The sequence below is a fragment of the Alnus glutinosa genome, chromosome 1 (genome assembly GCF_958979055.1).
Source record: "Alnus glutinosa chromosome 1, dhAlnGlut1.1, whole genome shotgun sequence".
NCBI lineage: Eukaryota > Viridiplantae > Streptophyta > Magnoliopsida > Fagales > Betulaceae > Alnus > Alnus glutinosa.
In genome coordinates this window covers 18877597-18949685 of record NC_084886.1, presented here as the reverse complement: position 1 = coordinate 18949685, position 72089 = coordinate 18877597, and the positions used below count along the sequence as shown (strand labels likewise).

The 72089-nt window shown below is 38.5% G+C and overlaps 1 protein-coding gene across 3 annotated transcripts; it reads left to right on the top strand.

Moving 5' to 3' along the window:
* The first annotated feature begins 22879 nt into the window (after positions 1 to 22879).
* On the top strand, positions 22880 to 65613 carry LOC133876166 (nuclear pore complex protein NUP160). Of its 3 annotated transcripts, XM_062314456.1 has the most exons (28): positions 22880 to 23117; positions 23232 to 23364; positions 23502 to 23769; positions 24274 to 24334; positions 34312 to 34469; positions 36044 to 36129; positions 40942 to 41046; positions 41143 to 41240; positions 41739 to 41859; positions 42416 to 42598; positions 48519 to 48708; positions 48855 to 49426; positions 51617 to 51779; positions 52177 to 52451; positions 52553 to 52740; positions 53850 to 53926; positions 54069 to 54415; positions 56798 to 56866; positions 56960 to 57275; positions 57484 to 57609; positions 57999 to 58107; positions 58206 to 58277; positions 58431 to 58566; positions 58845 to 58952; positions 62770 to 62910; positions 64747 to 64920; positions 65017 to 65078; positions 65193 to 65613. In XM_062314456.1, exons 1-27 carry the CDS (start codon positions 22930 to 22932, stop codon positions 65056 to 65058), a joined length of 4506 nt encoding a protein of 1501 aa, XP_062170440.1. In that variant the 5' UTR covers positions 22880 to 22929; the 3' UTR covers positions 65059 to 65078; positions 65193 to 65613. The 3 variants fall into 3 exon arrangements, with proteins under 3 accessions (XP_062170440.1, XP_062170443.1, XP_062170436.1); XM_062314459.1 differs by having other exon boundaries at positions 58002 to 58107; positions 65017 to 65613; XM_062314452.1 differs by having other exon boundaries at positions 22881 to 23117; positions 65017 to 65613.
* The last annotated feature ends 6476 nt before the right edge of the window (positions 65614 to 72089 follow it).

Genomic DNA, 72089 nt, shown 5'->3' with positions numbered 1-72089 from the left:
TAACCCGCTTGTCCACTCTCAGCCTTCCTTACAATCTCTGATAAAGATGACATCTCGGGAATGTTGGGTTTAAGGAGTTACCTTAATGGCATGTACTGGGGGGATCCTCAACTGCTCGGGGGATCCAACGTATATGTGATCTCCAGTCCTTGGTCTCGGTATGATTAAAAGGGAACGCAGAGTTTTTCTAGCATTAGGAAAGATGTGTGCTCCTTTACATGTCTCATCTTGTGGACTTTCAACCAACGCCAAAGCTATTTATTCCGAGAATGTTTGCGTCTTTTAGACTTCTTGTAATGGAAATTGTTGTTTAATAAAACATTTGCTTTATTTGCCGAGAATCGTGATGTGTCATCAACAAAGGTTTGGGCGAGTTGAGATTCGAGGGAGAGGCTGACTAGCCTATCCAAGCCATCCCTTATCTGAAGGAGACAATCAAGCAAAGCTAATTCCGTCTGCACCAGTTTAGGCCAAGGGTAGCCTGTCATCTGTGCCACTAGAAATCCGAAGTGTTGTCGTGCTTTCGAGATGTCATGTGGATCTCCTTTCTACCCCCCATATCCGAGGGGGGAAGGTATTTAAATTATTTCTTTGTCCATGAGGAAATAACTGTCCAGATCCAAAGCTACCCCCATTTCTATCCGACAAGGGATAGTTTCCAACGTTACCTTTCTATCCGAGAGAGAAAAATCCGTAGTACCAAAGGGAGGTGATAGATTCTCAAGGACGAACAAGTCCATTAATCACCTCATGAAGTGTCTCTTGAAAACCATGTCAATTTTCTTATCCAACAAAGATCTCCTCACTCGACGAGAAGTTTTCCGCTTCCTTATCTAAGGGAGATTCCCTTTTGCCACTTTTCCCACAACAAAAGCTTGAATGTCAATGGTGCCTTGTCTTCAAATTTTACCGTAGGGGACATCTTCCCATGATGATTTGTCATAGAGATTGTGCTCCTCATTGTGATTTTTTACCGAGGTTAAGCTCCTCATTGATTTTTTACCGAGGTGATGCTTCTCATTGATTTTTTACCGAGGTTATGCTCTTCATTGATTTTTTACCGAGGTTATGCTCCTCATTGATTTTTTACCGAGGTTATGCTCCTCCTTGATTTTTTACCGAGGTTATGCTCCTCATTGATTTTTTATCGAGGTGATGCTCCTCATTGATTTTTTACCGAGGTGATGCTCCTCATTGATTTTTAACCGAGGTTATGCTCCTCCTTGATTTTTTACCGAGGTTATGCTCCTCATTATTTTTTACTGAGGTGATGCTCCTCATTGATTTTTTATGCCTTGCGAACAATGTTTCCTGCAAATAGAGTCTGTTAGTAAATGAAAATTTAGCTAACTTACTTCTGAGGGAGTGTATAACCAACAGTCGTTTGCGGCTGTCACCGAATGAGAATTGTCCTGGTCCGAGGGAGGGTGATTGACCTTGGTTCCTGTGAGGTTCCCTAGAATATCACAAAGCTGGATGACTGCTTAGCTCCTACCCGATAGAAAGAACAACTTGTTGTGTGCGTAGTAATTAACTGAGCAGGGATTGCCGAAATGTCTGTAAGTGGTCCCATAGCTGGTAGCTTGTGCAACACTTCGCAGGAGCAATCAGTCCCCTCTGTAACTCTGGTGCCACCTCCTTATATGAAGGAGGACCCCCTTATCCAAGGAGGAATTTTACGAGTATCCCGATCCGCGGGATAGTCGCTTTTACGCCACCTCCTAGCCACAGAAGGTGGTGTTCTCGAATGGAGCTTTACCTCTTGAGCAAATTTGTTTTGGCATTGGAGAAGTTGAAATATCAGCACATAAATCTTCGTAGAATCTGCAAATTGCTAATAATGCATGTATAGATGTGTGCTCTTTCCAAAAGGGGAAATAACAAGTTAGCATGAGATAAACAGGTCTTTTAGCTAATATTCCCCCATAAATAACTATGGCAATTGTACAAATTTGCCTAAGTTATTTATCGAGGTTGCATCAATAGATCTAAATTATTTGCTTTAGACAACCGAATTTTGCTTCAGAGATGACTTAACACATTCTAGAGATTGCTGAGAACAAGGAAGACTACAACAAGCATCACAAGTCTTTCTTTGAGATATTCGTGCTAAACCGAGTTATCCCCCTTATCCGAAGGAAGATAACTTAAAATGTTAAAAACCGAGTTAGTCCCCTTATCCGAAGGATTATAACTTAAAATGTAAAAAACCGCGTTAACCCCTTATCCGAAGGAGGATAACTTAAAATGTAAAAACTGAGTTACCCCCCTTATCTGAAGGAGGATAACTTAAAATGTAAAAAACCGCATTACCCCCCTTATCCGAAGGAGGATAACTTAAAATGTAAAAACCGAGTTACCCCCTTATCCGAAGGAGGATAACTTAAAATGTAAAAAACCGCGTTACCCCCCTTATCTGAAGGAGGATAACTTAAAAATTTAAAAACCGAGTTACCCCCCTTATCTGAAGGAGGATAACTTAAAAATTTAAAAACCGAGTTACCCCCCTTATCCGAATGAGGATAACTTAAATGCAAAAACCGAGTTACCCCCCTTATCCGAAGGAGGATAACTTAAAATGTAAAAAGCCGCGTTACCCCCCTTATCCGAAGTAGGGCTGGCAAAACGGGTCACCCGACACGACCCGTTTACGACCCGTTAAGACCCGCGACCCGTTTAGCCTAGACCCAGACACGACCCGTTTGCGTTAACGGGTCGGGGCTCCAGACACGACACGACACGACAATTTCACGGGTCACCCGACACGACCCGTGAGACTCGTTTACCATAATGGGTCGAATCGGGTCAACAGACCCGACACGACCCGTTTGACCCGTTTAGCTTAAAAGTTTTTTTTCTTAATTTTTTTTAAATTTTTGTAATTACTTTTTTTGTGGTGGGGGGGGGGGGGAGCGGGAATTTTATTAATAAATAAATTAAAATCAGCTGCTAAAATCACAAAAGTCAGAAATTGGCAGGGTAAAAAAAATAAACTAAAATCTGTAGCTTTTGCATTTCAACCGAAAAGAAGAAGAAGAAGGCAAGCAGGCTGAAGCAGCAGTTGTGAGTCTTGTGACTAGTTTAACTTTAACCGTGTGGGCTCCAGTGCAACTTCCTCAAAACCTCTTTTTCTGCAGCCCCAGCTTTGCATGCAGCAATCGACACAGCTAATATAGCATTTGCACCAAGTTCACCCTGCAAGATAATTCCAAATAAGAAACATAATTCCTCATAAAATGTGAAAAAAGTAAAGAAAATTCAACACTTAAAATGGAAAGGCAATCTTTCCCAGAACCAAAATGATTGAAAATTAAGGACTAAGGAGTGCATGTTGAATAACAAAAGATGAACAGTACCATAGGCCATTGGACCATCTTTAATTAAGCAATCTCAACAAGTAAATCACTCTGATTACCATGCTTAAAAAAAATAGAACAAGTATACAACCGACCTTTTGATTAGGATTAGAAACTAAATATACTTGCAAATTATTGACCCCAAATCAATATGTATTAAAGATCCCCTTCCATATTGCATTACGAACAATTTATAGACCACTGATGTTCTTTACTATGTATGTAAGTCTCTTGCAAGCTGGCCTGTTTGGAACCATATTATGTTTCAAGACAAGCTAAATAGTCTCTCTTTTACCAAGTAAACAGGAAAAGAAAAAAGCAGAAAAAAAAACACGTTCTTGATCTGGAATGAGTATCATCCAGAATTAAAAGGAAATGTAGCATATAAAAAATTACTGATCCTGGATTTAGTTATCACCCAATGTAAAAATCGTTATGGCTTTCTGTGCAGAATTTGGACATACTAATACAACAGATATCTATCATAATTATGTTTCAACATCACACAATGAGAGTTTTTGTATACCTCTAAACATTAGACTAGTCAGAGCCAAACAAGTTTACTGGCCCAGAATTGAATCTTTGGAAAATATTGAACATTTCCCTAAATACTGGTAGTCTAGTCATTGTCCACTCTCTGACTCTCACATATAAAAATAGGTAAGCAGAACAACTGATTACATTGGATCACATGAGAAGAGAAAAACACTACCTTCTTTTCCGTTTTATCCAGGTCTATCATGGCATGATGAGATCAATCTGAGACTGAAGTGTTGGATCCATACCAATCAGTGCTTCAGATATCTTCTCATTGACGTTTTTAACAGCTCTAGTCACACTATTTCCCAGATATGTTCCCTTGTCCCCATCACGTATTCCAACAGCCTCATACCTGGGATCCACATCCAGAATAGAACGAAAATTACATTCTTGGATTCTAAAGCTATAAAATGCTATTGAATTCAGGAATGTGTAAGAATCATTGATGATGAACAATTCAGATTGGTACTAGGGGAAATTTAACTAGCCATTCTTCTTGTGCCAAATTTCTTTATGAGAAGATAATGAAAAGACACATAGAGACAGATTTTGCAATGGAGACAAGTAAAGTGTAAGGGCCTTATTTGAGCCAACTTGTAAGCTAAGTTCAAAGAAAAATAAAGGCCATAAATTGAGAGAACAACACAGAACACGGTTCAGTGATGACTCCATAACAATGGTTACAAGGCATCCATCGGTGTAGAGGAATAAATAAGTAAATCATCACAGGCCTTCAATGAATAAGGCAGATTTTTTGTTTTTTTTATAGGTAATAAACGAAATAGCATTAAAAAAGTATAAAGATGCCCCTAAGTATTAAATTCATGTTTCATGTCCTTTACATAGCTATAGCCAACAACTAAGTAGTCTAATTCCAGAAATTCCCAATGGGAAAGTTTTCTCTAGGGAGAATAAATTTAAAATGACAAATTAAACAATCAATATGATGCACCTAAATGCATGCACATGGGCACATACGAATACAAATACACATACTCACTTCTTGATTTTAATTTTACCAGATTTGGTATATAAATTATAGCAAGAGACAAGATGCTTTTCTTCTCCAACAGCTTCAAAAATAAACCTTCATCTAGTAAACCATCATATTTCAACAAGAACCACATTGCAAACTTCACCTATAATCATAAATTTAATAAAAATAAAATAAAAAATAAAAAAGATACCTGAAATGTAACTCCTTTTTCAGTGATGTCGGTTAAATGCAATAATGATACCTGAAAACATAAGCAAAAATAAATTATGAGCTTGAACTGCATATGTTATCAAACCAGAGTACATATTGTCATAATTTACATTAAAAGGTGATAACAACCATTTGAAAGCCACCGGAATCTATTAGCAATGCTCTAGGCCAGTTCATAAATTTGTGAAGACCCCCCAATTCATCAATAAGCTCAGAAGTAGGACGAAGCGCCAAATGATAAGTATTTCCTAGTATTTCCAAAAACAACCAAAAGGAAAATAATTAACAAGACAAAATTTGGCTTTCTTTTCCCTTCCTTCATCTTTTTAGCAACCAAACATTGATAGAAACAAAAAACCCACAAAAAATAAGTGACTAGTAGACTAGCACCAAATCATCTCTAAACTCCTACTCCTATTCCTAATCTCCTAGTAGATTAGCACCAAATCACTTAATATGTTTAATTGTTTAATCAAATAACAAAAAAAAAAAAAATACATCATCATTACAATTTACAAATTTACAAATACAAAAAACTAAATCATAATTGTCCACTCTTGAGTCTTGACATGCCCATCTTTGTCATTCAGCTCCAATACCTAAAGGAAAAAAATAGAATAATTATGTTGGGAGGTGAAAAAGTTTAAAATGTCAACTAACATCATTTACTTTCTACAATTCAATATCAATCTAACAGATTGTACCATTCTACCTCACATGCTAAAACACAAACAATAACATAAGAATAAAAGAAAGAATAGGGGATCTCACAGGAACTGCTACTATCTAATGTCAAAACATCATCTTCTTCGCTATCCACCTTCATTGAAGTTTGTTCTATATCAAAAGATAAAAGAAATTAATTTCATTAAAATAAGATGAAAAAATACAAGAAAATTAAAAAATAAAAAATGCAAACTTATATTACCTTGCTCTCCATATAACCAATCTCTAGTGCAAACCAATGTCTCGACAATATCAGGCTTGAGTGAACTCCTATACTGATCAATCACACGTCCACCAATACTAAAAGTGGATTCTGAAGCAACAGTAGAAATGGGAATACTCAAAACATCACGAGCCATGGCAGCTACTTCAGGATAGCGAAATTCATTTCCTTTCCAAAATGAAAGGATGTCAAATGTGGGGTTCTTCTCCAAATGTTTGGGTTCATCCAAATAAAGTTCCAATTGTGTCTTTTGTGCATCAGGATCGACTCCATCAAATGCTAGAAAATCCTACATAAAAAAAGATAAAATAAACATAAAATTAGTAAGTGATTATATATATATTTATATTAAGTTACTACTTACTAACAAACTAAGAATTTATGAAACTTGTGATATTATTTACCTTTTCCCAATCTGAACCTTCTTGAAGCTGAACAACTGTGGGGCTTGAAGTTGTAGGAACACTATACTCCATAAAAAGTTTGGTTAGCGTCTTTGTCACATTCTCATACTCTTGAGAATCAGCTCCATAAATCCTTGTATAATAATACTTTACAAGGCGCAACTTGTAACGAGGATCCAAGACAACTGCAATGGCCAACACCAAATTGAATTCTGACCAATATTTCTCAAATTTAGAGATCATTTGACTTGCCATTAATCTTTTATATCCATCATCACTCACAAGCTCTTGCTTCAAATTCACATAAATCAATGCTACCACGGGAAAGTATAGATTGGCTGTGGGATATTTGGTACCAGAAAATGCACATGTAGCACGATAAAAGCAACCCAAAAAACTACTGATATCAATCACCTTTTCCCACTCAAGTGCATTAGGACAAAATGTATAATTTTTATCAGTCATCTCCAAATAAGCAAAAGCACGCCTATAATGAATTGCACTTTCAAGCATAAGATATGTCGAATTCCATCTAGTTGGCACATCTTGTTTTAATCCTTTGTTACTATCCAATGACATTTGATTGACAGCTTGAAGAAAACTTTGTTTTCTCACTTGTGATCCTCTAAAATACTTAACACTATCTCGAATCTTTTGGATAGTATCAGTGATCTCTCTCAATCCATCTTGCACAATCAAATTAAGGATATGGGCACAACAACGCATATGAAACAAATCACCATCACAAGGAAGGACTTTCTTCATGTCTAATTTTGGTTTGAGGTTCACAACACACAAATCATTCGCAGAAGCATTATCTAAAGTTATAGAGAAAACCTTTTTATCAATCCCCCATTCTTCTAGCAAACTACATATCTTTTCAGCCAAAGATGCACCATTATGTGGTGGGGGCATAAATGAAAAGCTTAATACCCTTTTAGATAATACCCAATTCTTGTCAATGAAATGAGCAGTGAGGCAAATGTACCCATTAGTTTTCAAAGAAGTCCACAAATCTGATGTCAAACTAATCCTCCCAGGACAAACATTTAACAAAGACTTGACCTTTTGTTTCTCCAACATATGCATCTTAATCAAATCAGCCTTAGCAGTATTTCTACAAATTAATGGTACATCACTACGCAAGTATCTATGCACTTCTCTTACACCATCATATTCAACATAGGAAAAAGGCAAATCATGCTTAATTATTGTACCAACCAACAATTCCCTATATCTTTTGGGACAAAATTTTGAAGCACTTACTGACAAAGTTCCTTGATCTCCAGATATGAGCATTTGCTGAATATCTTGATCAGTTTTCCCCCCACAAACCTTCATATGCTTCTGTAGATTTCCAGTTCCATGTGAACTATTAGCTATATACTTATGATCACAAAATTTGCATTTTGCCCATATCCTTTTGTCATTAGGATCCGTAGAAGGGAGTTCATCGAAATGAGTCCAAACTGTTGAGGTCTTCCTACGCTTCTTCTGGACCTTTTTTGTTGTCATCAGATTCGTATGAACAGAAGAATCCTCCATTGTATCTATCTCAACTACATCGTCATCGAACACAACCGAATTTTCGTTAATCACCTACACACATAATCGTTAGTAAGTTAGAATGAAAAAAAATAATAATATGAATTTCAATTTTCTTTACTACTCAACTAAAAAGCTAGAAGACACACACAGAGAGAGAGAGAGAGAGAGAGAGAGAGAGAGAGAGAGTAGGTAAGACTTCTACATCAAAGTATGTGCAATTAAAAAGTTTAAGCAATTAAGTTTTATCCTATAAAATGGACTTTAAACATTTATTTTTTATAATATGTGAATTTGGTATTTTGGTTGACCAAACTATAAGACGCCTAATAATACCTAATGAAGCAATTAAGAATTTTCAACAACTTTTCTTATAATCATCCACAGAGAGAGATAAATGAATATACACAAAGCATCTGGTTACATTTTCTTATAACATGTAAAGCTTCATACAGGAACTCAAAATCTGTGTCCAATTTAGTTGAATTAAAAACACTACAAGCATCAACAACTCATCCTATGAAAGCTTGCATCTTTGCCCTCTCGATACAAGATGTTATCCCTTGTGATACAGAAAGCTCAAAGGATAAACAAGAACTGCCAAGAAAGTATGGAGAAACAAAACAACCACAAACAACAAGACAGTTCAGCATGGAGACATGAGAATTTTTTATTTTATTTTATTTTATTTTTCTGACCCAGCATGAGAAACTTTCACTATCAACATGGAGACTAACATCCATGGATTGTTTAATCCATGGGCAAACCACATCATCATACAAAACTTACACCTCAGGAAAACCCTTAATAAAAACTGCCATATATAGCCTTATAGATTCATCATCTAATTGACCTATGTATAAGGGAATGCATTGACACAATCTCTGAATCTCACAGTGATGTAGCCATGTAGGATTTTTTTTTGAACAAGCAGGCAACTGAGATAAGCATCACAGATTATCATACCCACAAATCCACAATAATGAGGGTATAAAAAATTGAAAATAGAAATCAACTAACATATTACCGGCAGACCCGGCGGTACCGGACGCGACATCGGCCGAAGAGAGAGCGGCACGCTGGTAGAGAGACGGGGAGAGCAGAGGCTTGAGAGAGAGAGCGTCGAGCGCGGGCTGCACGGCGACTTGCGGACTTGGCGAGGCTGAAGGAGAAGAGAAGGGTGGTGGCGCAGCGGCGCGGCGACTCGGCGAGACTGAAGGAAAAGAGAAGGGCGGCGGCTGAAGGGAAAGAAAAAGCTAGGGTTTGCTCACTTTTCCGATTTTGATTTTTGAATCTTTTGAGTTTTGACGTTTTGTTTGTTTTTCTACTTTTCCTGTTTTCCAGCCTTTCTAATTCTTTCCCGATTACTTTTCCAGTTTCCTGTTTTCCAAAATTCCAATTTCCAGCTTTCCCGGTTTCCCCTCCCCCCAACTTTATTAAGTTTATTTCTCATTCGGTAATTTACTAATTTCAAACTTTCATTTCAGTAATACTAATTCTACTAATTATTCTACAGTTTCTAGTCTAGATCAACAATTTGACACATACTGAATCTGTGTTACCAAATATGGAGAAACATATAATTTCCAATTAATTATAGCTCAAAGGAACTTCTTTCGTCTGTAAAAATAAGGTGGTGGGTAAGGTTTTTTATTTAAGACCCACGGGAACATCGGTCTAGTTTGACAATGTTTTTTGTGAAGCTTTTTGTTTTTTTAGCAAAAAAATGAAAGTATTATCAAACAATTTCAAATACAAAATATTTAAAATTATTTTCACATTTATGTTACATCAAAACACTTTTTTTAACTACAAAATAAAAAAAAAAATACATTCTAAAACTTTTTATCAAATAGACAGCATGGAACGTGGTAAAATTATATATGCCAATATCATTGTATTGTTAACATTGAGCTCCACTCCATAAGGCAAAAAAATCGTTGGTTTGCCATTCCTCCTACCAGAGGATGATAGGAGTTGCCTTCTACACTAATCTTATACTATTGCTGTTCAGATCTCCATGAAATTAATACGGAGTTCTACAAATTTAATGATGAATTTACAAAGAGAAATGATATTAATTTGAGAAATGTTAGAAGTCCTTTTAGTATATTTTTATACTGACATGACACCCTATATTTTTTTAATAAAAATAGGAAAAAAAAATCAAGCTGTAATTTTTCTTTATTAAAAACAGAATAGCATGTCAGTATAGAAGGACTTCAAAAGGACATTAAAATGAGTTCTGTCATTTGTCATGATATTTGTACGTCATTTGTATGTCTATATACAACTAAGTTTTAAATCTACCATTAAATTTGTGTTACCCAATGTGGGTCTCATAAATTCAATAGTAAATTTAAAAATAAGAGGTACAAGAAATATGCAAATACCATTTCTCATTAACAAAAGAGGTTGGTAAAAGACAAAGAGTAGATGAATGTATAGAGATATGATGTGTTTACAATTTCAGTATAACTTTTGTACAAGTCTAATTGTTTTTAATCAATCATTGGATATGTAGGGCCTACATGTAGAGAAATAAAAAATTGTTAAAGTTATACATAAATTGTGTTAAAAATTATACAATAATCATTTTATCGGATGTATAACATCTCTATTTTGTGTTTAGTGTCTCAATTTGTCTGTAAGATCTAGGCATTATGGTTTCCTGGATTATCTATGGAGCGATCTGCGTAATATCTTTTATGTAAAAATTTTAGTTTGTCAGATAGTTGTTTTTTTTATTTAAATGAAAAAGATAATAAATATCGATATGATAAAATATTAATAATTTAATTTGGAAATAAAATGTAAGAAAATCTATGTGATATAAGCCTTAAATTTTTTTAAAAAGCTAATATTTTACATTTCTTTCATTTAAAAACCCTATATTTTTAGAATACTTTTGAAACCATTTGACACAAAGGCCAAACCACATTATAAAAATGTTTTTTTTTTAATAATTATTTGATGTAAATATGTAAATCCAAAATAATTCGGACGAAAAAACATAGCCAATTTTTTTTTTTTTTTTAAATGATAGTTGTTTATTACGTAAACATACCACGATAGCATTACTAAAAATAAATCTTAGTAAACCCATACACTGACTTAACAATTCTTTACATTTTGTAATTCATTTTCATTTATTTATTTTGTTTTAAATTTGTTTATTTTCATTCTTTTTCATTTTTCATTTTTCATTTTTTTTAATAACTTTTTGTAATTTATTTTCATTTATTTATTTTGTGTATTTTTTGTAATTCATTTTGCATTTATTTATTTAGTTTTAAATTTCATTATCATTTTCTTCTTATCAGTTTTTTTTTTTTTTGAAAGGATTTTCTTCCTATCAGGTTAATAGGAAGACAATTTGCTTTAGGAATTTAGGAAACGTGGTCGTTTTGTTTCTACTTTCTACAATTCTACTAATTAGTCTAATTCGGTTCGGCCATTCAGCGCCCATTCCAGATTTCCATTTTTCCACCTTTCGGCTTTCTCCGGTTTTTTTTTTTTTTTTTCAAAAATTTTTTTTTTTTTTTTTTTAAAAAAAGCCTAATCGTGTCTGGGGGTGACCCGCGACCCGACCCGCCAGACCAATATAAACGGGTCATAAAACGGGTCGACCCGTTTATGGCCCAAACCCGCTAATTTCGTGTCGTGTTGTCGGGTCGTGTCAAAATTGCCGGCCCTAATCCGAAGGAGGATAACTTAAAATGTTAAAAACCGAGTTACCCCCCTTATCCGAAGGAGGATAACTTAAAATGTAAAAAGCCGCGTTACCCCCCTTATCCGAAGGAGGATAACTTAAATGCAAAAACCGAGTTACCCCTCTTATCCGAAGGAGGATAACTTAAAATGTAAAAAGCCGCGTTACCCCCCTTATTCGAAGGGGGATAACTTAAAAATTTAAAAACCGAGTTACCCCCTTATCCGAAAGAGGATAACTTAAATGCAAAAACCGAGTTACCCCCTTATCCGAAGGAGGATAACTTAAAATGTAAAAAACCGCATTACCCCCCTTATTCGAAGGAGGATAACTTAAAATGTAAAAAGCAGCGTTACCCCCTTATCCTAAGGATGATAACTTAAAAATTTAAAAACCGAGTTACCCCCCTTATCCGAAGGAGGATAACTTAAAATGTAAAACGCCGCGTTACCCCCCTTATCCGAAGGAGGATAACTTAAAAATTTAAAAACCGAGTTACCCCCCTTATCCAAAGGAGGATAACTTAAAATGTAAAAACCCAATTACCCTCCTTATCCGAAGGAGGATAACTTAAAATGTAAAAAACCGCATTACCCCCCTTATTCGAAGGAGGATAACTTAAAATGTAAAAAGCTGCGTTACCCCCTTATCCGAAGGAGGATAACTTAAAAATTTAAAAACCGAGTTACCCCCCTTATCCGAAGGAGGATAACTTAAAATGTAAAAAACCGCATTACCCCCCTTATCCGAAGGAGGATAACTTAAAATGTAAAAACCGAGTTACCCCCCTTATCCGAAGGAGGATAACTTAAAATATAAAAAACTGCGTTACCCCCCTTATCCGAAGGAGGATAATGATGAGTGCCAAAAAGTGTATATTTGGACCCCTTAATTTACATTAGTTAAACCTTTAGCTTTGTTACTTTTTGATGTTTTGGTTAGTTTTAGTGTTTTTGCCTTTTTGCAGGGCAATAAGAGTAGAATGACAATTTTCAAGGCAAAAATACATAGAAAAGTTGGATTTTCTGAAGTGCTGAAAAAGTAGATCGATCGACTTTAAAGTAGATCGATCGAATTTAAAGTAGATCGATCGAATTTAAAGTCGATCGATCGAATTTATGCGGAGCTGGAATTTCAGAAACCCTAGCTAACTCTATAAATACCATTCTTTTCTCATTTTTAGAGGAGGAGGCCGCTTGGGAGCACCCTAGGCGCCGTTCTCACTGTAGTTTAGGGCTTCTAGTGTTGATTTTGTCTTAGAACTTCAAATCCTTGTAAGTTTCTTTGATTTTAATGCATCCTTGGTGTTTATTTATGCTTTCTTTTGTTATGGGTAGCTAATATTTTCGTTTAGGGTTGAGGATGAAACCTCACCATTGAAGAGAAACTGAGTTTCATGCTTGTTTATGCTATTTGAGTTTATGGGTCTTGATTTCTCATTGTTCTACTTTGATTTTTGAAATGATGTTTTGATATCTCTTGTGGTTTCCGGATACAAGTGATGATGTGGAATAAGTTTCATTAAATCGATTGCTTGGTTTTTCATCTATCAAAACATTGGATATTCATTGTGTTTCGTTCGACTAATACATTTGATGATTTGGTTTAATCCTAATATCTTTTGTGATTTCAATGGACGGATTCATTGAATGATTTAAATGATTTTTGAAGCAATGTAGAGCATACCTAAGATTTGTATGTGAGAACCTCAAAATATGTGTGATGAGCATGAGATTAGGTTGTTGTGATTTGGTGAGTGTGGATTCCAAAACCCTAGACCCTTTATTTTCATTATTCTTGTTTATGTTTTCTTTTATCAAAAACCCCTAAATTTGGAACTATGTTAAAATAGGATTAGTTTAAATAGAAATTAATTTTCGCAACACAATTCCCTGTGGGATCGACCTCGCACTTGCATAACACTATATTGCAAAACGATTCGTGCACTTGCGAGTACTATTTAAAACACACATCAGATAACTTAAAAATTTAAAAACCGAGCTACCCCCCTTATCCGAAGGAGGATAACTTAAATGCAAAAACTGAGTTACCCCCCTTATCCGAAGGAGGATAACTTAAAATGTAAAAAGCCGCGTTACCCCCTTTATTCGAAGGAGGATAACTTAAAATGTTAAAAACCGAGTTACCCCCTTATCCGAAGGAGGATAACTTAAAATGTAAAAAGTCGCGTTACCCCCCTTATCCGAAGGAGGATAACTTAAATGCAAAAACTGAGTTACCCCCCTTATCCGAATGAGGATAGCTTAAAATGTAAAAAGCCGCATTACCCCCCTTATCCGAAGGAGGATAACTTAAAAATTTAAAAACCGAGTTACCCTCCTTATTCGAAGGAGGATAACTTAAAAATTTAAAAACCGCATTACCCCCTTTATCCGAAGGAGGATAACTTAAAATGTAAAAAGCCGCGTTACCCCCATTATCCGAAGGATGATAACTTAAAAATTTAAAAACCGAGTTACCCCCCTTATCCGAAGGAGGATAACTTAAAATGTAAAAAGCCGCGTTACCCCCCTTATCCGAATGAGGATAACTTAAAAATTTAAAAACCGAGTTACCCCCCTTATCCGAAGGAGGATAACTTAAAATGTAAAAACCGAGTTACCCCCCTTATCCGAAGGAGGATAACTTAAAATGTAAAAAACCGCATTACCCCCCTTATCCGAATGAGGATAACTTAAAATGTAGAAAGCCGTGTTACCCCCTTATCCGAAGGAGGATAACTTAAAAATTTAAAAACCGAGTTACCCTCCTTATCCGAAGGAGGATAACTTAAAATGTAAAAAGCCGCGTTACCCCCCTTATCCGAAGGAGGATAACTTAAATGCAAAAACCGAGTTACCCCCTTATCCGAAGGAGAATAACTTAAAATGTAAAAAGCCGCGTTACCCCCTTATCCGAAGGAGGATAACTTAAATGCAAAAACCGAGTTACCCCCCTTATCCGAAGGAGGATAACTTAAAATGTAAAAAGCCGCGTTACCCCCCTTATTCGAATGATGATAACTTAAAAATTTAAAAACCGAGTTACCCCCCTTATCCGAAGGAGGATAACTTAAAATGTAAAAAGCCACGTTACCTCCCTTATCCGAAGGAGGATAACTTAAAAATTTAAAAACTGAGTTACCCCCCTTATCCGAATGAGGATAACCTAAAATGTAAAAACCGAGTTACCCTCCTTATCCGAAGGAGGATAACTTAAAATGTAAAAAATCGCATTACCCCCCTTATCCGAAGAAGCATAACTTAAAATGTAAAAAGCCACGTTACCCCCTTATCCGACGGAGGATAACTTAAAAATTTAAAAACCGAGTTACCCCCCTTATCCGAAGGAGGATAACTTAAAAATTTAAAAACCGAGTTACCCCCTTTATCCGAAGGAGGATAACTTAAAATGTAAAAAGCCGCGTTACCCCCCTTATCCGAAGGAGGATAACTTAAATGCAAAAACCGAGTTACCCCCCTTATCCGAAGGAGGATAACTTAAAATGTAAAAAGCCGCGTTACCCCCTTATCCGAAGGAGAATAACTTAAAAATTTAAAAACCGAGTTACCCCCCTTATCCGAAAGAGGATAACTTAAATGCAAAAACCGAGTTACCCCCCTTATCCGAAGGAGGATAACTTAAAATGTAAAAAACTGCATTACCCCCCTTATCCGAAGGAGGATAACTTAAAATGTAAAAAGCCGCGTTACCCCCCTTATCCGAAGGATGATAACTTAAAAATTTAAAAACCGAGTTACCCCCCTTATCCGAAGGAGGATAACTTAAAAATTTAAAAACCGAGTGGCTAATCCTGAAATAAAATGCCAAGAATAGACTTATCTCACTGCTTGCTAGGAATGCTTGCTCGGGATGCTTGCTCGGTATGTATAGTGAACTCGGTACATACCAAACTCGGGAAGGTGTATGAGATTCTCGAGAAGGTGGTGAATTCAGGGTGCTACCTTTCCCTTTTTGTCATTTCTGCACAAAAAATTAACAAAGCCCCTTTCTGGTGCCATAGATGAGTGCATGCCTTTTCAATAATTAATTTTGACGCTAGAAAATCAGATCTTTGGAATATATTCTTATCGACCCAAAAATCTCTTTTTAACAGGAGAAAGTAACGTGAGCTAAAAGCTTTTAGGTGAAATTCAAAGCTTGGAAAGTTCATGTGCTTTGACTTTTCAAAGGAGAAGTGTTCACCCTCTTTTTTCTTTTTTACAAAATACTATCCAAATATCCTATCGGTTTATATTTGTAAGTCCCACATGTTGAGGCAAATGGGAAACATGGACTTATCTGATGTACTCGGGGAGAGTGGACATTACAGTAGCGGTATGGAGATTTGTGCGGCCTCATCAACAGCTTCTTCCGCAATTTCTTGGAGTACAAATTCTGCAGTACCCATATCTCCTAACTTAGAATATGTTTGCAGCATGTCCAGAGCCTGATTAGCTTTCCAATCGTATTGCAGCGCTTTTTTTTTTTTTTTTTTTTTTAAGCTAAAGAACTGGAAACCGGAGAAGAACTGAAATGGCCGAGAGGAAGTCATCATGAACCAAATCTCGAGAAGACTTTGGCAAAGCAGGTCTAGCGTTAGATTTGCGGTTTGCACCGAGAGCTCTCTCCTCTGTGTCTTCGTTGCGGTAAGTCACTGATCGGTGAAGAAGTCTGTGATCGGGTGCCACGAAGATGAATCCAGACCAGTTCCCGAGAGCGTTCAAGGAGCATCACTATTCTTTGTTTGACGTGAATTGGGAGGACTTAGGAAGTTTGTACTGGGGCGAGTTGATGCTGACCTTCAAAGACCTGAAAATCCGAGAGGCACGAAATTTGTTGTGAAACATGCCTAAGTGGCCTCCACTTATTTGCTCTGGAGTTTAATCTGCAAGTACCAGTGGAAGCGGCTCCAGCCGAGATGTGCTTCAACCGACCACAAGTTCGGTACGTGCCGAGCATTGATTTGCATTCGATGAACTGGGGGTGAGCCCGAACGGGAAGCATTGCCTTCAGGACCATGGACCGGAGAGGCTTTTTAAATGTCTCAGCATCCACAGAAAGGGAACATTGCTATTGAGCACAAATAGTTCATTGATAGTGCATTGAGCACAAATAGTTCCCCTTGGCAGAATACCCATTGGGAATACACGAAAGTTTAACACATGGGGTTTCTACTTTTGGTTCATGTCTCCCTGTGAAAACCAATACCGAGATAGGCATTTGCTCATGCCTCCACGTGGCCAGGAAAGGGGTTTCCAAAAAGCAAGTTGCTCCCAAAGGCTTTAGTGATCTGAACCGAAAGCCGTTTCGGCCCAACCGATTTTATTCTTGATTTGGAGGATCCTATGCATAAGCTCAAACATTGTTCTAAGATGTCGTGAAGGAACGAGCCGTTGACATGTTGAGCCCAGTTTTTTTTGTTTTTTTTTTGGGGGGGGAGGGTTTGCTTCCTAACCACTGAAGCAGTAAAACCCCGAATATGAAGCACACTGAACCAACGCGCTGGGAAGTTTACCGGGACTGGACTGACACATTACTGAGTTTACTCATCGACCATCGTGGACAGCAAGAGAACTTGTTCTGCATCTCGGGGCGCGAGCCCATTCATGACGTCTGGATAAGGCTCACTCACGTGGTCAAAAGAGTCCAAGATCATGGCCCATTGTTTGTAAAACTTGCAAATGAAGACTGTGTGATGGACGAATCCAGCATCCCTGTAAATTGCACTAGTGGAATGTAACAGTACAGACCAAAAGTTAGAACTAAAAATTCTCAAACCAGTATGTGGTGTATGCATGCGGCTGACAGCTGAAGTGGACCTGCACCTACCGTCCATACCGAGGACGTTGTCCTCACTAATTGAGGCTCTCACAACCTTTCTCCAGCCATCCATTTCATCTTCACGTGAGGAGATATCGACTGTTTTGAATAATGCAGCAGTTTCTGTCAGAGCTATTGCAGAATTTGATGTTTAAGTCCTATCCTGAGTTGACTTTTCCATACTATACTCCCTCAGCACGAACAGTATCATCCCCATGCAGACAATGGCTGCAAGTATCTCAATACCCGAGAAGTTGTGTCATCTACGCTTTTGGTCGTCTTATCGACTATCTTCAGAACTGGTTCCCTGGCACACCTTGGTGCACTACTATACTCTTTTGAGACCCTCTTCCAAGACGAATCGACGTTCAGAAAACTAGCAAGCTCTAGGCCAACTGTGCTCATTGTTGACTTGCACTCTGAGAATCCTAATCGAATGTTCTCCTGCGTATTGCTCGAAAATTCGGTCTTCGTACTCGCTGACGAGTTGCCGAGTTTGCCCACCGACCATAGTGGATAGCCCGAGAACTCGCTCTGCATCTCAGGGTCCGGACTCGTCAATGGCGTCACTACTCGTTGCCGAGTTCCAGGCGATCCTCAAGAGTAAGGTTGGTTGGAAGGTTTGGACTTCAGGGATATCCGCCAAAGGCTACTATTACCCATGGCTTGTAAAACTTGCGGACGAAGACTGGAAGTTGGGAGAACTTAGATTGGAGCTCCAACAACTGATGGGTGCTTCCACAGAAGGGACGGGCCGTCTTCCTAATTCTATGTTTGTCCAAACTCTAGCAACTTACCTCCAACCTGCCTTGACCGCTATCAGTTTCCATTTGTCGAAGACTTTGACAGTTTCACGTGCATGTGCCATGCAAACCGCTAGGACCCACGGGAGCCCACTGTGTAAGTTCCAGTTGTTCGGCACCGACCTGTGACTCGGTGATCGCGTACCCCGCACGTACACATAAATCCCATTACACCATATCGGCCCTTTGATTCCTGTTGCCTTTGTTGACCGAAAGAGGTCTCGGTTATGGGCGACTCTGGAAATCGATTGGGGTGACTGATCAACCTTGCCTGCTTGCAACTTCTACTCACCGAGGACTTTGATTGTTACATTAGAGTTCTCGGTGCTCAGACGTGGGAGATCGACGTAGTTGGAGCACACCTCCTACTCTTAGCCGAGAAGGTTCAGTGCCCATGATCGATGATCTTGAAGTGTGCCGAACCACTTCCTAGAATACCTTTCAATCCAAAACCCGATGACCTGGAGACGACGTCCTCTTCCCACGCTGGTCCTCGATTAACACCAGGGCTGTCACGATCAGAACGAAGGCGAAGCCAGGGAGGTCAAGTTGAGCCCGGGTCCAAAAACTGTACTGAAGCTACCATCGCTGCCTACTGAACCTTTTTCTATTTTGACTGGTACTAGAAGTGCTTTGATACCCTTGAGTTGCAAGGAAACAGGTAATCGAGCTTACTCATGAAACTCGTCGCTATCACCTGCCAAGTACCTCTCTATTTGCTGAGACAAGGTGGGCCCAGCTCCCCATCATTTTCCTTTTTTCTTTTTACAACCTATGCGACTGGAACTCGGCTGTGTTCAAGTTGCTTCTTTGCCGAGCTTTCTACTCGGCTCGTTGGTGGATCACCAGACGAGCTTCAAGCTGGCTCTAGGAAGCTTAGGTTACTTTACACTCTTAACCTTCAGGTTCCCGAGGTCTAACAAAGTCGGGTGGACCAGTCCCTTGCGCTTGGTCGTGAAGAACTTTGCCATGGCTAAAGAGATCAGGTCTAGGAGCAGGGTTTTTGAGGAGGTTCGGGATTGAGCTCGGAATGTAAGCTCGAAATTGAAGCTCGGGATGAGCTCAAGATTGTGCTGCTTAGAATGTGAGCTTTTTCCTTTTCGTCAGAGTTCCAGGAGCCTTCCAATTCTACTTGGTGAATTTGGAATTGCTCAAGAGCCATTCCGGCATATTTTTTTTTTTAAGCTTACGTGCGATAGGATTGAATGAAATGACTAGAGGCTTCCTTGATTTCCTTGAGGGTAAAATGGGGACTTATTCTTCATCCTTTTCAAGGCACCATTAATAGTACTTGTCAGGAAAGTACCATTTTAAAACCTTTACTCCTTACAATTTTCCTAAAAGGATACGTGGCCATTTCTTGGCCTTTTACTCTTTGATAGTGTTGTACAAATCAAGTACAAGTCTCGTGAGAAATAAGTCAGACATTAAATGTTTTTCTCTGCTCAATCGTGCAAGACTGAGCATCAACTGAACTTTGTGCACTGTTCACGCAAACCAGGAAAACCTCAACCTTTTTCCCCAAAATACAATCTTCTTCTTCCGGCGGAATCGCCAAAGTAAAAATATCATCTTATGAAAGCTCGGATGAACAACTAAATCAGGTTACAATGAAGAAATAGAAGACTCATCTGGCACACCCATAGAGGCGATCACCGACATGGCACCGGTGAATCCATAATCGAAAAATTTGAAACTATACACCCACATATTCCAGTGAAGGCCAGCTTCCTTCCTGGTGTGGTTGTTAACAGAAAACCATATTCGCATGGATCCAAACGAAATTGCCTCACCCGACATAGATCTGATTCGCCTAAATTCAGGTCTGTTGTATGTGAGCCCATACCTGCAGCATTAACCTCCTTTTATCGACGAAAGGTTCTCTAATTGCCAGTCACCATTCTGTATATTTTTGGAAGAATGACTAAGTCGTTCCCACAAACGGCGCCAAATTGTTGATGTGATTTTTATCCTGATGACGTGGCAGTCTCCGATTCGCCCCTTCGCATATAACCTGCAACAAAGCAAAGACCCGCCAGGGGTTGGCCGGCGGTGCCTCCTCCGACGCCCAAGTCAGTTGAGAGAGTGAGAGAGAGGGAAAGGGATGCTCATATCTTAGATAGATCAGATGCATACCTTTTAGATGATGTGTATATGTAGGCTCCATTCTACTATTGATGCATAACAAAAATCTTATTATTGTACAGTATGAACAGTGACCGGTAAGGTGTGTAGATATCAGGCATGGTGCTCCATACTGATTTCTGACTTGATTTGACAAGTATTGGAGATCCTAATAAATGCTGAGGATCTTGGTCATTCCCGACCAAACATACATTCCCGACCAACCATATAACCCGAGTAATCATTACTGACATAACATATAATCACGACCAACCATATATCCGAGTAGTAATTACCGACATAATATATAATCCCGACCAACCATATATCCGAGTAGTAATTATATAACCCGAGTAATCATTACCGACATAACATATAATCCCGACCAACCATATATCCGAGTAGTAATTACCGACATAACATATAATCCCAACCAACCATATATCCGAGTAGTAATTATCGACATAGCATATAATCCCGACCAACCATATCTTCCCAAGTGTATAACCCGAGTGGGGAATAATAATTCCCCAACATTTACAACAAATTTTCTTATCATGTATAAGTCTCTTTTATATTGACCAAACTTCCCATTTCGTGTGAGTCATTTTTACAAATTTAAGAGTGTCGTGCGTATAAGAGTTGCACCAATTGTAAGTCACCAAACGCGCGCATCAAAGATCAAAACACTCATTCAAGTGAAAATTGAACCATAGCTAGCTATGGTAGTACTAATTGTTATGGAGAAAATCACCTAGAAGAGTCCATCAACAGTACAACACTAATATGCATATTTGAACATCACCCTAACGCAAAAAATTAAGCTACAACTTGGATCCATTTAGATATAAATTTTTAGGTTATTTTTTTTTTAAATTATTTATATTAATTTGTTTATGTTACGAATAAAAATTAACTTTTATAAGTTAATATGATTGATTGAAAATATAAAAAAAGATTTGTGATTTTTCGTACGCATCTACCAAATGTCAAAAATTGTTTGAGCGAAAAATATTTTATTCGACAAAAATATTTTAAATCGTAACAAACTAAACCTTAACCTTAGTAAATACAAAATGCGAGACTTACCTTGGGGAGTAAGACGTTACTCTTAGAGAAGTGATTAGGCTGCCGTGCGCACCCTTTACTTTTTACACCATGATAAAGTAAATAGCTCTACAAATAAGTCATTTTCTTTTGTTTAGGCTAATATATAACAACCTTTTCATATTTGATTGGATAAGACATTTGAGTTTTCACTTTTCAGTGTTGCAAAGAAAGAGAAACTCAATGCCTTGATTATTGTAAAAGAAGAAAGCACCGATTGAAGAAATCCCTTCAAGGGTAATTCCACTTCAACTCTTGAATTGCATTGGATGAGATGGTCGATTAGGAAGGCAGCTTCACACTGAAGGAGGCAATACGGATGGAGGCTGGAAGCAACCACTTTTGGAACAAAAGTTGCAATCAGGGCTGACATTTTTTTTTTATTTGATGTGAATTTTTGAGGAATAAAATGAAATGAGAGAGATAAATGGCTTAACAATGAAAGGTAGAAGAAATGGATGGGGGACGAGTAATTTAGGGTCGTTTTGTTGATGCTTTTTAAAAAGTAGTATTTTTTTACTTTCCGGTTATGATGTGATATAAGATAAAAGTAGTTTTGAGTGTTGTGTGAATGTTTTATGTGTTGAGTTATTTGTTATTACTTTTACTTTTTGTCAAAAAAAATAAAAAAGAAAAAATCGTAAAAAAATTAGCAAACAAGCCATTACTAGTTAGGAATTCAAACTTGAAACCCTAATCGGATGTAGCACCACGCAAACTTAGAATACAATTAATAAAAGTGCTACACATACTCTTAGTTGCTCATTCTGTAGTGAAAATCACTATTGAATACTAAATGTAATTCTTTTAATGATGGTAACATTTGGGTTGTGGGTTTTTTTAAATAGTAATAAGAAGGAATCGATGTAATATAAAATAGAGAGAAGTTTTGATTTTTTTTTTTTTGATTTGATGAAAAAGTGAAAAAATTTGTTAAAAAATTATTAATGTGATATAAAAAGTAGAATGTTTTGGAGTTGTTTTTTTGAGAAAAAAAAATAGAGTGGTTTGCCAAACATAACCAATTTTTATAGTCACATTAACTCACTAGGGAGTATTGATCACTTTGGAGACAATAAACATGTTACATATATATCTTTTTTTTTAAATAAATTATTAAATTCATAAGACCTATATATATAGATCTTTATGAGTCTTACAAATTTAATGATTAATTTATTTATTTTTTTAAAAAAAAATACAAAAAATGTCCAATTGTTGTAAAAAAATAATTTCACCTCCAATAAACTTAGTAGCAGGCTACTAGCAGCTGTAGCTGGGATTTGGCCAGGCGCGGGCTTGTCTTTTAAATAAACCCTGGACTGAAAGACTAGGGTTTTTCGGGTATTAAATTTGAAGATGGGAATCGGGTCGACGTTGGCGGGGATGGAAGTTCCAATCATCGGCAGCGACTCCGTCAAATGGGTCGAGGTGTCTGTCCCTTCTTCTTCTTCCTCTGCCGTTGCTGCTTCACCGCCCTTCGCCCCTCTGACCGAGGATTACGCCTCATCCTATGGCGTTAAAGATTCTCCTACCCATCTCATTTGGTACTCTCTCTTTCGCTCTCTGTGTGTTGTGTTTGTAGCTTCCCAAATTGCATTTTCATTGCCTCAAAACATCCACTGGACAATTTCTTCTAACTCCTACTGCAACTGCGACAGGAAAATTCACAAGGCCCTACCTCATGCCCTCGAATTACTTGAGCTCTCTGCTAACAAAGAATTTCCCATGATGGGACTGCGAATCACTTTCCCAGATGCGCTCTCTCCCTTCGCTTTTGTCTGCCAAAATCAGGTGAATTTGCCCGCTACAATACATGCCAAATCTCTCTTTTTGAACACTCCTTTTGGTTTGCTTGTGTTTTCCCTCAAAGTTATATTTTCTTCTGTTTATCCAAAAGAATAAACGTATTTTATTTCGTATAAATGCAGATTACTTACTCTGATAGGCACCCCCACTTGCTGTATGCATTGACCGTGTCGGGAGTCGCTTATCTCCTCAAACTCAAAAACGTTTCTACTTATGCTTCCAGCTCCGTTTTCCCCTTAGATGAGCTTATAGAGTTTAACATTCACACTTATTATTCCAATCACGGAGCGATAACAACTGTAGCAGCAACTGCAGGATGTTTTGCAGTTGGGTTCAGTGATGGATCTGTTAGTTGCTTCCAACTTGGCATACTTGACCAGAGTGCTCCTGGTACAGTAAAACTTCAGTTCCACCTACTTTACTGTGTCTTCAATTGCTAACATATTTTTTCCTGCTGCTTTTTTTTTTTTTTTTTTTTTTTTTTTTTTTTTTTTATTATTATTATTATTATTATTATTATTTTTTTTTTTTTAAAAAAAAATTAATTTGGTTACGCTGTCTTTTTTTCTTACTGCATTTCATGCGGGTTTGCTTGATTTGCTGGATGATTGAGGTGATATTCATGCTGTAGTGCCTTGTAAGCCATAGCAATCGGTTGTGGTCTCATGTAACTCTTAAAAACAAGTTATGATATATTGTCAAAATTTTCTTCTCCATTTCCCTTATTGCTTCTTGTCTGGCCTGTTAATCATTGTATTATATGCTTGGCTTAAGCTTGATGGCTGGGGAATTTTGCTTTAACAATGTTATGTTTCTATTTGTAATCCTGGTTTTTGCAACTTGCTAATGTTATTCTGCAATTTTTCATAATTCATAACGTTTTTCCCCACTTAGGTTTTGTGCATGAACTGCGGGATGATTCGGGAATTGGTCGTTTGTGGGGTATCATCTCAAGGTACTCATCTTCTACACAATTTCTGGTAATTTATTCAAGATAATTTCTTGTTCCAAAACATATTTTCATGTTAGTTATTGAGAAGTTGGTATTGCAAAGGTGAGAAACAATTTATGTGCAGCTGAAATTACACATATCTACCAAATTAGTGTGATTTACAATGTGGATTTGATGGCTTCGTGCATTAATGTGCTGTCTCAATCTTAGAGAGCCTTATTTGGTAAAGGAGTTATGAAAAATATATTTATCTGTATTGAAGAATGGCAATGGCAATGGCAATTGGGGTTGCGGAACAAATTTGCCTTTAGCCAATCAGATGACTTTAAAGATGATTTCCTCATCTGTATAAGGAAGTTAGATTGGCAGTGTATGTCCGTACTCTTTTTAAGAATTCATTCAGTGCGAGATGCTTATTTAAAGATTCCCTTCTTGTAATAGGATATTGGCTTGTGATTCAATACGGCTGAATATTAAGAGAGTAGCATGTGGTGCTTTAAATGTTTAGTCCTCTTGTTTCCTTGAGTTCAGAGGGTTTACATGGTGTAGAACAAATTTGAAGAATCTGACTATGTGTGGTTTGGTGAGCATAAGGTTTGGGAACATTAGTGGGTTATGGTTTGAATTCGGCTTGGAAAAGATTGGATTTGAAGGGGTGAAAAAGGCTGGAACAAAGAATAAAGCCGCAAGAATTTTGGAGGGTAGTAAAATTAGGTATGTTAGGGTTTGTTTCTTTGGTTAATTAGTGGCTAAAGGCTAGGAAATATGCGTAGGGTTTTAGGGTTTTGATAGGGTGAAGGAAAGAATGTGACTTGAGGTTGCAAAAGAGATGAGAATGAGCTGAGGTTGAATCTGTCCACAAGCTACATAGTGACATGAATGGTATCCACGGAAGAAAAAGACGACTAGGAAGCACTCTAGTCAAACAAGCTTGACATAATAGGTTGATCCTCTGTCGCTTCTTTTGTTCGTCATTGTGATGGAGGCTTTTAGTAAGCTGTTCTCTATTTCTGTTCAAAGGGGCTTTCTCTGGCTTCTCTGTGGGCTCTAGAAGCAATGGAGTGATTAATGTTTCTCACCTTCTATTCGCAGACGATACATTAGTTTTCTGCGAGGCTAGTCCTGATCATCTTCTCTATCTTTGTATGTTATTACTGTCCTTTGAAGCTGTTTCAGGTTTGAAGATTAATTTGGATAAGTCAGTTTTGGTTCCTGTGGGTATTGTGGATAATATGGATGATCTTGCTGGCATTTTGGGCTGTGGAGTCTCTTCTCTTCCTTTAAAGTATCTTGGTCTTCCATTGGGGGCTCCTTTTAAGGCTAAGTCTTGCTGGGATGAGGTAGTTGGGAAGATCGAGAGACGTTTGGCTAGCTGGAAGCGGTTGTATTTGTCGAAGGGGGGTAGAGTAACCCTGATAAAAAGCACTCTCTCTAATCTTCCTACGTACTTTCTATCTCTACTCCCTATTCCTTCCAGTGTTGCTAGTTGTATAGAGAAGATGTATCGAGATTTCTTGTGGGGTGGCATAGGTGAAGAATTTAAATTTTATCTGGTCAATTGGTCCAAGGTTTGTTCTCCTATTTCAAGTGGTGGTTTGGGCATCAGGAATTTGAGGCTTTTCAACAAGGCTCTTTTAGGGAAGTGGCTGTGGCGCTATGTCCATGAGAGAGAGGCTTGGTGGAAATCTGTTGTGGATGCAAAGTATGGATCTACTCGAGATGGTTGGTGTTCTTTAGATCCCCCTGGGTCTCACGGAGTGGGGCTTTGGAAGAATATTAGGAAGGGATGGAGTTCGTTTTGTAACCATACCATACTCATGTTGGGAAATGGATCTAGGATCCGTTTTTGGGATGATGTGTGGCGTGGTGAGGTGCCTCTTAAGGAAGCTTTCCCAGTTTTGTATGACATTGTGCGTGACAAGGATGCCTTTGTAGAAGACCATTTGGTTGTGGTGAGTGGGTCTTATCAGTGGGATGTTAGCTTTTTCCGAGCGGCCCACGACTGGGAGGTGGATGTTTTGTCTCATTTTTCTCTTTGTTGTACTCATCCAGAGCGAATTATGATGTGGAGGATAAGCTATGGTGGTCTCCTTCTCACAAAGGGAAATTTGATGTTAGATCTTTTTATAAGGCTCTTGCTTGCAAAGAAGCTATTCATTTTCCTTGGAAAAGTATCTGGCGGACCAAGGTTCCTTTGAAAGTGGCTTTCTTTGCTTGGACGGCAGCGCATGGGAAGATCCTTACTTTGGACAATCTAAGGAAGAAGCGGGTTATAGTGATTGATAGATGCTGCATGTGCAAAATGAATGGGGAGTCAGTGGATCACTTTCTTCTCCATTGTGAGGTAGCACGCGCTCTGTGGATCGCCATCTTTAGTCGCTTTAGCCTGTCTTGGGTTATGCCTCTTCGGGTGGTAGATTTATTCGCTTGCTGGTGGACGGGTGGTCGCTCCCGGAGTGCTGTCGTGTGGAAGATGGTCCCATGTTGCCTTATGTGGTGCTTATGGAGGGAACACAATGATAGGCAGTTTGAGGACAAAGAAAGAACCATTGAGGATCTCATCTCCTTTTTCTTTCATTCTTTGTACTCTTGGTCGGCTGCGTTCCTCGCACCTTTATCGTTTAGTTTTAATGATTTCCTTGTATTGTTTTTTACTTCCTCTTAGATGCCTTTCTTGTATACTTCATGTGTACTTGATTGCGCTTTGCGCTTTTTAATGATATTTCTCTTACTTATCAAAAAAAAAAAAAAAAAAAAACTGATCCCAAGGTGTGACTCAATCGGTTGGGGACCATGCCTGATGAAGCGAATGTCATTAGTTCGAATCTCCATTCCTCCTCCCCTTGGGGTTAATTTTTTTTTTTTTTTTATAAGTAATCGACATATATCATTAAAAGCGTAAGATGCCCCTAAGTACACAGTAAGTATATAAAAGGAAACACTAAAGGTAGCTTTTGGTGTGACTAGTAGTGTGGGGAAACGACACTAAAGGTAGCTTTTCTGGTTTCATATGGTCTTGCACGTGAGAAGGATGCCTCTATAGCAGATCATTTAGAGTTTTTGGGAGGCTCCAACTAGTGGAATGTGAGCTTCACTAGAGCGGTACAGGATTGGGAGGGTGATGGCTTTGCCTCTTTTTTCTAGGTATTGCATTCCAGTAAATTGAGGAGATGATGTGTAGATAAGCTGTGGTGGAATCCATCCAAAAGAGGTTTATTTAGGGTTAAATCCTTATATAACTCTTTGGCTTGTTCGGAAGGTAGTAGCTTCTCGTGGAAGAGTGTTTGGCGGTCTCAGGCTTCTTCGAGGGCAACATTTTTTGCTTGGTTGGCGACTCTAGGGAAGATCCTCACTTTGGATAATCTTAAGAGGCATCACGTCATCGTGATGGACAGATGTTGCGTGTGCAAGAGAAATGAGGAATCTGTGGACCACCTTCTTTTTCATTGTGACATGGCTTCTGCTATTTGGAATGTTCTTTTCAATCGCTTTGCATTGTCATAGGTTATGCCTAGACGTGTCATTGATTTGTATGCGTGTTGATGGTCCTCTGGTAGGCCAAAAAGCGTTGCGGTGTGAAAAATGGCGCCTACGTGCCTTTTTTGGTGTTTATAGAGGGAAATGAATGATAGAAATTTTGAGGACAGGGAGAGGTCTATGGGGGATATTATTTCTTTGTTCTTTGAAACTTTGTATCTTTGGACGGCAGCGTATGTGTCTCCTTTGTTGATTAGTTATAGTGATTTCCTTCTTTGCTTTACTCTTTCTAGTTAAGTTGTTCCTTTTGTATAGTTCATTTGTATTTATGGGCGCCTCACGTTTTTAATGAGATTGGTATATTGCTTATTAAAAAAAAAAAAAAACTTTTCCTAATAGGATTGGAACTCCTACTTTGATTAGTAAACAAACTTCTCATTGGATTGGACTAAAGCCCACACATCATGTCCGTAATTTAAATAAAACTCACCTATTTATTAATAAAACCCAAGGCCCACAATTACAGCCCATAACTACAGCTCACAACCAACAATTACAGAATTACGAAAATACCCTTTTCTCTAGAAAAACACAAATATAAATGAAAATGAAATTCTATTGACCTAATTAACTACCATTGACACTTGTTCTTGGACCAAAAAAGGCTTCTTTCTTGGCTTTGCTCTATTCTTAAGCTTCTGCAGAGGATGCTTCATATCTAACCAAGCTAAATACGGTATTAATTCTCCTCCTTCCTGAGAAACATGACTCCGTCCAGTTTGAAGCAAGACCCAATAATCCGTCGGAAATGGAATCTACACTTTAGTGAGAAAAGGACCTGATATATGCTTTAGCTTTGTCATTGGTGAATCTCTGGGTAGCACAAGTTTGATTTCCCTTGAACACATTGTGGATGATTATATATTTTGATAAGCATCATGTTGAACATTTTTATCAAATAACCATGGATGACCAAAATAATGTGATAAACTTTGAGCGGAAGGATATCGCATTGCACATTCTCAATCAGATCACCAATAGAATATGTAAACAAGCATCTTTCATTAACTTTCAGATTGGTGTTATTCACCCAAGCCATGTTATATAGAGTAGGGTGGGGTTTGGTCTTTCAAGCATAACTTCTTTACTGCATCTTTAGATACACAACTACTTAGATCAATTTCCATTGTGCACGATTGCCCATTGCATTTCACTATTGTTTGCAATATAATAGTTCTTCTCCAATCTTCCTTCTCTTCCATCTTATCAGTTGAAAAGCAGAGACTAAAGAACTTGGCAAAGTTGTTCGTCGTCAGTTTTTGCTTCTTTATCCGATTAATCTTCCTCTGCCTTGCAAATAATCATTTGCAAGTAAAGCATTGATTTTTCTTGTCCTTCAAATTTGAGCTTGCATTACTTTTCATAGTGGAAGAATTAGATGAACAAGATGGCCTATTGGCAGAAAACGAGGGTCGGTCCCAAGCCTTTCTATGGACTTTTCTTGAGTGAAATCAATAGCAGATTTGTCCCCTTTTTGTATATTAGTTAAGTATGGCTTTGTAAAGTACTTCCCTTGCAATTGTTTCTCAATTTGATATGCAACCTGAGTTGCATCCCCCATTGTACTTAAGCAACAAGTAACAAAAACCAGAAGCTATATTCATGGCTTCAAAGGTTAGATTTTGGCATGATTTGTGGTGTGGGGACATGGCCCTAACGAAAGTTTTTCCAAATTTATATGCTATTGCCTGTGTGAAGGATGCTTTTGTAGCGACTCACTTGGAGCTGTCTAATGGCTCCAATTAGTGGAACATAAGCTTTGCTAGAGCGATTTGTGATTGAGAGGTGGATGTCTTTGCCTTGTTCTCCAGCTTGTTTTTTATTTTATTTTATTTTATTTTATTTTTTTTTATATGAATAATAATAATATTATTGAAAGAAAAGGGCAAAGCCCCTCGTACACGAAAAGTATACAAGAGAGCTGAATACCCTAAAGGCTACTACAATCTAAACAACAAATCAAATCTACCAGATTCTCTGAGTCAAAATTAAGAACAATCACAATAACCTAATCCAAACGAGATCTTGGAAGGGGGGGATTTCTGAAAAAGCACATTGGACTTGATATCCTTAAAGAGTCGTCGATTCATTTATCTCCAAATGCTCCATATTAAGAGAGCAGGAATAAATTTTCAGTTTGCCTTTTTGGGGTGTCCCTGCCCTAGAAATTTTCAGTAGTGTAGAACCCCTAGGATGCTACTAGGCGTGACCCAAGAAATCCCGAAAATGTTAAGAACTAGGTGCTAGAGATCATCAATATACTCATTGTGGATGAGAAGATGATTAATAGTTTCCTCATTATTTTTACAAAGGCAACACCCGTTAGGGCCGTTAGCTAGATGGAAACCCTGCCTTCTAAGGTTATTCGCCGTGAGGATTCTACCAATTGCTGCTGTCCATAAGAAGAAAGCAATGCGAAGAGGGGCTTTAACCTTCCAAATACCCAAGGGAAAGAACTATGCTCACTTGACTGTAACATATTATAATAGCTCTTCATTGCAAAGCTATGGCTGCTAGATGGTCCACAACATACAATTCACTTCTCCTAGATGAGTATTCGAAGAGTATAATAGATTGAGAAAGGAGTTAAGAGATTCCAGTTCCCAATCATGGGCTGTCCTAATGAAACTTGGATTCCAATGGATTAGGGAACTGGAGAAGTCCAAGTAGCATGTCACTAAGGCCTCCTTGTTACAAACTATGGAATAGAATCCTAAAAAAGAATACTTAAGAGATCCCCAACCGTTACTAATATTCTTTCAAAGATGGGTGGACGCTCTTAGAGTGGGTTATGCCTCATCGGGTGGTTGATTTATTCACTTGCTGGTGGATTGGTGGACGCTCTAGGAGTGATGTTATGTGGAAGATGGTGCCTTCTTGCCTCTTGTGGAGCCTGTGGAGAGAACAAAATGATAGAAATTTCGAGGACCAAGAAAGGACGTTAGAGGAGCACAACACCTTCTTCTTTTATTCTCTTTTTAGTTGGATAGCTGTGTATTTAGCTCCCTTAGTGATTAGGTTTAATGATTTTCTTGTACTTTTTTCTTCTCCTAATTAGACGTTTCTTTAATGATAATTCACTTATATATATATATATATATATATAAATTCTTCCAAAGACTCACCTCGTAAGGTCCTTGTGTTTCCTCTGAACACCAACCCCCTCTTTGGATCCCGTACTTCATAACAATCACCTGTCTCCATAAAGAATTCTCCTCATGCTCGAATCTCCAAATCACCATTCTTCAGCTTCTTGTATTTAGAGGGAGACGGGAAGGTGAAGACAAGCTTTGGTGGGCCCCCTCCAAAAAAGGGTTATTTGATGTTAGATCTTTTTACAAAGAGGTTTGTAATGATGGCTTTCTTTTCCATTGAAAGAGTATTTGATGGACTAAGTTTCCTTTGGGAGCGGTTTTCTTTGCTTGGTCGGTGGCTCTAGAAAAGTTCCTCACCATGGACAATCTTAGTAAGCAGCATGCCATTGTGATTGATAATTTTTGTGTGTAAGAGGAATGTGGAGTCTGTTGACCATCTTCTTCATTGTAAAGTTGCTTGTGTCTTGTGGAATTTTATTTTAGTCGCTTTGGGCTATCTTGGGTTATGCCTAGTCGAGTACTTGACTTGTTTGCTTGTTGGTAGACTACTGGTAGCTCTCGGAGTGCTGTTGTGTGTAATACAGTGCCTTCTTGCCTCTTGTAGTGTGTTTAAAGGAAAATGAATGATAGAAGTTTTGAAGACCGCGAGAGGAGCTTGAGTCTTTTTTCTTCTATACTCTTTATCTTTGAACAACTATATTTGTTTCTTCTTTCGTGCTTAGTTATCATGATTTTTTTATTCTTTTTTCTTCTTCTAACTAGCTAAGTGTTTTCTCTTATATACTTCCTAAATACTTGAGTGCGCCTACGCTTTTAATAATATTTCGATTACTTATTTAAAAAAAAAATTGCTCCAGGCTTGCATGTCTTTCAAAGTAGGTGGTCCTGACTTTAGGGATGGGGTAAGATTATAAGGAAAAAATTTACCTCAAGATATCTTTTGTTGGTTCATGGCACTTGTTATGTTTAGATGTTTTTACAAATGTACTCAGGTGCTACGACGATGCAAGCGTGCCCTCTAGGCGAAGGGAAGGAAAGGCTTAGGTGTTGGAGCGTTGAGTGTTCCTTGTGGGTTTTGGGTTTAAGGGCTTAGTTCATTGTGGGTTTGTTTGTTTGTTTGTTTTTTTTTTTTAGCTTTGAGTGCTCTTTGTGGGTTTTGAGTTTAAGGGCTTAGGTCCTTGTGGGTTTATTTGGGTTTTTTTTTGTGGGCTGGTTGTTTCCGTGTATGCTCCCTGTGTACTTAGAGGTGCCTTATGCTTTTTTAATAAAACCTTTCTTACTTATAAAAGAAAAAACAAATGTACTCATTCTTGTCTTTATATACTTCACATATTTACATGTCTCTTGTCAAAAAAAAATATTTAGTAAAAAGGAACACCCCTCATACTCTTGAAACAATAGATTATGGCATAAGCGGTGTCAAATTATTTGTTCAATTGTTCTTGAAAGCAAGAAATCTGATTTCATACAATTGATTATTGATGTTTATTGTGCTAGGTATGGTATTGTAAGTTGTTTTCATATAAATATATACATATATGCTCTCGTGTGAAGGCGCGTCACGTTAGGGATTTGTTTTGCTTTCTCTTTTTTTTTTTTTGGAGTTTGTTGTCCAGCGGTGCTTGAGTTTTTGTAGCGGAGGTGTTTGTTAATGAATACTGTTAGGATTTTTGGAGTTTCCATTGGAGCTGCTCTGGGGTGAGTTCTCTGGTTGTTTCGTCCCTTTTGAGGGGCTGCTCAACAGTTATGCCTTCGTGGAGTTTCTTCTTCTCTGAGGCTCAATAGACAAGGCTGAGATGGAGCGTTGTTTCTCTATGGAAGCCAAAAATTTCTAATTTTCAGCGAAGGTAGATGCGTTTGAGCTTTGTTTGGAGGAAAGGAGGAAGGGGTTTTGTGGGTATCTTTTTCTGGGTTTTCAGTGCTTTGAGTGGTTGTTGGCCATGGTTGAGGAGACATTGAAGGCTCCAATGAAGAAGGATTTCGTCTCATCCTACCGCGAAGATGCGAAAGCTTTGATGGTTTGTGGGGGTGGTAACAAGGGCGGCCGTTATCTTGAGGTGGCTGACTATGTGGAGGGTGGTCGTTAAGGGGTTATTTGGATCCCTGAAGGCCATAAAGATTGGGGATGGTCTCGGGTGGTGGGTGAGTTGCGGCAGTTGCTAAAGTTTATTGAAGCACAGGGTGGGTCGTTAGTTTTTGAGGCGCCTTCCCTGAAAGGGAAACAAAAGAGGGGTGTTTTGTCTGGTTGTTTCGGTGGGACTTCTTTGTCCTTCGCGGAGGTGGTTCGTGGAGTGGTTGCCAACTCTCCAGGGTTGCTGGTTCCGAAGGTAGAGCTTTTTGGTTTGGATCTACTTCCGGTAGTGGGGTGTAGGGATGTGGTAGACGGGAGAATGGCGGTGAATTGCTTTGTTTTGGAGGAGCATATGTCTGAGTCATTGGAGAAGAAGAAGCAAGTTTGCTTGCTTGGCGATGGTGAGTTTAGGAAGAAGAAGAAGTTAGGGCTTTTTCGTTCGTGGAAGAAGATTCTAGTGTGGCTTCAAATCGCTTTGGAGCGGGCTTCAACTTCTGGGTTCAAGCATGTTGGGCTGGTTTGAAGCCCAATCACGGCAGCTGGGCTAGGCCTAAGCCCACGAGGATGAGGTTGGATCTTGGTTCTCTGATTGTTGGACTCGATTCGAATCCCCGATCGGATCTTGTGCAACCTGAATAATTTTCGGCAGCTGTTTCTGGGGTGGATCTGGGTCTATCGTCTTCCGGGAGCTTTGCATGTCAACAACCCTTCGCCGGTGGTTGTGTTTCCGATCCAGTGGTCGATTCTTCTTCTGCCATGTTGGCTGTGTAGGAGGTCGTGATTCAGTTTTCACGGGAGCTCGAGAATCCTGTAGTCTCACGGTTTGACTTTCCCCCCTGTCGACACCGGCGGTGCTGTCTTCGGTGTCTTTGGATGCTTCTCACAGGTCTGGGGGGCCTTCTCCGGCACCAGTAAGCACTGTTGTTGGGTTTGATTCTTTTGGGAAGTTAAGGCTGCGCTGCCGAAGATCAAAGGTAAGAGGTTTTGAATTTGGTAAGCTCCATTAATTATGGTGATGCATGCGCGTCCTCAGCATAGGAAAGTCAAGGATCACGTGTTGTAGAAGGCTGTGCTTCTTAAGGGTTTTGGTTTGAGGGCTTTTGGTTTTTGAGAGTTTGTTGGGTTTCTTTCTTTTTTTTTGGGATGCTTCGGCTGCTCCTATGTATACTTTCTGTGTACTTAGAGGTGCTTTATGTTTTTTCAATAAATTTTACTACCTATCAATATATATATATGTTAGTTTATTTACTGATTCATTGATAATTTTTGTCATGCAGGGGTAGGATTGTAGGGGCCGTGCAGGACTTACTAATATTTGAGGTGCATGGAAAACAACTTCTATTTGTGCTTCATTCCGATGGGATCTTACGAGTATGGGATTGTACAAGTTATAGCAGGATCTTCAGTCATACAATCAGCTGTCCAGAATTGGCAGGCAATTTCTGTTATTTTTCTTTTCTTTTCTTTCTTTCTTTCACAATTTCCAATTTGTTCTGTAATTCGAGATTTATTTCTGTACTGCCCATCATTAAGATGTCCCAACGTTTTACTTATCAAAAAAAAAAAATTATGTACTGCCCATCATCAAGTAATCCTTCTGAATAACTTTTCAGCCAAAAAAAATCGTATTATATCTTATTTTTAAACACCCTAAATATTGCTCTATTCTTGGATCATGGATCAGTTTTTTTCTTTATTTTCTCATTAAGAAGACTAATATTTCTTAAATAGAGCAATAGAGCACATGGAAAAATGCATCTCAAGAGAACCATATCATGTTCCCTTTTTTTTTTTTTTTTGGTAAATTAGAAAAGATTTATTAAAAAAGCGTAAAGGCACCCCTAGGTACACATGAAGTATACGCCAGAAACACCCAAAGCTAACCCGCAACAATCAACAAAACCAACAGAAAAAACCCCCAAACCCAAGAAAGAACAACCAAATAACCCACAAAGGAGCCCAAACAGAGTTACAAGAAAAACTAGACACCCAAGAGACAACCCACAACCCACCATAGCAACAACGAACCCTACAAAACGTGGGCCTGTCATTTCTTATGCCTGGAGGAAGCTAAACCGTCGCCATAATTAATGGAGCTTTGCAGATTCAGAAGCTCCCTCTTGCCTTTTGACTTTTGGCGTGCTAATATTTTCTCTCTCAGAAACTCTTCCTCCATGACATCCCAAATAGCCAAGGCCTTTTCCTCAAAGCACCATCCAAAGCCCAATCCAAGGGCAAGCCATCCCAAAACTCATCGTCCTCCTCCCAAACCACAATCTCCCCGTTAGGATCAAAATCGACTGGCTAATTGCGAGATAGGGAGAAACCATTTCCTTCATAGGAATAAGGAGTGATGTCAAAATTGTGGGATTTGGACCTTGGTCTACTCTTCTTATGTCTGCTGTACCAGGCAAATATTGAAGAAAGGTGTCTAGAAATGAACTAGATGCACAGCAAATCTGCTTTTCTGTTGGCATGAAGTTCTCACAATTGTAGTTGGTGAGTGGACAAAAAATAGTAAATGATAAAAAAGTGGTGTAAACAATGTGAAAGGTGATTGCTTTCAAGGGACTGAAAGTTATGTAGATGGATGTACTGAAGATTTGCAAGGTAACATATAATGTAGAGATTTGGCCTTTTTCCAGAATAAATTATGTTGCTGGATCTAGCAATAGTGGACATGAAACATGGACAATGTTGATAAAGTTGTATTAAAAAATTTGTGATTGATAGAATTTTTCTTTTTTCAGGAAAGAATAGAAGATTGTTCATGATAGGTATAATTATTAATCATGCCATGCTTGCCAATATAAATAATAACGGTTTTTTTTTTTGTTTACTACTTTTGTAAGCATTTAGAATGTCATGTCTAGGGGCATAATTTTTGAAAAATATTTGTACATGCTTCTTCCTTGAGCTTTGGATCTTTGTTTTTGTTTTCAATATTGAGGAGAATATATTTTGTTGCTTAAAATTTCTAATATGTTTTCTTCTATCTTGTACTTCCAGGAGCTACTTTTAAAAGGTTGTGGGTGGCCCAAGCTGATAATGATTCGAGTGTAATTCCTTTGGCAATCTTGTACAGTCAAACTTTGGTATGTATTTTCTAAATGACGCCAAGTGTAAATTGTTTTTTGAAGCCAAAAATTTCCTGTTGTTGAAAATCATTAGTCTCAAAAACTTTAGATAGGCGCAAGCCCACCCTACAACCGTGAACCAAATAAAATTCTTATACGTGCATAATGGAAGAAAGTACCAAATGTGGTTTCCATGATTGAAACCGAAGGCCTGTTACTCAAACCTCACTGATTAATATCGTGGTTAAAACTATCAATTCTAAAGTTAGAAATTGGGCCAACAATGTGTATCTAAGTATAAGATATACTAACTGTTGGAAAGCAAATCTTAAAATACTCATTCTGTTAGGAAGTGGGCAATAATGTATATCGAGATTATCACACACTGACAACCCTTTTCTTACAAGCCCAAACTGCATATGGATCATGATTAAAAAAAAACACTAAAATGAAAATAAATACAGTTTAATATATAGAACTATGTCTCTCTCTCTCTCTCTCTCTCTCTCTCTCTCTCTCTCTCTCTCTCTCTTGTTGGCGTGTGTAGGCACGTGCCGCCAGCTTTCTTCTTTTGTGTTTTTTGGGAGAACTTCACAAAAGGCTACTGAATTGTCACGCGTTTTGACGGAAGGGTACTGAATTAACATTTATCTCGAACCGGGGTTTTAAACTGTTAAAACCATCACATAAGTGTATTTTGTCAGGATTTGGTGTTAAATTCTGATGGAAGTGGAGTCACCTGACTTCCACGTGACTTTTCTAATGCCTTTTGCTCGTTTTGCCCCCATCTAAACAAATAAATTACACGTCTCACAACCCTTCTTCCCACCTTCCCCGTTTATTCTCTCTCTCTCTCTCTCTCTCTCTCACAGATACTTGCGTGGCACAAGTAGGTATAGTATGTTGTAGGATATGATAAGATGGTTGTAGTCATGTATCGACCTTTGCCATGATGGGTGTGCTCGCATGGCAGGTCAAATACGCTCAATAAAATCTTCATTTTTGGGGGAGATAGCCCTGGATTCTTCTTTTCCTTTTGGGCTGGCCTCCTCCCTTATGTGTGTGCGTGCTCTCTCTCTCTCTCTCGCTCGCTAGCAAGCTATTTGGCAATATCTATGCAACAAAATGTGTCCTTGGGTTGTGGCTATAACATTGACCTAAAGAGAGGATATTGATGAAGCTTCACTAGCTCTATTTGGGTATATGTGATCGGATATCTGTTCCTGATTTCCACCGAAAAGGTACATCAATCTGCTATGTTAAGTTATTAACCCGAAAAGGTATTATCTGTTGTTTGAACTCGAACAAAAAATGCATCAATCTCTGCTATTTTAATCTAGATGGAATATAGTCAGAGCTATTGCCCTATCGAGGTAAAAATTCAGTTCTCTGCCATTTACAACCCAAAAGATGCAATTTGCTCTGTCCCTTGGTTTTATACATGCTATTGATCTTATTGCCAGGAGTATGTATCTTAATGAACTGAATGAAACATGAACCGACCATGTCTAGGTGGAATACATGAACCAATTAGTGACTCCATGTCGAGATGCAATACATTATGAAATATGATGAGAAATATATATAGTGGATAATCAGCAGTTATTCTTATTAGTTGGCATCTGCACTCATTTTCTTAGTTTCCATTGCACACGGTGGATAATTAGCAGTTATGCTTATTAGCTGCTTTCTGTTTAATGACAGTAGTCCATGAATTTGATCAAGTTGAAATTTGTTTATATGCTTTCAATGAAAATCTATATCTGCCCCACTCATAGCCCATATTACCACAATCCCACAAAAGTCAGCCCTCATGAAGCCCATTCTTTTGACAAACCTAGCAAACCGTTCATCTCAAGCAGTGATTTTGGTTTCACAAGATGTCGCCACTTCCTTTGTTTGCAGTTCGGCTACTTCCTCTGTTTTAACTTCCATGAACAGAGTGTTACAGAAGCCATACATTCCTCCAAATAAGAGAGAGAGATGAGTGAGAAGGAAAAGCCAAAAGCTGGTGGTGGGAGGAAGCATCAAGAAATTCCACATCTTCCTGGAACAATTCTGCTCCCCAACGCTCAGCTTGCTGTCGCATCCTAAACATATCAAATATCAAGCAATGATGTCTTCTGGTATGGTGAGTTGCTTGTCATGCAGAGTCCTACTTGATGATGAGTTACACGTTTGTTTGACATGCAGAGTCCCACTTGATGATGAGTTACATTGGGAGATGGAATCTTTAGGCATCTGTTGATGATGTGGAGTTGTTGATTGGAGGAGTTTCACTAACATGTACAAGTGTACGTACAACCTCACCAGTTCTGTACAACCTCAGACTTGTTGAATGAACACCCAGACTTGTCGAAGAAGTGGAAGCCGAAGAAGAAGATCAAAGAAGCTCGGATTCTAAAAGTAGAGGGAAAGCCGCGTCGATGAAGTTGCGGACGAGAAGAAGAAGAAGACGCAAAAGTGGACAGTGGAGAGAGAGCGTAGAGAGAAGCCATTGTAGACGTGTTTCGTATTTTCCTTCATTTGTTCGGTTGAGATCGGGTTTTGATTTGGATTTGAGTTTTCAGGCCATTGAGTTTTCTAAACTCTTTCTCTTGAAAACGACGAAGTTTTTGCTTGGTTTGTTTGGACAGGATGGGTATTGTTGCTTAATTAAATCATGTGCGATGCACATGATTTAATTCTGTCAGGATTTAACATCAAATTTTGACGGAATATCCTTATGTGAGAGTTTTTGATAGTTTAACACCCCGGTTCGAGAGAAATGCTAGTTCAGTACCCTACTGTCAAAACGCGTGATAATTCAGTACTTTTTTGTGAAGTTCTGCCATGTTTTTTTTTTAGAGGTGGCGGTGTACGCTGTGGGTGGCCGGAGAGGGATGATTGTGTTTCCTGAACGCCGAAACGGGTGGGGTTGGGGGCGTGTTTCTGGGGAGCTGAGCAAAGCGTTGGCTTTCTTTGGAACCTCGGTGGTGTCGTCATCTTCTAGTGGCATCTCGGTGGGGAAGAGTTTGGGCAAGGTCACGGGTGTTTTGTTGTTCGCAGAGGTGGTGTGCTCGCCGATTGTTGGCGGGCCTCTGGTTCAGACGGTGGCAGTGGTCTGGTGCGAGGCGGAGAAGATCAATCTGCTGGGTTGGGAGCAGGAGCCGTTCCGGCAGGCGATGGATTGTTACGCTTTGGAGAGGTCCTCTTCCAGTCCTTTGGGTAAAGACATTGCGGTGGAATGCTACGCTCTGGAGAGGTCCTCTTCCGGTCCTCTGGGTAAGGACCTTCTGGCGTGTTCCAAGAAATGGGCTGCAGTCGATGACGTTGAGGTTGCAGGTGATGTTTCAGTGCTGGAGATGGGGTCTTTAGGAAGCTTCTTGATATATTTGAAGAGTGGCTTCTTTGGGCTTGTGCGCAAAGGTCTAATTTGGGCGGAGTTTCCTTTGTTAGGCTGAAGCGGAGAATGGGCAGGACAAAGTGTTGTCTTGGGTTGGGCCGGATGCGTTTAGGGTTAGGCCTAGTAGAGTGGGCTGTAGGCCTTATTCTAAAAAGACCACTAAGTCGGGTCTTGATCCGGTTCGTGGTTTCAATGTTGTTTCTGTGGGTTTAAGCTCGAGTTTGGGTACATGTTTACGCTTGTCGTCTTCGGCGGCCGTCGTTGCTTCTTTGACGCCGGAAGCTTTTGACTGTTCGTTAGTTGAGTTCCTGCCTTCTCCTCCGAAGGTCTCTTCTCCGGCGGCCGTTGTGGAGAAGTTTTTTGCCGCTATTTTGAAGCAGGCAGCCGTGGGCTACTCCTCAGTTGCTGTTCCGGCGCTCTATCAGTCACCGGTAGACGTGGGTTTGTCGATGGGGTGCTCGTCAGGAGTAGGTTTGGCGTTGAATCCGGTTGGCATGGGGGGGGGGGGGGGGTGTTCCTTCTCCCTTTTCAGTGGGATCTGTTTCCACCGAGGCTGTTTTCTTCAATGTATGGGTGTTCTCCCCAATTTTTACCTGGTATGTCTTGGAGGGAACAACAATCTTCTTGGGTCTTCGAGGTGGGTGAGTCTTCGAAGGGTTGTGATCCTGGGGGAGGGGTTGTTGTATACCCCAGGGTAGTGCAAGTTGCTAAGTCGTGTTTTCGCACGATGAGAATTTCGTTCAAGGGGTCTGAAAAGGGTTTTCTGGATTTCTTGACTTTAGTTGATGAGGGGCAGCACTTTGATTCTGCTCCTAAGAAGAAAGGGAAAAGAGAGGTCAAGAATCTAGAATGCTCGATCAATTTCGATGCTAGGGGAGTGGGTTCTAGCTGGGTTAGAGGCAAGAGGTTGGGGGTGCAATTGGGGGTGTAATGTAGCCTTTCTTCTGTCTTTGGGGTTTTTTCGGGTGTTCTTCCATTTTTTTTTCTTCTGTTTTTGTTTTGTTTTGGTGTGCTTTTTGTATACTCCTTGTATGCTTAAGGGCGCCTTTACGCTTTTTTAATGCTATTTGTTTTATTACCTATAAAAAAAAAACTTTTAATATTAAGATTTTATTTTTACCGCACTTGATGAAGTGCAGCAAGCCCAATGTTGTTAGTCACTATGTTCAATGTTCAGCTGATAACCTATATTCTTGAATTTTAAACTCTCCAAAGAAACAGTATACTATTGTGTTTTACCAAATGCATAAGCTTGTTGGAGTAATCACTCTATGTAACACTTAGACTGTAAACTACATTGTGTATGCTGTTTTATTTATGTATGTTCGGTGATATAACCCTGTTCTGATTTTTTGTTTGATGAATAATATTACCCTGTGCTGATATTAGGCCTATCAAGCCTTCATTGCTTTAATACTGATGGATTTCCTGCCCCAACTATTTAGGAAGTTAGCATGGAGATGATCTATGTATATGGCTTGCATTGTAATTTTAGTGACAGGACTGTTTTAACACTAGAGCCTTCTGTTCAAAATCTGCCTTTGGAGGAGGTAAACATTTGGTTTGTCCATCCATTGCTTTTCTGTCTATCTAACCTGAAGAGTTATTCATTGCACCTAATTTGCTACTATTCTGATTTTGACAAGGGGAGATGCATTGATGTCAAACTTACCTCAGACAAGATATGGGTACTGAAAGATAATGGATTGGTTTTTCACAACTTGTTGCATCCAACTGTTACTGTGTAAGTCTATTTGTGCTTGTTAATGGATTGGTCTTTCTAATGCTAAATTATACCTTGGACTTGCTCATCCTTCATGCTCTCTTGATACTTTGGCATGAATATATTAATACTGAAAGATGAAGTTTTAGATATTTGCCTCAAAGTATAACTAGTTAATTTCTTTTGTCATTTTTTCCCTTGTTTTGGCACTAATGGTTTCTTTTTACTATATCTTTTCCTATTCCTAGGTAATATTTCAGTCTCACATGCATGTGTTTTATTTTATGCAATGAATAACTAAGCATATTCTTTGTTCCCAAAACTGTGGCAAAGTGATCACTTGAACCATAGTTTCTTGAGGTTCCATAGGTGGCATTCTGTATGTTTTACATGCATACGTACAATATGTAGATTTTTCATTGTTTGCTTATCTAATGTTGTAGTTGTTTGTTTTTTGTACCTTACCTGTTCATAGATGTGACTTTTCAAGCTTAATTTATTCTGCAACTTTATTTTTAGGGAAGAACCACAAAGTTATGCATTGCAGGAAGAATTTGTTGCTGATCAACTATTTCAAAGTTCTGAACATTCTTCAGATAATCTACTTTGGATAACACATTCATTATTTTCATCTGGAAAGGTACTGTGACTTTCATTTTGTGGTCTTATGTTCGTGTGACTTTCGAGTTACTAATAAAGAAGTCAAGGTTTTAAGGAGTTTGAACACAGATGCACACAGTCTATCATGCATGAATGAACAAACATGTAAGGGTGCTGTTTTTTTTTTTCCCGACAACATTCAAACTTCATGAAAAGTTCTGGACTTACAGTTCCCTTTTCTTTTTCTTTTTTCGTGCATGGATTTATGATATATTTGGACAAGTTGAAATTTCATGTAGCGTGTTTGATGAAGTTTCTCAATTGTCATTTTGAGTTTTATAAATACTTAAAAAGAAATTTACAATAGAAAAGCTTTCTGAAATCTTAACATTTTCTTCGCTCTTATTCACTTTCAGTTTCAATTAAATGGACTAGTAAAAAAAAGGATTTATTTTCTAATGTAGAACCAAGTTATTAAATTCAAGTTGCCATGACTTTGTCCCCTTACTCCTCAAACAGTCGCCATTGCCTTGGAGTAAGTTCTCATATGTGAAGCATGTTGCTCATGGTGCTTCCCTCTATGTAAACTTTTGCAGGATCATACTGTGCCCTTTGTGTCTTCGATTTTCTTACGCAGGTTACTTTGTCCTGGGGTTCATCATAATATTTCTTTGCGAGCAACTCTACTGGACTACAATAGACACTGCACTGATTCTGAATACCAGTCCTTAACTGCTGACGGACTGAAAAAGGAAATCCTTTCACTAATTGAAAATGAGGTTCTCTTTGCTTAAATTCTTTTAGTTTCTAATTATTCTCTCTATATTTTGTTTTTGATTTGGAAGTAATTTCTTGGAGTTATGTCTTCTTATTTGTCTCTCGGCGTGTCCCAACATCCCTTAGCTATATATTGACTTCTCCAGCAATGGCGTTAGACTTGTTTTTCTTTCTGGTTTTCTGTGATGGGTTTCTCTTGTTGGTTCTTTATGGGAGCTAAGTCTTTCAAGTTCACAATAGAAGAGGGGGCTTCAGTATTACGAGTTTTCAAAAGGAGTAGAGGCCTCGTGCGTTTTGTATCCCTGGGTAGAGTGATTGTTAACTGGTTGTTGGCTACCATAGAAGAGTTGCTTCTAGCAAAGGCCTTGAAAAGTTTTTGAAATCCTCAAGGGTGGGTTCTAAAGCCTTTATCGCCCAACGGCTTGTGAACAAGTTAGGAAGATATATGGCAGTTGCAGAATATGGAGGTGGTGGTTGGAGGGGCTTTGTGGTTATATCGGAAGCTAGAGGTGGTCAGGGATGGCCTGGTTTTGTGCTCAAGCTTTGGAAGGTTCTAGAAACCTTCCAGATATCCTTTGGTGATGGCTACACAACTTGTCATTCCGAGGTACCCCTTGGTGGGTTCTCTTCGTCTCGCTTGAAGTTGTGTTCTACAGTGCCTCTGGCGCTGGCTGGGGAGGTTGTCAAGAGGTCATATGCTAGAGAGTGGTTGGTCTAGGGTAGTTTACCACGAGTTCCATTTCTCTTAGGGAATATATCACGTTTCCGATATCTTCATGTCAATGTCATTGGCTCAGTAGGCTACTGCCATGGAGTGCCTGGGGTTGCGACAAATCCTAGGTTTAATGCTGGTACATTACGTGTTGCAGATAGTGGAGTGAATTGAGGAGTTAAATGGATTTCAGTGAGGCCTTTAGATCTTTGAGAAAACCGCTGGAGTCTTTGAGAGGGGAGGTGGACGAGGTAATCGAGTGACTGGACATGGGCTTGGAGCTAAATGGGCCGAATATAATTTTTAGTGAGAAAAAGAGCGAGGTGTCGAAGCCTAATCAATCTTTGAGGGCCCAACCCTCTCAAATATTCCTGGTTGAAACAAAAGGCTCTAAACCTTTGTTGTTGGGCCAATCTATTTTGGCAATAAAGAAGTGTAAAGGTTTGAGTCCTCGCTGAGCAAAAGACGTGTTTTGGCCTAGTTTTAAGTCCACAGTTAAGTGGATGGTGAAGGTGCGGGTTGGACCTGTTTCTTCGTTGGCCACAAGTTGGGGCGCGGGTGCGAGCCTTGATTGTGTGGGCGTGAGATCAAACCAGCTTGTTGGAGCGCTGACAGCCTCATGGTCAAACTCATATGGTTGTGGTGCTTAGGTGGGAGATGGTCAGAAGGGTAGTTAGAATAAACAATATACGGGGAGTAGATACATCAGTTTATCTTGCCAGTGGTCCTCTTTCTACAGTGGCACCTTTGAACACCCAATCGAAGCAGCTCTCTCACCTCACCTTCAAATATTGCCGGTAACGAGGTTGTGATGGTCAGGCTCAGTTCTGGGCCTCATGATGTGGGTTTTGTGGTGATGTTTCCAATTCTAGAGGGATACCTTGATAAAACCGGTAGGATAGTTCTAGCGACGGTATTGTAGCTGCCATTGAGCCCTCAAGAGATGGTGGTTCGGTTGCCAAAATAGTTGCTTTAGCCGATTTTTTTTTGATAATTAAGTATAGAATTTTATAAAAAGCGTAAAAGGCGCCCCTAAGCATACATGAAGTATACAAAGAGGAAACCAAAACAGGAGAGCAAGAGGAGAGAGGAAAAACACCCGAAAAACCCAAAAACATAAGGAAACCCAAAGACCCCTACAAAACCAGCCCACAAAACCCAGAGACTAAAACATTACATCAGAGGCCCTCTTGCCTTGCCCCGGCTAGAACCAAAACCCCTAGCATCATAATTAATAGTGCACTCTAGGTTCTTCACTTCATGACACCCTTTAAACTTAGGAGTGGGGACTGGAGCCTCTAGACGATGCTCCGCATCAATTAGAGCCATGAAGTCTAAAAAGGCCTTCTCATTCCTCTCGTGAGAAACCCCCAAAGTTTGAAAACAGAGGCTAAGATCAATAGTTGTCCCGGGAGAACCACCAAGCTTATCAAGACCACCTCCCTGCGAAGAATCATCAACAAAAGCTGCCCCGGAAGACTCGCCCACTTCTGAAGGAGAAGGAGCTGTGCCCTTTGGGAGAAGAAAGCCACGCCGAAGGAAAGGCTGACAACCCTCGTCAAGAGCAGGAGTAGACATTAACCCATCCTTTGATGGTTCAAATAAGGGCTTGGTAGCATCCCCAAATGACGACAAGGAAGGAGCTTTGGCCGATTAAGCCCTTTGTATTTAGTTTGGGCTATTTAGGGGATGATGAAGCTCTTAACTCTTTAGATTGGGCAATTGTTGTGAAAGGGGGGAAGCGAGTTTCCAATATTATTATTATTATTATTATTTCTTTTCTTTTTTTCCTATCGTCTCCGCCTTCATCTTCTATAAAGATGCAGGGGGCATTGTCAGGGTTGATAAGGGGAAATGAGTTGTATCCTCTTATGTGGTTGGGATTGATGCAAACCGTGTGGAAGGGTTTAGTCTTCTTGAAAATGTGACCCAGTCTAGATATTGACTTGTACAATGGGGAAGAATCCATTTTTTGTAAGCCGTTGTGCTCTCACCCCCTTCTTTTGAATGAGAAACCTTATAGTGCAGGGTCAAAGTCTTTTAGCTTGGGTATTGCAAAAAGTGAAGGAATTTCGACTTCCATGTGGGGTTTTCGTGTGAGGGTTTTGAATAGGAGCTCATGGCTTTGCTTATTGTCATCGAAGCGAGTTGTTTCCAAAATGAGTTGGCCTCTAGTTCCAAACTAGTTAGCGGGGCGAATTGAGAATTAAAAAGATCGTTTTGTTCTATCAATTATAATTTTAAAGGTGGTAGTTCCAGCCAAGATAGAGTTAAGGGGAGGGGTATTTCGGTTCCTTATGAAACCTAAATTGCTAACTTGGAATGTGAGAGGCGTGAATGATAGGGAAAGCGTCTAAGAGTTAGGAATTTGCTCAGAGAGTGTAAGGCATATCATATGCAGTTCTTTAATGAAAATCTTCAGTGGAATATATCTTTTATTAGACTAATGCATGATTGGGAGGTGGACTTGGGGATCACACAAACTACGCATCACACTGTTGACCTGGAAGAAGAGAGATTTGTGTGTTGAGGATAAGTTAAGGAAGCATAAAGTTAGTGATTTGGAGAGGACTACTCTTTTGGACGAGGTGAGTTGGAGGTAGAAATCAAGGGTATTGTGGTTAAGAGAGGGTGAAAAATGCACAAAGTTCTTCCATCAGGTGGCCAATTCAAATAGAAGAAACAACTCCATTGAATCTTTGTTGGTTAATGGTTCAGCGTTTTCGATCGTTCTAAGATCAGAAAACAAATTGTGAAGTACTATAATAGTTTGTTTAGAGAACAGTTCAGTTGGCGGCCTAAATTGGATGGCCTTTCTTTTGACTTTATTGGTGAGGTAAATGCCATTTGGTTGGAGAGAGCATTTGAGGAGTAAGAGGTTTTTGAGGTTGTGAAAGCTATGAACAATGATATGGGCTCTTGATGGTGTTACAATGGCATTCTTCCAAGCTTGTTGGGATGTTCTTAAAATAGATATAATGAATGTTTTCCATGAGTTTCACACCGAAGGCAAGTTTGAAAGAAGTCTCAAGGCTGCTTTCATTGCTCTTATTCCGAAGAAAACAGGGGCCGGTGATATTAAGCACTTTCGACCTATTAGCCTAGTGGGTGGAGTTTACAAAATTGTTGCCAAAGTTCTAGCAAACATGTTAAAAATGGTTGTGGAAGTCATATCCAAGCCCCAAAATGCTTTCATCAAAGGTAGGCAAATTCTATATTTCGTTCTCATAGCTAATGAATGCCTCGATAGTAAGATTAGGTCCGGGGACACAGGTGTGCTTTGCAAATTGGATATTGAAAAGGCTCATGATCATGCCATTTGGAATTTTTTGTTATATATGCTGAGGAGGTACAATTTCAGGGAGAAATGACGTAATTGGATAGCGCATTGTATTTCATTGGTGTTTTTCTCTATTTTCCTAAATCATGCTCCAAAGGGATTTTTTAGTAGTTTTTGGGGATGTGGATATGTTGTTCGTCATCGTTATGGAGGCTTTTAGTAAAATGAAGGTGTTCTTAACATCTACCATCTATTGTTTACATACAACACTTTGATATTCTTCGAGGCTAGCCCATATCACCTTCGCTATCTGCGTTGTTTGTTCTTATGCTTTGAAGCTGTCTCAAGTTTGAGAATTAATCTGGCTAAATCAGAATTGGTCCCTATTGGTGATGTCACAAATGGGGATGGTCTGGATAGTATTATGGGATGCATGGTCTCTTGTCTTCTCCTTAGAGCTTTTTTTAAGGCCAAATTTTTTTGTGATGGCATTATTGAGGAGATGGAGCGTCGTATGGTAGTTGGAAAAGGATGTACTTGGCTAAGGGCAAGATGATTACCTTGATTAAGACCACCTTATCTTATCTGCCTAATTATTCAATGTCTCTTTGTTCACTCCCTGCGGGCGTTGCCAATCGCACAAAAAAGTTACAACGATTATTGTGGGGTGGTATAGGTGGAGAGTTTAAATTTCACCTGGTAGTTAGTCCATGGTTTGTTCTCCAATCTCTGCGGGAGGGTTGGGGGTCCAAAATCTGATTCCGTTCAATCGAGCCTCTTGGAGAAGTTATTATGGCGCTGCGTGCATGAGAGTAAGGCTCTGTGGAGGGTTATAGTGGATTCTAAATATGGCAGCTCGTGAGATAGGTGGTGTTCTAAGGATGTCCATTAGTCCATGGGTCATATGGGGTGGGCTTTGGAAAAATATTAGACGGGGTTGGGGAGGATTTTTCTAGGCATACTAGATTTGAGGTGGGAGATGGCTCTATGAATAGATTTTGGCATGAGGTGTGGTGTGGTGATTGATCCCGTAAGATAGCTTACCTTGAGTTATTTAGTATTGCTCATTTTAAGGATGCTTCGTTGGCAAATCATTTGAAGTTTTCTTGTGACTCTCATCAATGGAATGTTAATTTTTATTAGAGTGGTGCATGACTGGCAGGTGGTGGATTTCTTTACTTTGTTCTTCAATCTGTTGTACTTCTTTAGATTAAGATAGGGCAGTGAAGACACACTCTACTAGCCCCTTTTTAAGAGAGGGTTGTTCGATGTTAGATTATTCTATAATGTCCTTTTTTTCCATGATAGCACTACTTTCACTTGGGAGCAGTTGTTGGAATAAAGTTCCCTGGAGACTGGCGTTCTTTGCTTGGTTGGTCACATTAGTGAAGATCCTCACTACATATAACCTAAGGAAGCAGCGTATCATAGTAGTAGATTGGTTTTGTATGTGTAAGAAGAGTGGAGAATTCGTTGATCGCCTTTTACTCCATTGTGAGGTTGCTAGTGTCTTATGAGATTCTATTTTCAGCATTTTTGTGTTAGATTGGGTTATGCTTAAACGGGTGGTAGTTCTCTTCACTTGTTGGAGATGTCAGTTTGGAAGTCTTCACAATTTAGCAGTGTGGAAGATGGTTCCTTCCGGCATAGTATGGTGTATCTGGAGAGAAAGAAATGACTGTAGCTTTGAAGATTGCGAGAGGACGGTGTTGGAAGTAAAGGCTTTTTTCTTTAATATCTTGTACCATTGGGTGGCTGCCTATAATTACTTGTATTTCTAACTTTCATGATTTTCTTGCTCTTTTTTTTTTGGTTGGTGTTTCTCTTGTATACTTCATATATACTTGGGTTGCTCTCTCTCCTCTTACTTTCTGACTTTTGCTTTCTTTGGAGGAGGAACCAAACTGATAAACTATGTATTCTTTGCTAGGGTTCCACTGAAAATTCATCAATATTTTACTGCTGGAAAATTTTCTGTACACGATACTTCCATAACTGGTGCAAGAACAATGCACCAAGTGGTTTGCTTCTTGACTCTTCATCAGGTGCTGTTGGTTTAATCAGAAAGAATTCATTATCTTTTCTTCGATGTTTGGAGGATATTGAGCGGCTTGTCAATGGTATGTTGAAGATCCTTGCCTTATGTGGTAGAATTAATTCCTATTTTACCAATTTATCCATCCCCCCCCCCCCCCGCCCCCCCCACCCCCCTCCCGGTTCTTGTCTGTGCTGTTTCTAATTGTACTTTTCATTTGTATTCTGGTAGGTTCTTCTGATGAACACGGTGATCTTGTAAGCTTTGGGTTGGACTTATTTGATGCTGATCTTGATTGTGAGATTCTTATGGAAATGCTCAGATGTGTTATTAGCATCAGCCAACAATTGGGCAAAACAGCTTCTGCTATATTTTATGAATCACTTGTTAGTACATCAGCTGTCCCATCTGAAGAAATTCTTCATTGCATTATGAAGATTCTAGTGATTGGATATAGTTCATCAGCAGCAATGCTCCATGTGTCAGATAGCGGAGCTGATATAGCTTGGGAGAAGAAACTGGCAGATCACAAAAATATACGGAAATTCTCTATTGACATGCTGTTATCTCTTCATGCATTGCGCAAAAAAGCTGTCACGTGGAGCAGAGTTTTGAATGTCATAGAGAGTTTTCTAAAATTTCTTGTACCTCGCAAAATCATACATAATTCTGATGCTGAAATATCATCAAGTATCAAAGCCGCCATCTTGGTCCAGGCTACTTCTCAAATTTCGAAGGTGATGTTTGAGTCTGCACTGGATATGCTTCTGTTTCTTAACTATCTGGTGAAAATCAGTGGGCAGGTCAGTATTTCATTTTTCTTTTAGTTCTAAAACAAAATTTCTAGTTGTCTATCCACATGAAATAACCATTTGACATTTCTTCATCTATTAGTTATTGTATGTTCAGTTAGCATGTATGAAATTGGTCCAATTCTATGATAGAGATATGTTTACGTGCATACACATCTGCTTGGAAGCCCAGAAGCAAAATTAAGCCTTGTGTCTGTAGTGTTGCTTTGGTCAACATTTGTTTGTATAAAAAGCATAATCAATTTTTCCATAATGTTCATTGTGATTCACAGTAAATAAAGGCTTGACCGTGTTATCTTGTTGCAACCTACTGCACATGACTTCAGCAAAAATGGAAGAAAGACTTAAAAAAAAATCCCTACTTCATGTGGTACAGGGGTTTTATGTGCAAAAAAGTGTCCTACTTCTTAGTAAATTGATCATTTTAGGATGGCCGTACAATGTGGTTGTCGGAGTCTCTCATCATATATATACATATATAAATATATACTCTCTTTGTTCGAAATTAGCTGTTTTAACTTTAAATGATGTGACTATTAATGAGGCCAATCACTTATCAAGTCAGTTTGAACACTAATTTCTTTTGTTTGGTCTTAACCAATCTATATGCATGCTTGGAATTCCTTTTTGTTTTCTTTTCTTTTTTAAATCAAGACAAAAATATCCAGATGGCTCATTGCTCTTAAAATCTGTTCATCTTTCTTTTAGTCAACATGGAAAATGTTTTCCTTGTCCTATAACTAGATTTGATCATTCATAACCAATGATAATGTGATTGGAGCTCAGAAATTATAAATGAAGCTCCAATAACATGTATGTATTTTATATAGAAGCCTTCAGCACTTCGCACCTATTACAATGAGGACCACCTTTTACACAAATCTGGAGCAAATGAGAGGAGCCTAGGAAGGAGTTGGTAAGTAGGTCTCAAGTGCGTGAATTAAAGTGAAGGGTTGTTATAAATTGTAGAATGTGGCAGTCCTGGGAAATTGGCTGTGGTGGCTATGAGGGAAGAGATTTTGGAGGAATATTATTCTGGCATAGATTTTAGGGTTTATTCCTAAAGGTGTGGCCTATAAAAGGCCATTGGTGACTCAAACTCGGCTGGAAGTCTCAGATCTTTATGCCATAGTAGCAAATAAGGAGGCTTGGATGAGTTTTGTTTCAAGGATTTGAGAAATAAATTTTGGCCGTCATGCTTAGGACAGTGGAATCCTGACATTATTTGGTTTGACTGCTCAGACAGTCGGACATTCTTCAGTTCATCACAAGTGAACCTCCCCTATCTTTTTTTTTTTTTTTCTTTTCTTTTTTATAAGAGAAACCTGCTGGTTAAACAGAAGAACTGCTTAACCATTATGGTATTGCAAACCTGGCCTGGTTTAGATACTAATCTAGGAAGGCTGATTTAAAGAGTAATGTAGTGGATTTGAACCCATGACTTACGAAGCATAATATATACTAGCAAATTATTATGATACAGCTGTACTTTTCTGACTCAATTTCTGTACAGAACTCTAAACTTTTGAATGCAGATACATTATCATATTATCTAGTGTTATGAGTTGTACTTAAAATTTGAAGTTTATGGTCAATGAGTGGTCCAGTTTTCTAAAACTTTGGTTCTTACGGAAGTATTATGGAAATTTGTATGGTTTGAAGTTTGACCTTACAGCCTTTGGGGGAGACCTGAGGAAATGGGTTCGGATACAGCTGGATTTTTTATGCTTAATGTCTTTCTTCAATTCTTTTCCTAGTTCTCAGTGGTCTTTGGATCAAATAGAATCTCCTCCTCCCATAAACAAAAGGTGGGATTACAGGTTCAATCTCATACGCTAAGTTGCAAATAAACCAGCAATGATTAATTTTTTTTAATAAACCAGGAAACAGACAACAAGTTCCAAAAAGAATTAGAAATAAAATGAAAGGAGTTGCTTATGTCATGTTTTTCTATCATAAGATAACTGGTTACGACTGCGAACATTAGTTTATCTACTCTGGTACACATTTCTCAAATTTTACCTGTATTATTGCTTGTATTTTACTTTTTGGCACATATCTAAATAGTCTTACAACCTTATTCCCATCGTAAGGGTTTTGTTCTCTTTAAGAATTTTGGGTCCATAAATTATATGATTTTTCTATTTGTAGAAATTTATTTTAATGTAAACTTGCATGCAGATTCATTTGTTGCATGATGATATATCTAGAATACAACTTGAGTTTGTCCCAATGATTGAGGAAATCATTTCTGAGTGGCTTGTCGTTCATTTCTTTGCCACCACACCATCTCAACCAGCTGCAATAGAAGATTTCAGCTCTCAACTTTCATCATTACAAATTGGTAAGTTTATGCTATAGTTTCTTTAAAGTTGCTGATGCTCTCCAATTGTCTCAACACATGGAATAATGCTGATAATTTAAGATAAAACACCTTTTGCTGCTTTCACAAAAATGGTAATACTATACTTAAATACTTGATATTTAGATGTAATAGCTGCATAACATATATTTTTAAATTGAAATCTCTAGCAAAACACGGTACTTACGTGAGCCATGCAACAGGTGCTTAAGTCTTCTTTCCATTATTGATACTTGTTGACAAATGGGTACCTGATACATACATTCCCATTTTTACATGGCAATAGGCGCCTTTGCGTTCAGTGAATTGGATCCTATGTGGATCATGTTGCTTAATGTACTACAGACATTGTAATCATCGTGTTTTTTCCATGGTCCAGATAGCAACATGTGTAAAAGATCATGGAATGAGAAGCTTGGCAAATGTCACTTCACATTGGCTTTTATACTCATACATAATATTCAAAGTTCCTCTGGAGACCGTAGCAACCTTTCTTCAAGATGTCTCCCTAGTTCTCATGATATTAGTAATTCAATGCGTGAATTTACCAGCTGGATTATTTGGGGCAAGTCTGGAGAATCTTCTGCTTTCTTGAGCCATTCTACTGAGCTTGCACCAATCCTGCTTAGGCATGGCCAGTATGATGCCACTGAGGTAATTTCTCTGCCTTTTCTACAATGAGAACCTTTGATTATATTCTTGGAAAATTTGGCTGAAACCTTTTCTTCTTTTTTTCCCCCTATTTTTTTACAAAGTACCTGCTCACAACAGTGGAGGCACATTTACGAAAGGAGAAGACGTCACAAAGTATTCAAGACACCGATGGTCGATGGTGCATACTTCATCATCTTCTAGGATGTTGCTTCCTTGCTCAGGCACGATGTGCTTCACATGGAATGCTGAAAGAGAAGAAAGTCAATGAAGCTGTTCGCTGTTTCTTCAGGTATTCAACATCTCTAAAACTCTGGAGAGAGGACATTGGAATCAGACTTGTCCAGGATTCAAAAGTTTGAAACTTCCTCTTTGTTTTACTCTTTTTTTAAAATTATGTTTCAATTGTGTAATAAATTTGTATCATTGGCAAGTATAATTCATTCACAGAGGAAAGGGGAATGAACATTTTAGAAATGTAAATTTAACAAAGAGAAATTAGAAACTCATGCTAAGCTTCATTAGACATAAGAATAGCATTCAATAACGGTGGACCCTGAGCTCGTGGGTTCAACACCCTGTTAGTGCATGTAATAACTTACCAATAATAATAAAAAAAAAAAAGGAAATAAAATATGTATTGTTTTTTAATTTCATGTGATCATAGGCTGATATAAGAGTTTGATGTAATACATGTGGATCCAACCCAAAGTTTTGTTTGGGGGACTGCAGATTATGGAGTCTTAAGCTCTATGAATGAAAATATGTAAGGAACCAGGAGCGAAATCTATCCCCATCATCAAAGATTGTGGGGGATTCTACTTGCTATAGGTGCTTCTCTAGTTCCTTGTGATTTGGTACAGGGCAGAATAGTGATTTCCTAATGTAACTAATGAAGCTCCTTGGTTTGTATGGATCAAACTTATTTTGCCTCTTACTCTAAAGTTTGTATTTACCCATCTGACAGACAAACATTCAATTAGCAACCGCATTTGAATTTGTAGTTTATTGATGCTCAATATAAATCAAAAACTGTTTCACTTCTATGACCCAAAAAAGAGAAAATTAAAAGAGACCGAAAAAAACTAGTATATGTGGTATAACGGAATAATATGTATTTGTAACCTTATCCAGTAACAATGTAAGGCTAGGTACAAGGAACAAATCCTTATCTGAGCTAGAATTTTAAATTGTAAGAATATTAGGAGGTGAAATCTCTAGTCCATCAATTTTAAATAATTAACTAAATTTCCAGATAGCTGCTCTGTTTCTTTTGTCTCATTAGACTTGGACGCTGGTCGTGAACTTAAATATTGCATTAATATTTAATATTATGGTTTTAAACGCTCCTTTGCTTATTCCTCTCGTGACGGCTTTGATCGTCGCTGGGGTTCTGTTCAGAGCTTCATCTGGAAAAGGAGCTTCCCAGGCTTTGCAGAGTTTGTCTCATGAAGTCGGATTTCCACATCTGGGTTTCCGTAAGTTTAGTTGGAAATAATTGTGATTATCTACAGTTTGTCTTAATATTGTAACATACAGATGATCTCTTTTTTAATGTTTTCTATTTTTTTTTTCCTTTATAAATATATTCCTTGTTCTCTTCTTCTTTTCCTGTCCCAGCTGATTGTGTATCAGATGCCGCATGGAAGGTGCATTACTATCAGTGGGCAATGCAGATATTTGAGCAATATAATATTAGTGAAGGTGCTTGCCAGTTTGCACTTGCTGCACTTGAGCAAGTTGATGAAGCTCTAAGTCCTAAAGGTCATGACTATGGTAGAGATCCATTCAGTGAATCTACAGCCACTATCAAAGGACGACTTTGGTCAAATGTATTCAAGTTTACTTTAGATCTTAATCGCTTTTATGATGCATACTGTGCGATAATTACAAATCCAGATGAGGAGAGCAAATACATCTGCTTAAGGCGTTTCATAATCGTTCTTTATGAATGCGGTGCCATGAAGGTTGTCTATGAAGTCTTAAATTTTCCTTTTCTCTTTGTTCTTTTTTCCTTCTTTTATTTTTGCTTTGTGCCTTTAGTAGTTGGGAGAGAGACTGAAAGATCTTTATGATTTTCAGATACCATTTAGGAGAGATGAACAGCATTATAATTTGGATTGCTTTTGACTCAAAAGAGTGCAAAAAAAAGTTGTCCATCCTTATGTCTTTTTTTAAGCTGTAAAGTAAGGTGCAATATTTTTTGCAACATGCCAAATACCATTAGTCCCATCCTTGGGTTGTTGCAAGTTTTAACATGGAAACACCTCAACTAGGAAGATACTACGAAACACCCACTTTACTTCAATCTTATACGTGTATGATATGAAAATGTTGGGATGCGACAAGATATGTGTCATTTACATATCTATAAATAAAAAAAGAATTATCAGTTTGTCATTGATTTCGTCACAGATGCAGCAGGATATGGCTTGGATACAACATAGATATGGTATAAATTTGGCTCAGATATGGCATAGGTATGGCAGGGATGCATTTGGAGCAAAAAAGGAAAGAAAAAAAAAAATCCTGGGAAAAAATGAGAGTTCAAATGTACATCAGGGAGGACACATTATACAAACCCCCCCCCCCCCCCCCCCCCCCGCGGTTACTTGTTATCTTTCCAAGAAAATCTTTTTACTTGGAAGATATGGAAAGTTTAAATGTAAAACATGGGGTCTAGGGTTTTAGAAAGTTAGTGACCTTCAAAATTTCAAATCTCTATAGATGTCAAACATGGATCATGAGTTGTGTTCTTTTGCTATTTAAAGTGGTGCTGTATGTGCAAGAAGAGTGGGGAATCCATTGAACACCTCTTACTTCACTATGCTTTTGCACATGATATCTGGAGTTTTTTTCTATAGGTTGTTTGGTGTGGAGTGGGTCATGCCTCGACGGGTGCTGGATTTGTTGAGTAGTTGGGGCAATTCGCATGGTCGTGGTCAAGTTTAACAAATTTGGAAGCAGGTTCATTTGTGTGTTATGTGGGGATTTGGTGTAAGAGGAATGCACGACATTTAGAAGATGTAGAAATGCCGGTGTTGGAGTTGTGTCGAAATGTGCTTAATATGTTATTTGCATGGGTCTCGGCTCATACCCCGAGTCATGTTACGTTTGTAGAGTTTTTAAATTTCTACTCCTATGTTTCCTTTGAGTAGGGACACTTTTGTATACTTCCTGTGTACTAGGGTTGCGCCCCTCTGCGCTTTTTAATGATATGGCATTCCTCTGGTTTGTCTACATCACCGGCAGACGAACTAGTGGCATGCTCTCAACATCCTACCTTACGGGATGTTAGATTAGATGTTGTTTGGGAGGCTGATGTTTGGAAGAAGGGTATTGAGTTTTAGGAAAGGCTGTCCTTGGACTGGGCGTTGGATGAGGGTAACCGTCAGGAGTTCTTGGTCATCTGGACGAGATGATAGCTCGCAAAAAGAAAGGCCTTTGTGGGTGTTGTTGAGGTGTTTTGTCTTCGGGTTTTGGGTGTTTTCCTTCTGGTTTAGTTGGGTTTGTTTTGTGGGTTGCTTTTGAGTGATCCTTTTGGGTCTTAGGGTTTAACTCTTTTGGGCTTGTTGGTTTTCTTTGTGAGTTGGCTTTGGTTGTTCCTTTGTATACTCTTGTTGGTTACTTAGGGGCGCCTTACGCTTTTTTAATAAAATTTCTTACTTATCAAAAAAAAAAAAAATGATATGACATTATTTATATAAAAAAAAAGGTATTATTATTCACCTGCTTTATATCTTTTGGTGTTTATTATTCATTTTTTTTTAAAAATAAAAATAACGTTTTGTTAAAAGATACTTAGTAATTAACATATCCCCACTGTTTCAGACATTAAAGCTTTTGAAAGTGACATGTCATATCAGTATAGTGCTTTATCACACCCTGATTTCTGCTTCTTCGATCAACTTTTTTTAAAGTTCCGGTTCACAATGCTTTGTTTCCTGCATGCTACCTACATATATCATCTTTTGACACAGTATTAGAGTTGTATATCGTAGTATTTGCTGTAATATAGGAAAATGGTCTGTTGTGTTGAATGCGGATGGATAATTACCTTGTATAAAGGCTAATTATCTGTAGCGGGGTGAAAGGCAAGAGGGCTCGTGTAGTTGTAATGTAGCCTAGGTCTATTTGTGGGCGTTGAGTTTCCGTAGTGGGCTTTTTGGGGGTTCTTCTGTCTTCGGGTTTTTGAGGGTGTTTTCCTTTGTTTTTTGTTTTCTTTCTGTTTTGGTGTATGCTTAGGGGCGCCTTATGCTTTTTAATGCTATTTCTATATTACCTATCAAATTTTTTTTTCCAATCAAGCTGTTGCTAAAGAGTTTCATTAATTTTTTTATTGATTGCAGATTCTTTGTGGTGGTCAACTTCCCTTCATTGGCTTAAGTGATAAAGTGGAACAAGAGCTTGCCTGGAAGGTGTGTCCTAGTTGCAAACAGACTGTCTGCTTTATTCCTGATGTAGTTTCCAGCAGATTAATGTTGATAACATTTTTACTCTGAAATATGTAGGCAGAGCGATCTGATATTTTGGCAAAGCCAAACTCATATAAGTTGCTATATGCGTTTGAAATGCACCGACATAACTGGCGAAGGGCAGCCGGTTACATATACCTATATTCAGCTCGTTTGAGAACTGAAGCAGCTCTGAAAGAGTACCTGTACACTTCACTGGTGCTGCAAGAGAGGCTGAATGGGCTCTCTGCTGCTATCAATGCTCTGTGTCTTGTTCATCCTATGTATGCTTGGATTGATCCTTTGCTTGAGGGAAATTCTCTTCACAACGAGCATTATCCTCGCAAAAAGGCTAGGACAACGGAGGAGAAGAGTAAATAACATAACCAAATTTTTTTTTTTTTTTTTTTTTTTTTTTTTTCAGTTCTCCTGTTATATTTACATTTTTATTGTTGTCGTAAGTGCCACATGTTTATCTTGCATCCTTCGTGGTTGACTTTTTATCAGATATATGGACTTTTAACATGTACTTTATAATGCTTCATTTGAGTCAATAATATGTTCTGTTTTTGCTGCGGCAGCCAGCAATGACGATCAGCCTCAAAGGTGGCAGTCTTATATTGATATTGAGAAACTTGAGAATGAGTTCGTGCTAACTTCAGCAGAATATTTGCTTTCTTTGGCGAGCGTCAAATGGACATTTACTGGTAAAAGTTTGTGATTTCTTGTCAAATGGACAATTTTCTGGTACAACCTTGTGATATCTTGTATATATATTCTTTCTGAAGCAGTTGACCATCGATAAATATCACAAGTAATCTCATTTTCAAGTTTCTGATAAGGAAACAAGATTTCTAATCCTTGTATTCATCTATTTGGCCTTAAAACTCCAAAAAGTTAACTCATTTCCATAGTTGACTGAAGGTTCATTTGGTATTAGAACTATTGTGTTTAAGCGCCTCCATGTTAGATGGTAAGGGGTATTGATCAATCATTTTGGAATGTCCACCTTACAATCTGATCTAAAGAATTTTTCAATGTTTGCTTTCCTCTCCCTCTTTCTCTCTCACTCTCTCCCTCTCCCTCTTTTCTTCAGAAGTTCACAAAGCACCATCAGATTTGGTCGATCTTCTGGTCCAGAAAAATTTATATGATATGGCCTTTACAGTTCTTTTAAGATTCTTCAAGGGTTCAGCATTGAAAAGGTGTGGTTAGTGTGCTTATGTTGCAGTTTAATGTTGTTACAATCATGAATTCTTCTTTTGGCATGCCTGTAAATGTGACCTGGAGCCTTTCTTCTCAGGGAACTAGAAAGAGTTTTCTGCGCTATGTCATTGAAATGCTGTCAAAATAAAGTAGATTCTTCATGCGTTCGGTAAAATTAGTCTTTTCCTAGTTAGTATAAGCTTTACTTTATTTTCTTTTGAATTACACATCTGAAATGTGTTGGATTTTTATATTCAATTTGGTTGTTAGCCTGCATGAATTTCAATAGTGAATGTAACATTACGTGATTTATAACTTTCAGGGAAGATGTCAGGACACATGGTCTTTTGTTGATGTCATCAAAGACTGAAATGGTTGTTCATGGTTCACCTGATATGGTTCCTGCAGATCAACAATCTAAGGGGAATAGTCAATGGGAAACTCTTGAGATTTATCTTGTTCGTATCTTCTGCATCCTTAATTTGTCTTTTCAGCTTCTCCTTGACCTCTAAAGATGATTTTTCTCTTTTATTTGCAACCTTCTTATTATAAATAGTACAAGTTTAATTTTCCTTTTCAAAATGTTTCAAAGTATATCATATTTACTTGATGTACTTACACATTAGTCGTCGTCATATGTGATTGATGGGTAATATTTTCTGTGCATATTCTCTTTTCTGTGCATAAATTATTTCTCCACCTTACTTTTACCTTGTGATATATTTATAAATTGCAGGAAAGATACAGGGCTTTTCATGCCAAATTACCAGTAATTGTTGCTGAAACTTTTCTTTGCGCTGATCCTCAGATTGAATTGCCTCTTTGGCTGGTTCAAATGTTCAAGGTACTTTTTCTAGCCAGAAATTGAATTCTCTAGGGGAAATTAACTAATTAAGTATAAGATGAACCACCTTGTAGCTTTAAACTTTATATACCTTTTCCATTAAACAGCTTATGCATCTTTAGTTTCTCCGTATTAACTTCTGAGAGAGAGAGAGAGAGAGGGAGGGAGGGAGGGAGGGAGATAAAACGGGATTACCATCAAGAGTACGCTAATGTCTATCATACGAGATAAAACGGGATTACCATCAAGAGTACGCTAATGTCTATCATACGAGAGGTCAAAAAGTCATATTTTATTGAGTCTGGTGGTTTCTTTCTTTTTCTTCAAATATTACATATTTAGTGAAAACATTTGACGGTTTGAGTAAAGTCATTAACTCCGAAAGATTTTTTTTTTTTTTTTTTTAAGTAAGAAATTTTTTATAAAAGATGAAAGCACACCTGAGGATACAAGGAGTATACAAAAAGACGCAAAAATAGAGAGAAACAAGAAAAAAACACCCACAAAGACCCAACCACAGCAGAAAACCCAAAGCACCCCAACAAAAACCCAAAAACCCTCTATAACATTACATCACATCAACCCTCTTGCTTTTGCTCCGAGTAGAACCAAGACTCCTAGTATCATAATTGATATCGCACTCAAGGTTATGAAGAGTGGAACTTTAAGGCGCTGCCCCTCAACCACTTGAACCATGACATCCAAAACACCTTTTACGTTCCCCGCAAAGGAAATCCCTACAGTTTGAAGGCATAGCGTAGCGTTGAACACTGCCTCGGAGAACCTACAACCTCTTTGGAAACACCTTCGCTCTAAGATTCACCTACCTCAACCGGTGGGGAAGAACGGCTACGCAGAAGAAGGAACCCATGCCGACAAAAGCTGACCTGAGGCTACCTAACTGCCACGGACTCCAAAGGTAGCGATGGATGATGGCCCAACGGAGAAGGAGAGGCAGTGATCGTCGCCAAAGACTCGGCTAACAAAAACTTGTTCAGCTGTACATCCTTTCGCTTCCGAGAATACCTCATCACCGACTTAGACTCCGAAGGATAGATAGGCGCCCCAGACTCCGACATCAAGGGAAGCGAGAGACGAAGCCGTTCACCCAACTCTTTTGCCCCTGAGGAATCACCAGGAAAAGCTGACCACAGCCTGCTTTCCAAGCCTGGGGAAAAGCAGGAGAAGCTTGTTGCGAAGAACACAAGACCCCTGAGAAGTCACAGACAAAAACTAGATCCGGGGCAAGAGAACCAAGGCACTGGCTCAACAACTCTGGAGAAGAGAGGGGAGGGACCAGTGAAGATGATGCTGGACCCGATATAGCAGAGACCTCGCCCGTCTTGGACAAAGACCCAGCCAGACTAGAAGCACCACAGGCGGAATTTGGAGACATCGGAGAAGACACCCGGCTAGTGGACGCTAACTAGGACGAGAAACCAGACCCCACTGAAGCAAACTCGACCGGGGGCGACTCAACGACCGCCCGAGAAGCCATCGGCGCACCAGACGACTGACCAGGAGAACCCACCGCTTCCGGCACCGGAGAAAAGGCCGCTGAAGGCGAGGAGATGCCCTGACCCGAGAGATCAAAACCCACACTTGCTGAGAAAGAATCGGAACCAGAACCTGGAACAAGACCCGACTTATTGGCCTTCTTAACGCTTGACCTAAAGCCCCATTTCTTGGATCCAACTCGTAACCGGTCCCTTCTAACCACAAAATAAGCTCTCTTAAAAACTCAACCCAAGCCCCTATTGCCTAAGAAGTGTTTCAGCCCAACAGGAAAAAACTTGTCCAAATTACGTTTGGACCCACAAACCCAATCCACCCAGAAACCAAAGATCTCAAGAAGCTTCCTGAAAATCCCTTTCCCCTCTTGCCCCTGAGCTTCACCTGCACACACGACGTCATGCCTGCCTCAACTGGAGCCTCTGCTACTGCTTCAAAACCTGGAATCTCTTTTGTTGCTTCGATCCAAGGAGCCATTAATATGACGGACAATACCCAAAGGAACAATCGAGGATGTCTCCAAGGCGGAACAATCAACCACTTGCCGGACCTTCGCTTGCTCCAGACTCAGCGGAAGAAGCTTCTCCACCTCACACCAAGCCACCTCTGGCGACTAAACCAGAAGCCCACCACCGATGAAAGGGAAGGTAGGCTTCAAACGCACCACATCCTCGAACGACAGGGGGCCCGCTGCCTTTCCCAGGCAATCGCCTACCGGAGCGTAACCAGCAAACAGAGTCTTGACCGTGGCTTCAAGAAAAGTCAAGGCTTTACTCAATTCCCCGGAAACACGACTCTAGCCCCGCCCATCTCAGCCTTCAGGAAACATGATCATCCCTCTTTGACCACCCGGCGTAGACCGCCACCTCCAAAATCGACCACATCTGTTCTCACCACTTCGAACGATTCTTACCTTTGAGTCTTCCCTAAAGGATTTAACAAAATCCTCCGAAACAGTGCTGCGCAACACCTCTTCCACCATTGAAACCAGCCACATGCTGCATCGCGAGCTTAACAGAACAAATCCAGAAAAACCTTTCCTCTTTTCCACCATCCTCAACTCATCTGAGCCATTCACCACCAATAAGAGGAAAGATTTACAGCAACCCCGGGACGGGTTGCTGCAGCTACTCCACCTCAAGGCGATTTACATGGCCCCGACTGCGAGAAATCTAGTGGTTGATGAAGGAGAAGATATCTTGGGGTCGCTGGTGTGTGATTGGGATCTTGGAAAGAGGGACAGAGGGACAGAGGGCTTCTTTGTTTCATGGCTCAACAAAGCTCCCTAGGAGGCATTTTTCTCTAAAAGCTTTTAATCTCAGCTATTTAATCGACCTATAGTTGAGGGTATTTCTAGGTGTACCTCTTGTTGAAAACCTTCCTCAAGTTGCAGAAATGTTATTTCTCTATCAAAATATGCTTTTCCCACTGGTTTGATGAAAGTACCTGTTACTTTTCATTTCAAAAATCTTTTTCCTTAATTCTGTTTTTAATTTTCTTTTTCTTTCTCAAGAAGTCTAGAGACTTGCAAACAGTTCTGCTTTACATCAGCATCACTTAAGACTTGATTAGGGGATTCTTCTTGCTCAGCATCATTCTCACATCGCATAAAATTATATATATATATTGATAAGTAATTTCAAATTTATCAATAAAGCGCAAAGGGGCGCAACCCTAATACACGTGAAGTATACAAGAGCGCCCCTAAAAGGGAGGAACAGGTAATAAATTTAGAAAGTCTACAAAAGTAAAAACACCTAGGTGGCAAAGACGGGACGCTAACCAAAGAAATAGCGTGTTAAGCACACGCTTCCTTAACAGTACCATTACAGTCTCTACATCTTCAAAAAGCCTCGCATTCTGCTTCCGCCAAATGCTCCACAAAACACAGTGAGGAACTAACCGCCAAGATTTTTTAGCTAGGCCATGCCCAAAAGACGCACCCCAAGTAGTCAACAAATCCAACACCGTTTGTGGCATGACCCATTCAACTCCAAATAAAGAAAACATGAAGCTCCAAAGCTCACGGGCGGTGTCGCAATGAAGTAATATGTATATATAGTACAAAATGGATGTGTTGACAACTTCTAGAAATTGGTAATACATTGCATTCTTGGGAAAGTATTCTGAACCTCTATCATACCTGGATCTAACTGACCTATTTGCACGCAATATACCACATAATTTATTCCTTTCTTGTTAGTGCTATTTTCTTATATTTTTAAATGAGACAGATGAGTTTCCATTGCTAGATTGGATATGAACTTATGCTCCACCTTATGTATGTTCACATGATTTGTGACAGGATGGTCGAAGGGAAAGGATGTGGGGGATGACTGGTAAAGAATCAAATCCTGCATCCTTGTTTCAGCTCTATGTTGATTACGGTCGATATACAGAAGCTACAAATCTGTTACTTGATTACATAGAATCGTTTGCATCAGCGGTAAAACCCAGTCTCTTTTCATTGCTTGTTTAAGCCTCTTACAGCTAAACTAATTTTGTATGCATTCCTGCTAGTCTATTTGTTTTGTTTGGGACAATGTCTTTCTAAAATTTTTATAGTATTTATGCCATTGCATTTTGTCATAAACTCAATTAATATGCTTATTCGAACCACTAAATAAAAGATAGAATTAATAAACCAAGTAGCCTATGTTAAGTCCTAGCAATAAAAAAAATGGTTAAATACCTTTTGCCCCCTGTAGTTTAACACTTTTATTTTTTGCCCTCTCAGTTTTCATTTTTTTTCATAGGTGGTACCTGTGCTATGTGAAAAGACGGAAATGGTACCTCCGTCCAAAACTGATGGATTTCCACGTTAGCGACACATGGCACCATTAAAATTGTGACACGTGGCTGCCATATATATATATATATATATATATATATATATATTTTGAGACTTTTTTTTTTTTTTTGTAAAAAAAAAAAATGTAGGGGTGGCTAAACCAACCCAATGGCCCTACCACCCCCATTTAGCCTTGGGGTGGTTCGGTCACCCCCAAGGGCCAAAACATTTTAGTAATTGTTACGATTATTTTTTATCAAATAAAGTTGTAGAATGCTTTATAAGCTCGCTTTGTTGAAGTTTCTGTTTTCTATTCTCAAAACAAATATATTAACAAACAGCTCAAAACACAAAACACTTTGGTTTTTTGTCTTATTTCCTTGTTGTAGGAATATTTTGATAAAACATGTGCTTGACTTTTGCAGAGGTAACTGGTAAGAGCTAACTTATTGTTTTATTTTATTTTATTTTTTTCAAAGAAGAAGATTAGGGTGGTCGTAATTGGAGCGGTGGCTGCACCTTTTTTTTCTCTTTTTTATTTATTTATTTATTTGCAAGTAGGGCTTTACAATTGTTTGAGTTTCTCAAAATAAGCAGGTGTATTCTATAAAAAGAAAATAATGATAATAAAAATAAAATAAAAAACATTTTCTCAAATTTGGACCCTACCAGAAAACACTTCTCAAAACTGTTTTAATCTTTCTATCACATCAAAACACTTTTTCAAACCAAAAACCAAAAACATCCCCTAAAACGCATTAACGAAAATCTGAGAGCCAAGCATAAATAATGCATTCAGAGTAACAATCTTAACATCCTTCATTGATGTCTACATGTCAGTTAACCTATGCTGAAGATTTCAACAAAATCAGTCAGAAGGATAAAAAAATGAAACTAAGAAAATAAAAAAAAAAAAGGTCCATCTGATGAAGGTGATAATAGTACAGATGCTGATACTAAATTTTAAAGAACAATAGATTGTCTGTCTGTGGTGCACGGAGCATTAGGTATATTTGGTGCATCTCTGTATCAGGTCAAAGTTATTGCAAATAATGGTAATTACTGAAAAACTTTCCAATATGCAAATTCATTTGTTTCATTCTTTAGCTCAATTATTACTGAATTTATGATTTACACATTCATTCTTGCTGGTTTAGATAAAAAATATTCGGCCTTTTTTTTTTTCTTTTTTCTTTTTTCTAATATATAAACTAACTGTATTAGATAAAGAAGAAAGCCTAAAGACAAGGAGTGTAACAAAGCTACTCCTAAAGAATTACAATCTAAAAGTTTAAAATATGTAAAAATTAAATAGCATGCTGATGAAGGTCAACAGCATCAGAAATCCTACAACTCCTCTCTCCAAATTGACCACATTATACTGAAATGGCTGAATCGTTCTTACCACCGATCAGCAGAATACCTATCTTGTCCTTCTGCTAAGTTATTTGCTAAGGATGTTGCCATTAACAACCTTCTGCCCTTCTGCAGAGGCCAGCTGATATAATAAATCGGAAAAGACCTTTTGCCGTTTGGTTTCCATACACAGCAATTGAGCGCCTATGTTACCAGCTTGAGGAATTCATCAGTTGTGGCCGCATGGTAGACCATTGTGATAAGCTCAAAGGGCTATTACATGGAGCTTTGCAGAAGCATCTTCAGCTGGTATGCGCAGTATAAAGTTTTTTCATTGGATCAACTCTGTTGCTGTGTCTGAATTGCCTTTCATTTTTTTTTTTTTTTTTTTGTCTGTTTTTACAGCTAAGGGTGGATTCAGATGATGCACCTTCAGCTGTCCGTTAGAAAATTGCAGCAAAGGATAGGTGCTGATACTTGATGCCTAGTAAAAGACAAGCCTCATTTTTTGAGTCCATAAATTTGCACCAGAGGGTTAATGATGGTGCGGATTTATCTATTATTCTTGTTTTTTTCCCCAGTTGGGCCTCGTTTTGCAGAATCAGCAGAAAATGCATAATATGTGAATATTGTAGAATAGTTGGAAGGCATCGCTAACCCCTTATGTTGGTGATATACACTACAATGAGAGATCATCTACTCATGGGTGCATACATTTTGATTGCTCCTCTGGCTGTCTTCAAGATTGGAAAAAGGACTGGTGGCTATGATACCAAAAACATTGGCTCTTTGTGTTGAAGTTCGGAGACCCGACCTCTGAGCAGTTTGGGAGACTGGAGAGCTCATACTGGACCCTTAGAAGCCTTCTCTCTCTTTATTTTATTTTTTTGTATTTAAAGAAGATAATGTATTGTTAATTCCCTCTCAAAGCAGGCTTTAGTTTACTCTCTACTATGTACAATTTATTCATATATACAATTTAAATAACTGGTTTCAATATTTTCTAAACTGGTAACTGTTCTGGTAGGGCCGGTTACCGGTTATTTTCAACTGAGTATCAAATTGGTTGGCCGATTACCCGGTTACCGGCCGGCTTTACACCCCCAGCCTCCTATTAGAAAGAAAATGAAAAAACTTGATTTATCTTTTTCCCTGCTTTTTACATAGACTTGGCCTTCTTTATATAGACCAGCCAATTAGCCCCACGAACAAATAACAAAATCCATTCAACTGGGTAGTCTGGGTTCATTAACCAAGTGACAAAACCTGACTATTACATAGGTCCTATTAGACCCATTACATTTATTATATGGATCATACCAATTATTATATGGATAGACCCATTATCTAGACCAATAACATAACAGGTTATGACTATAACAACCTCACCAAGTAAATACTTTACTCCTAATATTAAAAAAAAATCATAATATATATGCACATTTCCCATATATATATATATATATATATATATATATTATCAAAATAATCTTAAGCTTTAGTTTTCTTGGTAAAAATTGGATATCTTTTTCCTTCTTTTTATTTATAAGGGATAATTGCACCATTAGTCCTTGTGGTATGCCATAATTATTTTTTACTTCCTATAGTTTAAAAAGTGTATGGAAGATCCTTGTGGTTTGCAATAATTACAAATTAATCACTGACGTCAAATTCTGTTAAAATTTTTAACGGATTCTGTCAAATGCCACGTCAGTGCCACGTGTCGTCATCTTATTGGTGACACGTGACGCTGACATGTCCAATCTTAATAAAATAATATAAATTTATTAAAAAATAAATAAAAATACTTATTTTTAAAAAAAAATTAAAAATACTTATTTTTTTTAAAAAAAAAATTAAAATTCAAAAAAAAAAAAGAAAAAAGAAAAATGGGGGCAAGGGGTTGGCCCAGCCACCCCCAAATGCCGCCGGGGGTGGCCGTGGCTGCCTGGGGTGGCACGCGGCCACCCCAGTGGCCGGGGGTGGCCATCGGGCCACCCCTAGATCTATTAGGGGTGTCCCGAAGGCCACCCCCATTGGCTGGGGGTGGCCCAACCACCCCAAGCTTGCCCTTTTTTCTTTTCTTTTTTTTTTTATTAAAAAAAAATAAGTTTATTTATTTATTTTTTAATTTTATCATTAAGATGGCGACACGTGTCGCTGACGTGTAGGGCTAACAGATTCTGTCAAAATTGTGGACGGAAAATCGACCCAGGGAGTAAAACGTAATTATTGCATACCACAGGGATCTCTCATGAACTTTTTAAACCATAGGAAGTGAAAAATAATTATGACATACCACAGGGACCAACGGTGCAATTATCCCTATAAATACAAAAGAGAATGTGCAATACTCCGAAAATAAATAAATTTAATTTAAACAATAATCACGATCTATAAATCAAATATCTACATTGAAGGCCACATATAAATGGTTCTTGACAAAATGCTATAAAATAAAATTCTTTAAAGCCTTTGACACTTTGCATTTTATTCATTTCGGCACGTTCGAATTTCCTCTCGAACTATCAAATTGTCTTTTCTCCAAACGTTCGAGTTTCCTCTCGAATGATCGTGTTGTCTTTACAGCAAACGTCCAAGTTTCCTCTCAAACATTCGACCTTGTTTGCGAACATTTTTATCTTTTAGTTACCTCAGCCTTTGAGCGTGCAAATACTATATAAAAAAGACATCCTTATTTCTTGTAAACCTTATGTTCGCCATTTCTTCTCACCAGCAACCCTAGGGAGAGAGAGAGAGAGAGAGAGAGAGAGAGGGGGAGTAGTTTTGGGTAAATACCCATATGAATTTACGAAGTAGTTTTGGGTTTTTCATGTATTATGGCAGTCATCGAACATTCTAATGGTTATGTCGAACGTTTGATCCTTGTTGGCTGAATGATCGATCTCGAAGCCGAATGTTCGATCTTTGTTGATCGAACGATCAACCTTGACACATAACTTTTGATTAAGTCCATAAGTAACATGATTAGGGTTTTTATTAAGTAATTAGGGTTCAACATATGATTCCTAGTGTAACTGTGATGACCCATTTTTTTATACAAAACGGATCATCACAGTGGTATGAAAATTAGTCATAAGCCAACATCAACACAACACATTTCATAACATGTGTATAACATATTAGAGAATAAACATGTACTAGCGGAACTTCTAACTTTAACTAAAATAGAATATTTACAACATCAGAGCAATTTAGTTGTCTTTATGTTTAAGGTTAAATCAAATATTGTCTACATATCAAAAGAATGGTTATACAAAAGGGTGTCCCATGTGACACGTTGCCATATACATAATGATATTACACAAAAGGATGACTATCCATAAGTCCAGCCCATGTGACCGTCGCGATATGCCACAGTCGTAATATCCCAAATACATAGTCACATGGTCTTCATCGCCATTTGCGGTACATACAACCAAAACATCTTCATCTACATGATCGTAGTGGTCGCTATGTCCGCATAGATGGAATAATAAGTCTACGGTCTCAATTGTATATAACTCACTGAGTTTTCGTATTGAGCCAACATTTATCTTTTTCTACTATGCGTTTACAATAACAGGTACCATTAGTAAAACACTAACTCTTAAAACGTTTCGTAGCTAATAAGGTAAATATTGGCAGTCCATAAATAGATGAATTCATACTATGTAGTTGTTAATATAAATACATGTTCTAATCTCCCACCTGGAAGCACTCACACAATCATCTACATCATACTATATACATATACTAGCTTTTCAAACCATTGAGAAATACAAGCATATGCATACATCTAAGCAAGAAACAAACAATATCATACTCAGTTATACTCATATACAAGCTTTCCAAACTTTTGGAAAACATAAGCATATAAAAACATCTAAGCACAAAGCCTTATAAATCATCATATGTAATCTAGTCATAATAATATACATATGTTCTGTTCCATTCAAACTGATAAACATACTGGTACATCTAGCATGGAATCCATAATAAAACATGTCACACATCATCATCATGTCTTGCTTGTCTTTCATCTGTTTTCCTTGTTTTGTTGATGATGTCGGTGGGACTCTAACCCCTAGTCTTACACTTGTGCTGCTAACATGACTCTAACCCTTAGTCTTACGTTCATCATTCATGATTTCATTCCATGCTCATGCTATCATGCTGACATATTTATCATGCTCATGCTATCATACATATATGCATCATTTAACATCACATGCTTTTCATAACATTTTCTAACACATTATGAAATCATTAACTCATTACAAAGCTTATAAAACTTATCTCAGTTCTTAATTTTCATAAGACATACTTTAAAACTTATAAACCGTCATCAAATCACATCTCAACATAATTCAAGGTATTGTAAGCATTCATAAAACATACATCATCATAAAATATTGTCGGCTTGAATTAAACATTTATAACATTTTGTAATATCATTAAATCATAAGACTTAATATCTTTTTTCAGTGAATTAAACACAAACCTAGGCAACTTGAGGGACGGCTTATGAAGGAATTTCCAACGTAAGCCTTGCAATGTACAACTACATTACGCATTGGAATGACACATTAAAACTAACCCACAACATTTTTAACTCTAAATCCCACTTAGGTTCTTGATTTGCCTCAAGAGCCATAACCCATGGAAATCCATAGAATTTCTAAGGTTTTATTTGACAACCCAACAACTAATAATACTAACCCATAAGAAAATCTAGGGTTAGACGCACAAATCACCAATTTATTACACTTACATAAAATCTAGGCTTTTGATCTTACATTTATTTCTCACCCAAAGGTGAACCCGGCGCTTGGAAGTTATCTAGAACACCATTAAACACAAAATACCTGGAGAAATTTGAGAGATGAATTTCAAACTTTAAGGATTAATACAAAATCTAAGAAAAGCTAGGGTTTATGCATTTACCTCAAACTAATTGGTGAAAACAATAATTTCGTGTCAAAGATTGTGTTTTCGGTGTCGGATTTGAGTATAGAAGCTTCAAACTATCAAGATTTAGGGTTTGAGTGTAAGCCCTACAAGAGAGAAGAGAGATTTTCGTTTGGAAGGGGAGAAAGGGGGATAAAAGTGAGCTAAAAACGCATCCAACTAACTTAAATCCCGACCTGTCTAGACACGCCAGAGTGAACCGCACATCATGACTCTTGGGTCACACTGCCCAGACACGTTGAAGCCTAGTTCAGACGCACATGAAGAAGTGGACTTTCTGTCAAAGTTATCCAGATGCGTGTTGAACTTGGGATATTCGATCTAGTCTGTTCACAAAGCCGTCCGGACATGGAAGAGAAGGGGACATTACTGCTTGACCTGTTCGGACACAGCAAATGCCTTGTCCGAACGCTAGCCCATAAATTCAAACTTTAAGTTTCTAAGTGTTATTTTCCATTCTTAACTTAATTATTCACTTAATTAGTCTAATTTGTTTTTTAAACACTTAATTAAAATCTTGGACATTACAGTGATGGTTTATTGCTTTAGATTCTGTATTGTAGTAGCTCGGAGATCGTGATGTCTAAGAGTGAGGAGAATATTCCAAGGTAAATAAATGCTTATGGAACTGTTTTTACTTTAACGTGTGATATGTAAGTGGACTGAGCATGCTTTACTTTTAAAATATGTTTATAATTGTTCCAAACAAATATTTTATAATATGTTTATAACTGTTCCAAACAAATATTTCCTTATATATGGTTTATAATAAATGAACAATTGCATTGTATAACATGGTTCATTGTACTATACGGGATAACAACCATGTGCTTACCATTGCATGGTCTTGACCTTATGATCATAGAAATTTACTTTTATGTTTGACTTTGGATCTAATGATTATTTGTGACAGGCGCACCATGTATGGATGAGTCATCATTTCGGCTTTGCTAGTAGCATGGGTCACCTGAGGTCGAACTCGGTCAGGCTGCTAGTACATAACGATATTCGGCAATATCCGGAGCACCGGTATTGTACTACAGGTCCTACCGGACAGTGCCAACTTGAGCGAGAAAGGATTAAGGGCTTGAGTAGACTATGTGGAAGAAAGCTATAACTATTAATACTTATATATGTACATCACATGATTTTTTGTATTGAAACACAAGTGACTCTTTACCAGAATTATGTCATCCTTCTTTAAAATAACCCACAGGCCACACTCTTGATGATATAATAAAGAGAACAACACATACCATTTTATAAAAACCCACGTTTAATCATTTACTTACTAAGTCGTGGACTTACGCATTTACATTCTTCCACCTGTGGAATACCTCGGTGTTTTGCAAGTTTAGCAAGTTGGCAGGCTGTAGAGTATGAAATTCGCTGAGATGAAGATGCCGAGCAAATAGCTCGCATTGTCAGGTTTGCTTAGATAGACATTAGTTGTTAGCATTAAAGTAATGTATGTTTAGAAGTGTTGATTCTATACTGATGATACATGTTATTGCTTATGAATTTGGATTAATTGTCTTATATTATTTATTTCCACTTTCAGATATAGTATACTTTGATATAAGCACCAAAGCAGAGGGCGTGGGCAGGGGCATGATCGTTGCGAAATCCTTCAACCATACCCGAACCCCTAATACAGGGGATGCAGATATGGGCATGACCCTCAAAATACCATTCAACCCTACCTAAACCCCTGCTTGGTAACAACAATAACCATCGAGGGTGGTTGAGGGGGAGGGTGACACTGCCAAAATCAGAACATGATCTATCATCAAGGAGTAACAATCTTTGGATGTAATAGTCTTCACAATAAGATAATACCAAAATGGAACAGGGACACTAAATCCCACACAAAACAGAAATAGAACAACAGACAAAAAGAATAAAAAAGCAAAAAAAAAAAAAAAAAAAACCAAACTAAAGCAACACAAGTGGAAGGCGTGGCGGCAAGAAAGAGGAACATTGCTAGGCGCATGGGATGGACACGTTAGCGTGTGATTCTTTGACATGCTGGTGCGTGGTGGAGCGTGGGTGGCATGTGGACATCAGGTGGAGGTGCAGAGACCAACAATGGAGAGCAGAAAGGCTAACAAAGGAGGTGGAGTGGCGCGTTGGTGGACGAGAGTAGCGGAGACGAACAAATTTACCTTGGAAGGAAAGGACGACGTGCATGGCGTGTGGGGGAGACACGCTAGCGACGAGTGGAGGCATAGAAACCAATGGTGGAGAGCAAAGAGATTAAGGAAGGTGGTGGTGGCGCGTTGGAGGGTGGGAGCGACAGAGATGGACATGTCTGGTTTTGAAGAAAAGGGCGACGTTGGGTGGAGGCCTCCCGTGGAAAAAACAATGTTGAGCGAAGGTTCAGGGTGGTGGCGGGGCTTGGCAGTGGTGGAGGCGCAGAGGAGCATCACTGGAGTAGTGGCACTACTAGAAAGGGAGGGAAGACGTCAAAACAACAAGAGAAAGTGAGGAAAAACCAAAAAAAGGGA

Coding starts and splice junctions, on each gene's coding strand:
- LOC133876166 (XM_062314456.1), top strand. CDS start 22,930: ATGGGAATCGGGTCGACGTTGGCGGGGATGGAAGTTCCAATCATCGGC. Junction 57,276..57,483: donor TAGGACAACGGAGGAGAAGA/GTAAATAACATA, acceptor TTGCTGCGGCAG/CCAGCAATGACGATCAGCCT. Junction 58,567..58,844: donor AAACTCTTGAGATTTATCTT/GTTCGTATCTTC, acceptor TATAAATTGCAG/GAAAGATACAGGGCTTTTCA.